Source organism: Peromyscus leucopus, chromosome X (assembly GCF_004664715.2).
Source record: "Peromyscus leucopus breed LL Stock chromosome X, UCI_PerLeu_2.1, whole genome shotgun sequence".
Classification (NCBI taxonomy): domain Eukaryota; kingdom Metazoa; phylum Chordata; class Mammalia; order Rodentia; family Cricetidae; genus Peromyscus; species Peromyscus leucopus.
This window is the reverse complement of record NC_051083.1, coordinates 6,081,071-6,153,159: the sequence shown is the minus strand read 5'-3', so window position 1 is coordinate 6,153,159 and position 72,089 is coordinate 6,081,071. Positions and strand designations below refer to the sequence as shown.

The following is a 72,089-nucleotide window of genomic DNA, read 5'->3' as shown; positions in this document are numbered from 1 at the left end:
TGTATACATATGTACTTTTGTATATTTATATAATTGCCTTCATGCTGGCATATCCACCTTTTACCACCTGATCATATCCATGGGGTTGTTCCTTGACAAACTAGAAAATATATTTTTGTTTTCTTAAGAGATCAGGCTTTCCTCTTACTCACTATGTATCCCAAGTTAGCCTCAAATTCAAACTCCTCCTGTCTTAGGCTCCCAAATGCTGGGGTTACAGGTATGAACTACCATGCCCAGCTTCAGTTCCAGTATTTTATTATGGATATATCACTTAGTTATTTGTCTCTTGATGGATATTTAAGTTTTAAAGTTTCTTGTAACATAAAACCTGTCACATGAACAACTTTTTATGTATCTGTTTGCATAATAACAGGATATATATTTATGGAAGATATACTTGGAACTTGAATGTTTGAGTCAGTTATTCACATTTTTACTTTGCCCCCAAAATCTATATTTTTTTAATTAAAATTTTATTTTTTAAGATTTATTTATTTTATGTATATGAGTGTTTTATCTGCATGCATGCCTGCATGCCAGAATAGGGCAATGGATCCCACTAGAGATGATTGTGAACCATCATGTGGTTACCGGGAATTGAACTCAGGACCCCTAGAAGAGCAGCCAGTGTGCTCTTAACTTCTGAGCCATTGTTACAGCCCCAAAATTTTATTATTTTTATCAAAATCCATATACATATATTTTTGCTACTTTCACAAGATTTTAAAAATCCAGATGATTTGGGGGGGGGTGTTGTTTTGTTTTGTTTTGTTTTGTTTTGTTTTGTTTTGTTTTGTTTTGTTTTTGACACAGGATTTCACAAATCCCAGACTGGTCTTAGACTTGCTATACAGACAAGGATGACTTTGAACTTCTGTTCCTGTGCCTCACTCTACCTCCTAAGTGCTGACATTACAGGCATGTGCTTCCACATCTTGATTATGTGTTGCTGGAGATTGACCTCAGGGTTTACATGTCAAGCAAGTACTTTACCAACTGGGCTATATCTCCAGCCTAATGAAAGATGAAAAAGGAATCCAGTTCATCTTATGAGTTCACTTAACCCTAAATGTAATGAAGACACCACAAAAATTATAATTAAGTTTCACTTAAAAATATAGATGCCCAAATTCTAAAACCATATCTTGAATAGAGCATTAATAAATTGAATTGAGCATGGAAGGACCAACAAGATAGTGTTTGTAAAGGGGCTTGCTATCAATCCTGATGACCTGAGTTCAATCCCCAGATACTGCATGGTATAGGGGAAAAACCAATTCTCTCAAACTGTCCACTGACCTCAACACCTGTGCTATGGCACATGCATGACCAACCCACAACCACCACACAAACAAAAATATACAAATAAATGTAATGCATTGAGCATCTTGTAACTTTTACACTAGTAAAATTTAAAGGCAAAAACTATTCAACAAAAAAAAGTAAATCATACCCCATACCCCATTCTCCTCTCTCTCTCTCTCTCTCTCTCTCTCTCTCTCTCTCCCTCCACCTTCTACAGATTATTTTGCATGTCTATCTATGTACTTATTCTCTTTCTGTCTCCTTATGTATGAACTTAATAAGTGTTATTTTTATTGTTGTTTTGTGATACTGGAGATCAAACGCAGGGCCTTGGGTATATTAGGCATGCATTCAGCCACTGAACTACAATTCCCAGCCTATAGGTGTAAATTTTTCCTCAGACTAGATGAAAGCATGTTTTGTTTTGTTTTTGTTGTTTCATTTTGTTTTTGTCTGTTTGTAACAGGGTCTCAATATGTAGCCCTGGCTGCCCTGGAACTCTCTCTATATATATATGGCTGGCCTCAAATTCACAGAAATCTGCCTGTCTCTGCCTCCTGAGTGCTAGGACTAAAAGCATGCATCACCATGCTCAGCTAAAACTTTTTTAGTTTAATGAATATCATGTGTGTGTGTGTGTGTGTGTGTGTGTGTGTGTACATGTATATGGAGGCCAGAAGTTGATAATAATTGTCTTCCTCCATCACTTCATGTAGTGGGGCAAACCTAGAGCTCAACAATTCAGTTAATCTAGCAAGCAAGCTTGCTCTGGGAATACCTCTGGAGTCCAGCTAGCCAGCTTGCTTCTCTCCTCTGGAATACCTGATTTGTTTTTACATACTGGAGATCAGAATGTTGGTCCTCAGTTTGCATAGCAAGCACTCTATCCACTCAGCCATCTCCCCAACCCCTGGGAAGTGTTTGTGTTTGTTTATTTGTTTGTTTGTTTGTTTGTTTGTTTTTAAGCTTTACATCAGCAAGACTCACCCAGCTTGATCTCCATTCAGTAAACATGTGTTGAATGATTACAAGGTATTATACTTCTATTTATCTTATAAAGTTTAGTATACTTTTAGTTATAATAGTCCCTCTTTAATCATGGCTTTGTTTTATGTGGCTTCAATTACCCACAGTTAACTTTAGTCTGAAAATATTAAATGGAAAGTTTCAGAAATGAACAATTTTGACTTATATGTCATTGTAAATATTGTGATGAATTCCTGTGCTTCATCCTTTCCAGTATGTCAACCATCCCTTTAGCCAGTACATCCACATTGTATTTGCTACTCACTTGTTAGTAGCTGTTTCGTATCTCAGACACTCACAGTATTGCAATACTTATGTCCCTGTAATCCTTCTGTGGTTAGCTAATATACATCACAATACCTACCTCATTTCATCTCACAGGTATTACATCATCTGACATCATCACAAGAACAGAAAGTTCAATATGATAAGATATTCTGAGAGAACATATTCACATAACTTTTCTTAACAGCATATTATAATAATGGCTGATTTCTTGTTTTCCTCTCATTGTTACTAATACACAAAATAAATTGTATCACAGTTATGTATATATATATATATGTATGTATGTATATATGAAAAAGTATATAAAAGTGATGAAGCCAAGTGCTTCTTGTAGTCTCAAGTCTCCACTAGGAGTTGTAAAACCTGATGGATAAGGGATTCTATTATCATATACAATGTCAAATTGTAACTTATGGTGATATTTTATTTGTACTAAAATGTGATTTATATGTCAATAAATAAAGTTGCCCAGGGGTCAGAGCTCTTAGCAAGCCATAGGAAAGCTGGGCGGTGGTGGTGTATGCCTTTAATCCCAGCACTTGGTAGGCAGAGCTAGGTAGATCTCTGTGTGTTCAAGGATACAGTCAGCATTGGAGACACACGCCTTTAATCTCAATACCAACCATAGAAGACCTGAAGGTCTGTACAGACAGGCAGTGTGGAGGAGGTCATGTGGTTGGGTTTACAACCAATGAGAAGGCAGAACAGAAAGTCTTTATAAAGACAAACACACAGGAAGTAGCTCTCTTGGCTGAAGAGGATAGCTTCAGAGTGAAGGGTAAGGCTCTTAGCTCTGACCTCTTGAGCTTTCATCTTTGCATTGGTTCTGTGTTTCTTATTGAATAAGACGGTTACTTCTACAGTAACTGGTGATCAAACACCATAAAAACAACTATATAGAAAGAGACATACTATCATGTTTTTAAAAAGTGGATATTGAAGCCAGACACTGATTCCTAGCTCTGTGTCTGGGATGAATACACTCTGTGACACTCACATTACTCATCTGTCAGCTTTCTTCTAGGGTGCTGGTAAAGACTTTAGCACACTGACAGGCCTTAAAACAGGCACAAAATAAACTCGCTGTGTGCCCAAAGGGTCATTTGGTCCTCCTTTGTGCTGAAGAGAATTGTACTATTACAGGTATCACTGACTTTCAGGGATGTGTTTGTGAACTTCACCCTGAAGGAATGGCAGCAACTGGACTCTTCTCAGGGATGTCATGCTTGAGAACTACAGCTGCATGTTGTCTGTGGGTGAGGGACTCATGCAAAGTGGGTTATAGAATGATGCCACCAGTTGTGGTGATATTTTATTTGTATGTTAATAAATAAATTTTGCCTGGAGATCAGAGGAAATAGCAAGACATTAACAAAAGTCAGGCACACGCCCATAATCTGATCACTTGGCAGGCAGGGTCCCTGTGTATTCAAGGCCACACTAAGGAACAGAGCCAAGTGTGGTGACACAGGCCTTTAATCCCAGTACCAACCATAGAGACTTGGAGGTCTGTACAGACAGGCAGTAACAAGGAAGTGAGGTAGCTGGGCTAACAGCCAATGAGAGGGCAGAACAGCAAGGCAATAAAGGCATGGATAGACAAGAAGTGACTCACTTTTGGGAGCTGCAGAGATGGTAAGGTAAGGTGGTTGGTGGCTCTCACTATTTCCCTGATCTCTAAGGCTTTCACCCCTATATTTGGCTCCATGTTCTTTATTTAATAAGACCACTTAGAAATTTGGCTACAACCAGTAGTGTCTCCCTCTCCCTGATGCTGCAGGAAAGAAGGACATGAAACCTTCAGTGAGTTTGGTGAGGAGGCACACTGTCCAGTTTGCCTAGTCCCAGCTGGACTCTCGATGGGGTACTCGTCTCGGAGAGGCAATGGCCTCATGCAGAGGGCAGTCACAGGCTATGCACCTTCAAAGAGCAAAAAGTTATAGGCCTTAGTCTGGAATGCCCCCAGCATTAGTAAGAAAGTCCTATGTTGTTTCTCCTGGACAGGGTATCTGATTGCCCAGCCAGATGTGGTTTTCAGGCTAGAACAAGAGGCCTCGGTGGCAGACAAAGGAACCCAGATGAGGAACTGTCTGGGTGAGCACACTCCAGGTAGCTCAGACCACGCTGTGAGCCTGGTTATCAGCAAGCCCTTGGCCCCTGGGATGTTCGTGGGAGCTCTTTTCAGTACCCTGACTTGTGGACATGGCTGTGGTCTGATGACTGTCCACCAGGGCTCCTACCAGTCTCCATATTCTCTGCATGGTTTTCAGACAGAAAACCTTTCATGTGCTCAGATCCCATTTATATCACCCCCTCCCCAGTTTCTAGTGAGAAGTTCCCCACCCATCCTCATCTCACTCCTCTCCTTTCTGGACAACTTTTAGGAACTTTTAGGATCCCTACCTTTGGGCTTTTGTGTTCTCAGCAGAAAAGGTATAAGTAAAGCAGTGGTGCCCTCTTGATTGGGCATGCTGTGGGTCCTTTCTGTATCAAATTGGGAGCCTTCTTTGAAAATTATCTTACCTTGTTCATTGGGTGTGAACAGCATCTCTTGGCTAGTGTTCGTCAGGCCAGGACCTCACCTTTTCTCATCTACCCTACTTTAAAGTCAAACACTGTCATCCTTAACACTGCTTCTGCTTTTTTTCTGGTTCTTATCAATCTCACTTAATATTTCCTGTTACCTTCTCTTATCCAATACCTCCCTCCCACTGAACTCTTGGGGTCTTTATTACTGTTATATTTCATTATTCAAAAAAATAACAAAATTTGAGACAGGGTGTCACTCTGGGGTGGCATCCTTCTATGAACCAAGTCTCAGTTCTGAGCTCCTTTCTTCTTCTATTGTATTATTATTGTTGTTGTTTTATCTTATTTGCAGTGGGCTGCTTACAGGGCTTTGGCAACTATAGATCTCTTGGTCTCTTTCTCTCCATTAGAAATTCCCTCTCCAAGAGCCCAGCCCAAAGGAGTCTGTTCAAAAATGCTCTTGTTCTTCAGAAAGTGACCCATGGACCAGCAGCCTAGGTTAGAGTTCAAGGCAGAGAAGTGCAGAAACTCAGACCCAATCCCAGTTATCTAATCAGATTACCATTTTAACAAGCCATTGGGAAATCTGCAGGCACAGGAAAAGCAAGAAGCACTGCTTTTTAGAGATTTGCCTCAGAGTACAAGCTGTCATCAGTTACTGGACCTAAGTATCTACCTCTGACTTCCTAGATAACTTCAGAGTCCAGTGCTACTCAGCAAGTGTTCCCTATCCTAGCACCTCCTTGTGTCAGCCTATGTAGCTTTTAGTACTCTGTAGCTTCTCCTGGGTATGTCTTCTTGCAACTATAATGTCCTCCTCATGGCTCAAGGCAATCCCAAATCTGCTGCCCAGTAAGCAGTAAGGATGCTTGGTGTGTTGCTAGCATACTTCGTTTCCAGTGACACCTGGAATTGTAGTAATTGTGCATGATATTCTCTTTCAGCAGTTGTCTTAATTAGGGTTTCTATTGCTGTGAAGGGACACCAAGACCACAACAAGTCTTATAAAGGAAAACATTTAATTGAGGTGGCTCACTTAAAGTTTCAGAGGTTTAGTCCATTATCATTATGGTGGGACATGGCAGCATGCAGGCAGACATGATGCTGGAGAAGGACCTGAGAATTCTACATCTTGATCTGCAGGCAAAAGGAAGTGAACTGAATCTACACTGATTGTAGTTCAAGCATAGAAGAGCTCAAAGCTCACCCCTACAATGACACATTCCTCCAACAAGGCCACACCTACTCCAACAAAGCCTCACCTCCTAATCATGCCACTTCCTATGTGCTTATGGAGGGGACCAATTACATTCAAATTACCACAGTAGTATCCTGAAAAAGACAACAAGTACACTTAGGCATAGTCTATCCTCCATGAGGGTAGTATGAGGACCTACCTTTGATTCCCTAGAAACCACATTTTAAAAAAGCTAAGTATGGGGGATAGAAAGATGGCTCAGTGTAACTTGAATCCTAAATGGTCTTAAATGGTCTTATAATAAAAATACAGAGCCAGATATTGGTGTAAATGCTGAAAGATCAAAGACAAAGGAATAAGCCACTAGAGAAACTTCTCACCACTACCAAATCCTCAGGCCAAATGGAAGGTGAGATCCTATCTCCATGAATCCTCTGACTAAAAGCCTCTGAGTCCTCAGCCAAAAAGCTCTCTTTCCTGTCTCCTCATGCCTTATATGCTTTTCTCCACCCAGCCACTTCACTTCCTTCCTAGTGTTGGGATTAATGGGCTGTGTGCTTTCCAAATACTGGTAGCAAATGCGTGAGATCTCAAGTGCTGGGATTACAGACATATGACTCCCAAGGACTGGGATTAAAGGTGTGTGCCACCACTGCCTGGCTTCTATATTTAATCTAGTGGATGGTTCTATCCTCTGATCCTCAGGTAAGCTTTATTTGATACACAATATATCACCGCAGCTCAGTGGTTAAGAGCACTGAGTAATCTTCTAGAGGACCTGGGTTCAATTCCAAGCAACCACATGGAGTTTTACAACTGCCTGTAACTCCATTCACAGGAAATCTCATGCAGTCTTCTGGCCTCCAGGGGCACCAGGCACACTTTGTGCACATACATACATGCAGGCAAAAAACCCACACATAAATATATATATATATATATATATATATATATATATATATATATATATATATATTGCCAGAGTCTTCCTGCCTTGCCCACAGTCAGGACAAATCTTTGTCACCCGCCAGTCCCACAGCCACTCAGACCCAACCAAGCAAACACAGAGACTTATATTGTATACAAACTGTATGGTCGTGGCAGGCTTCTTGCTAACTTTTCTTATATCTTAAAGTAACCCATTTCTAGAAATCTATACCTTGCCACGTGGCTCGTGGCTTACCAGCATCTTCACATGCTTCTTGTGCTGGTGGCATCTGGCAGTCAGTCCTTCTGCCTTCCTGTCCTTTTATTTCTCCTCTCTGTTAGTCCCGCCTATCCTTCCTGCCTAGCCACAGCCGATCAGGTTTTACTTATTGATCAATCAGAACAACTTGACATACAGACCATCCCCCAGCACAGCCAAGTGCAGACCATCTCAGACACCTGCACTCAGGCCCATGGTCCTAATCATCCTCTATGCGGACCTGCTGGGTAACGCCACAAAGAACCCAAGAAGGGCTCCCACAGGACATACAGAACATCCCACAGCACTTCCCCTTTTCTTTTTTTTAAAAAAGGAAGGTTTTAACTTTTATACATCTTTAAAGCCAGCTTGGTATATTTGGGAATTTGGGCGTAGCTTCTCTTACTACTTCCTGCTGGAGGGGGGCGCAGCATCTCATGGGGACACAAAGAAAATTTCAGGTTCATGGAGTAGTCCGTGACTTGAAACGATTCTGGATGTTGGATCATCTGGGCCATGGTGTCATCGGAGACCTTTCAGGGGGTCTTGGCTGGTCAAACCTGATGTATCTTAATCTGGAACAAATCCATAGCCTCTGACTTTCTGTGAAAACAAAATTAGAGTCTCCTTTCCAAAGCAACACATCCTTAGACATAAATTTCAAAATTGAAATACCTTTGAAATATACACATTGATTTAACTGAGCAGTCTTTACAATCACATGTCTTTCTGCAGTTAAAAATCCCAAAGACAATATAATCCAGACTCTCTGTGTGATATCCATCTTTACATGGCTTATTTTTTATATTACTTTTACTTTCTCTTTAAAGACTTTATTTTTTTAAACTTTCTATTTCTTTATATAACTGTCTATGTTCCTTTTCCTCTCTCTTCCAAGCCTATGTACATTTTTACACACATTGTAAAGCATTTAAAGTCTTGTTCCATCTGAATCTGTCTTATTGTGAATCTATTGCTTTTAAACTGCAGCATTTGTAAGCTGAAACGGTGCTATGGCTGCTGACTCCGCCCATCTCAGCTTCCCAACATGGCGGTGGTCCGTTTACCACCAGCTCTGGGAGCCATCGTGGGTCTGTGCTTTTATCCAAGCACCGTGTAGCCCAGAAACCCTTTTTGCCTTGTACTAGCAAAGGCCAAATCCACCATGCAACTTAATGTGCCATTTGCAGAGGCCTCATTCCCGCCATACAGCACGCTAGGAACACACCAGTAGTTCAAACCGGCAAGCTGCCGCCCATTTGAGAGAGATAATCAGGAAGCTGTTTTTAGCTCCGTTTCAGAATCTTTTTTTCAGGTTTTAGGTGGAAACTCTTGCCAACACGTTGGGCACCATTTGTTGCCAGAGTCTTCCTGCCTTGCCCACAGTCAGGACAAATCTTTGTCACCCGCCAGTCCCACAGCCGCTCAGACCCAACCAAGCAAACACAGAGACTTATATTGTATACAAACTGTATGGTCGTGGCAGGCTTCTTGCTAACTTTTCTTATATCTTAAAGTAACCCATTTCTAGAAATCTATACCTTGCCACGTGGCTCGTGGCTTACCAGCATCTTCACATGCTTCTTGTGCTGGTGGCATCTGGCAGTCAGTCCTTCTGCCTTCCTGTCCTTTTATTTCTCCTCTCTGTTAGTCCCGCCTATCCTTCCTGCCTAGCCACAGCCGATCAGGTTTTACTTATTGATCAATCAGAACAACTTGACATACAGACCATCCCCCAGCACAGCCAAGTGCAGACCATCTCAGACACCTGCACTCAGGTCCATGGTCCTAATCATCCTCTATGCGGACCTGCTGGGTAACGCCACAAAGAACCCAAGAAGGGCTCCCACAGGACATACAGAACATCCCACAGCATATATATTTTAAGGTGAGAATGGGACTGAGGAAATAGCTAAGTCGGTATTAAGCCATAGTACCCATTTCTAAAAGCTAGGACTGGGGTTGATGAGATGGCTCAGCAGGTAAAGTGCTTGCTGCACAAGTGTGAGGATTAGAATTCAGATCCCCAGTGCCCACATAAATGCTTGTGGGTACAGCACCCTGTCTGAAATCCTCAGAAGGTAGAGCCAAGAGTCTTTCTTGGGCTCACTGGCCAACTAACCTAATTAGTGAGGTCCACTCCAGGCAGACCCTGTCATCCCTTCCCCAAAATGATGGATGAGTGCCTGAGAACAACACCCAAAGTTGTGTTCTGGCTTCCACATTTGTGCACACACTCATGCACCCACATGAATGTGCACTCATACATATGCACATAGAATCATAGCACAAGCTGAGCATGTGTTGTGCCTATAATCCCAGCGCTGGTCTCTATGGCTCATTGGCCAGCCAGCCTAGCCCAATCAGTGAGTTCCAGGCCAATGAAAAACCCTGTCTCAAAATAATAAGATGCACAGCACCTAAGTTTGACTTCTGGCCTCTATACACATGCAGCCACAGAAGAACACACACACATACATACATACACACACTTTCTTTAAAAAGAAAATCTAGTATGTAGCTAGGCATATGTATTTGAGTAACATCCTAGAGAGTTCAGATATCCATGTCTTAAGATCCATTGTTTGAAATTCTGCTATGAGCTGTGGATACCTATACAAGACTTTGCCCTTCACCTATCCACCAGAGAGGGGAGGTGCTCATGAGGCCCTGCCCTTTCCTGGGTATCTAATGGCTGTTAATGGTCGCTGGAGAAGGAAGTGTCATTTTCTCTAATGATTTAGTTACTGGGAGAATAGGTGGAAAGAAAAAAAAATTCAGAGGGGAAAAAGGGAATACTAGAGAGTATGGGTTGTTGTAAATATAATCACAGTATATTGTATGTATGAAACTGTCAAGAAGAAAAAAGAAATTCTACTAGGAGAGAATCTAAGGAAGTGGGAGCCATAACAACTATCATCCCAAAGCATGGAATTGAGTTTAGTGTAGAGCCCGTGTACATGTGCACGCACTCCTAGACAACCCGCCCCCAAAGTGCACAGCACCCACTGGCATTTGTCCTGCATTCCTTTAGACCTGACATCACTTTCAGGGACTATGTCTTCCATCTACAGATAAAATCTGGGGCAATTATCTGGTTATTCTGTGTAGATGAAATTCTAAACAGTCTTATTAAATAAGAAACACAGAGCCAATACAGAGTTAATAGCCAAAGAGATCAGAGAGCCACAACTACCTAATCTTACCTAATCTTACCACCTTGCTGCAGAGAGAGTTTCTTCCTGCCTGATTTGTATTTTTATTGCCTTTCTGTTCTGCCTTCTCATTGGCTCTAAACCCAACCACATGACTTTCTCATCACTGCCTGTCTATACAGACCTCCAGGTCTCTATGGTTGGTACTGGGATTAAAGGCTCATTTTACCACATTTGGCTGTGTCCTTGTCCACACAGATACTCTGCCTGCCATGTGATTGGATTAAGGGCGTGGGCTACCACCGCCTGACTGCTGTACCTGGCTCACTGTGACCTCTGATCTCCAGGCAAACTTTATTTATTAACATACAAATAAAATCACATTTCAGCACAAATAAAATATCATCATAATTCTGAAATAATAAGCACATAGGAAATGTGAGCTTCAAAAGTCGCCTCTCCAATGCAATAACTGTCCAGTGCGGTAGTACAAACTCAAAAAGTTTCTTTTACCTTTAAAAGAATTTCTTGCCTTGCTAATTTTCTCTATTGTGTCTGGGAGAGGAAGACACCACTGGTGGTATCATTCTATAGCCCACTGTACAGCAGTCCCTCACCCACAGACAACATGCGGCTATAGCAGTTCTCAAGCATGACATCCCTGGAGAGGTTCTTCTGGGTAACTGTCCCAGGTCACTCCTAGCAATTAGGAATAAAAATCTAAGTGGTCTACTTTAGTAACCAGTGTTAAATGCTATGAAATAAAAACATAGTTATAGAATTAAAATAATTTTTAATTTCACAGAGAAAACATATCAGGTATTAGAAATATTTTGCCCTGGAAATTCATTCACTCAACACATACTTATTGAACAGAGATCAAACTGCAAAGTAATACAGATGTAACTATTAATATAAAAAAACACCCCAGGCTCTGAGGACTTAGATTTGATCCCTAGCAATGCCCCCTTCTCTTGAACTCAAACTTTATTTTAGTTAGAGGAGAAAAGAATACTTACAAACATATCTATGACAGGCAGAGAGAGGGAGGAGACTGCCTTCCAGGTAGCCCAGGGAGCAGGAAATCATCAGCTTGAGGCTAATAGTATAGGCACTTAAGGAAAACAGAGATAAAAAATGCTAAACATAGATACTAAATAACCTTAGCTTATCAGTCACGAGACAAAGAGCAGAAAGCCATAGGGTATATGGTCTGGGCATCCAACTCAGACAAGAGGGGGAAAAGGTCTGTATATGGCTTTGTCCCCATGAAACAGAAACTCCTTTCTACGAATGCCCCAATTCCTATCAAAGGTCGAATCCACTTGTTCATGCTCTGGATCCAATTCTGTCATGCCCACACTTCACCTGGTAGTGTTAACTGCAATGTGACCATTTGTATACCCAAGATCCAAATTGGCCAGAGTGGGCACCAGAATAGCAGAGACACCAAAGCCAGTGTGCCAAAGGGTAGTGACAGGCAGCTTACTCCGGCAGGAGGTTACCTCAGGGCATCCCATTAGCTACAAGGACAGACTGAAGAGCTTGCTGCTGTCATACAGCATCCCCCAAAGGATAAGACCACAGATAACTAGCCCAGGACATAATCCAAATTCATAACTCAAAGTATACTCTCTATTGAATGTGTATTTCTCATGACACTATAAAGTCAAGCCATCATAAACCTCTGTAGAACAGACGATATTTAAAATGGAGGGGGAAAACACAAAAAACTGGATTATCTTTCCCACTCTAGATATTTATTTTATTTATTTTTATGCATATAGGAGCTTTGCCTTCATATACGGCTGTTCACCACCTGTGTGCCTGGTGCCTGTGGAAGCTAAAAGAGGGTGTCAGATCCCCTGGGACTATAATCAGTTATGAGCTGCCATGTGGGTGCTGGGAATTGAATTCAGGTCCTCTGGAAGAGCAGCCAGTGCTCTTAACTACTGAGCCATCTCTCTAGCCGTGCATTCTACTTTTTTTTTTGTTTTAAAGACACCATAGATGGATTGATTATACATTTAAATGTATATAAGCCGGGCGGTGGTGGCGCACGCCTTTAATCCCAGCACTCGGGAGGCAAAGCCAGGCGGATCTCTGTGAGTTTGAGGCCAGCCTGGGCTACCAAGTGAGTTCCAGGAAAGGCGAAAAGCTACACAGAGAAACCCTGTCTCGAAAAACCAAAAAAAAAATGTATATAAGGTAACCATAAAATTAATAAGTATTCATGTTATTTGACTTTTTGTTGCTGTGACAAATACCCAAGAGAAATAATTCAATGGGTTCACAATTTGTGATATTTTAGTCCTTGGTTGGTAGCTCTATTACTTTGGGTCTATGGCAAAGCAGTACATCATTACTGAAGAGTATGTACAGCAGAGCTGCTCACCTCATAGCAACCAGCAAGCAGAGAGATCAAAGAGTAAAGGGCAGGGAATAAGAGCCATCCTTTAAAGTCATTCCCTCAAAGGCTTACTTCTTCCAACCAGTGTCCATATCCTAAAGTCTCTAACAGCCCCCAATTAGACAGCAAGTTGTGAATTCCAGTGGCCTTTTGATCCAATAATCTCTCAATGACTGGATCTGCCAGGTAGGGTCAAGTCTTCAGCACAGGGGCATTTGAGGACACATCAAATCTAAACCCTAACAAGTTTAAAGTTTCATACTTTAAAAAACAAAAAACAAAGATTTATTTACATATTTGGGTGTTTTTGTCTGCATGTATATCTGCACACCAGAAGGGTGCTGTGGGATGTTCTGTATGCTGTGAATGTGTTGCTCTGATTGGTTGATAAATAAAAAGCTGATTGGCCAGTAGCCAGGCAGGAAGTATAGGTGGGATAAGCAGACAAGGAGAATTCTGGGAAGTGGAAGGCTGATTCAGGAGACACCAACCTGCCATCCAGGAAGCAGCATGTAATAACACACAGGTAAAGCCATGAAACACATGGCAACATATAGATGAACAGAAAATTGGCTGAGTTTAAGTGTAAGAGCTAGTCAGTAGTAAGCCTGAGCTAATGGCCGAACAGTTTTAATTAATATAAGTCTCTGTGTGTTTACTTGAGGGACGCAAGTGGGAGAGATTTGTTCTGCTGCCAGCAGGCCAGAACACAGGAAAACTTCCAGCTACAGAAGGGGGTACTGAAATCATGAAACTACAGTTATGAACGATTGTAAGTGGCCATGTGGGTGTTGGGAATTGAACTGAAGACCTCTGGAAGAGCTGCCAGTGCTCTTAACCACTGAGCTATCTCTTCAGATCCCCAAAGTTTTGTACTTTTGAAGTGGCAAAGGCCTGTCTAACAAATCCTTAGATTCAGAAGACCTATAGCTAAAGACTGGTAGACTTGATTATGTGGATACTAAAAATTAATAAACAGCAGGATGAAAAGAAATTTAAAAGATGATCAAACACCAAAATCAAAGAAAAAAGTGCAATATACATAATGGGTTAATTTCCTTCTTACACTAAAAGTCTAACAAATCATTAACAAAAAGATCACAATCTAATATAAAAGTGAAAGATAGTAATAAATGTATAATATCAAACTATGTGCCACCCTTTCGACTCTTCAACCTTTAAAATGGTGATACTTAGTGCAATCAAGAAGATAGGAAATAGACACCAAAGATATTATAAACTGTTCATAGCACTTCGTGGTGGAATGATTGGATCAAAATCTACAACGCAAATGCCCCTTTTAACTCAGCAATGGTCTTTCTGGGATTTTATCCTAGTCCTTTAAGAAGCTAGTAAGAAAGGGCAACCCAGCAGAGTAGACAGAAGATTCCTGGCAACTGAAATAGTAGTAGCCTACACAAAAAGATCACAAATCTTTCTAAAATTTAAACACATGTGTCTTAATTAGGGTTACAATTGCTGTGATGAAACACCATGACCAAAACAAATTGGGAAGGAAAGGATTTATTTGGCTTACATTTGCAAATTACAGTCCATCATTGAAGTAAGTCAGGACAGGAATTCAAACAGGGCAGGAACCCAGAAGCAGGATCTGATGCAGAAGCCATGGAGGGGTGCTGCTTACTGGCTTGCTTCCCATGGCTTGGTCAGCCTGCTTTCTTATAGAACCCAGGAACAGCCCAGGGGTGGCCCCACACACCATGTAGTGGGATCTCCCTCACCAATCACTAATTAAGAAAATGACCTACAAGCTTGCCTATAGCCAGAACTTATGAAGGCATTTTTTTCTCAACTTAAACTTCCTCCTCTCCAATGACTCTAACTTATATCAAGTTGACATAAGACTAGCCAGTACAATATGCTAATTAAGCAGTGATACTGTCTCTTATACACAAGATTTGTAAATATCCAAAAGATAGGTAAGAGACACTATTGATGATAAGAATATTGGAGTAGGAGTACTCTCAAAAAAAAGGTGCTTAAGGCAATACCTAACCTACTATTATATTTTTTCTTTTAAATTTGATTTTTATTTGTGTGTATGTGTGTGGGTATCCATGGAGGCCAGAAGAGAATGTCAGATCCCCTGCAGGTAGAATTACAGGTAAGCTACCTAACATGGGGGCTAGGAACCGAGCTCTGGTCCTCTGCAAGATCAGCAAGTGCTCTTAGCTACTGAGTTATTTCAGGCCTCAAAATGTTTTTCTTGAGTTGGGCATGGTGATGCCCAACCTATGCCTTTAATCCCAGCATTCAGGAGGCAGAGACTGGTGGATCTCTGTGAGTTCAAGGCTAGCATGTTCTACACACAAATTTTCAGACTAGATGGGGTGATACAGTGAGACTCAGTCTCAAAAAAATTTTTTATTTTGTTGTTTAACCAGCAACTGCATTTAAAGAACTCACCTATTGAAATATTTGCATGCACATAAGGATGTACAAGGAAGTATTATCTGAAATGAATGATAAATGGCACTGGTTACTGGCGCTGGTTACCACGAGGAATGGTCACAGTCATGACAGAACCCAGTATCAGTTTCAGAGCTTTATTAGGAGGAAAAGGGGTTTGGGGCAGGGTACAAGAGAACCAGGCCTGGGAAGGAGCATGTGCCAAGAGCATAGAGAAAGATGGTGGGGTGGGGGGAGAGAGAGAGACGGTGGGGTCTGTGTCACAGCTCTTTAAAGGTGCAAGTGGACATACAGAGCTACACCACACATGAGCTGACTGCATGACCATACCTCGTGCACATAGTCACCAGCACACACTGAAGACATAAGACAAAAGACCCTTTGCTCAACTCCTGAACTGCACATGTACGGTCATGCAGCTAGCAGAATCCTCTGCATTAACAAAAGGCAAGGGGAGAAAGCCCCAAATGGCCCATGTTCCCTGGAACCTAGTAATGGCAGAAAAATATGTATTATCTATGACAAAAATGACTCCAGTTGGCACATGTGACATGAAAATGGAAAAGAGACTGGGGTGAAGGATGTGAGTTGGGACACAGGAAGATGGGACACAAATTTTGCTTAAAGAATAATGAGGGACAGGGTAGATGGCTTAGTGATTAGGAACAAGGCTTTGCAATCATGAGGAACTGAGTTCAAATCCTCAACATCTACATAAAAAGCCAAGCACAGCTGCAGGTGCCTGTAACTCACAGTGTTTTAGATTTGTTTCTGTTGTTGTGATAAAATACCCTGACAAAGGCAATTTAGGGGCCACCAAGATAGTTCAATGGGCAAAGGTACTTGATATTGTTATGCCCAGATCACAAGGACCCCCAAAAGACCACTATGGAGATCGAATCCCATATGTAAAAGCAAAGAGCCTTTATTTTCAAGCTTGGAGCTTGGACTCTCTGTCCGATGCAGTGGTGAGAGCAGAGAGCCCCAAGCCCATACAGGGTGGGGTTTTTATCATAGCAGAGGTTGGGGTGAGGGATTTCCAGGGTTCAGGACCCTGATTGGCTGACTTTTGTCTAGGATAGGAAATGTTTGGAATGTCAGGTATTTCCCCTTAGATGCAGGCCCTCCCTGGGTGGGGTCAGTTTATGGCTTTTCCTGGGTCCAGGTGTTGCCTGCTGGTAGCTGTGTCTGGGCATCTAAGCCATCATAGCAGTTGTGTGGTCAAGCTGTTTTGCCCCCCCCCCTCACTCCACCCCCACAATGTCAAGCCTGAAGACCTGAGTTCAATACCCAATACCCACATGGTGGAAGAAAGAACAGTACCAAATCTACAAGTTGTCTTCTGAAGTCCACTTGGACACTATGGTAGCATGTGTGTCTCTGCATGCACACATACACAGGCAGGGGAGGGTGGGAAGGGAAGGAGGGGAAGAATAATTTCTTAGAAAGCAACTTAGAGGAGAAAAGATTTATTTTAATTCAACTCCAGGTTACAGTCCATCACAGCAGGTAAGTCAAGGTAGGAACTTAAAACAGCTAGTCACTTTACATCCACAGTCAGCAAATAGCATAAATTAATGCATGTATTCACTTTCTCCACTCTTTTTTAAAGATATGGATATGTATTTTGTCTGCATGTATGTGTGTGCACCATGTGACAACAGAGGCCTGAAGAGGACATTGGATCCTCTGGTACTGGAGCTATAGACAGTTCGTGAGTTGCCATGTGGGTGCTAAGAAATCAACTTGGGTCCTCTGGAAGGGCTGACATTGAGCAATCTCTCCAGTCCCACCTTTCCCAGTTTTATGCGATCCAAGGCCTAAGGCATAATGCTGCCCACTATGGGCAGGTCCACACATATTAATTAACATAATTAAGATAATCCTTCATAGACATTTTCAGAGGACATTATCTCAGGTGATTCTATACTGTGCCAAGTTGACAATTAAAACTAATAATCACATTCAGTACTAATGGGGGAAGACTGGCAGATCCCAACTTTGAGATATGATGATGGTTTACTAATAATGTCATCATGTTTAACATTGCTGAACAATATATTAAAAAGGGCTAAAGTGATGCTAGAGTAATTGCTCAGAGGTTAAGAGCACTGATTGCTCTTGCTGTAGTCCTGAGTTTAATTCCCAGCACCCACATGGTGGCTCACAACCATCTATAATGAGACCTGGTGTCCTTTTCTGGCATGCAGGCAGAACACTGTATACATAATAAATAAATAAATCTTTTTTAAAAAGGCTAAAGTAAATTTCATGTTATGCATATTTTAACTCCTCCATACCCAAGATTCAAGATACTGTACATGTTGAGAAAGACTCCAACCAGGAAATTCTGTCAGGAAATGGTAATTCTCCAGATGTGACACTAAAATCTAGACCAGGACCACCTGAGTGCAGAAGAATCTTTCTGAGCATAATGGATCAAGTTTAGAAGTTCTGTGTTGCCTAGATGTAAGTGGGAGGGGCTTGGACCTGCCTCAACTGAATGTACCAGGCTTTGCTGACACCCCATGGGAGACTTTACCCTTTCAGAGGAGTGGAAGGGGGGTGGGTTCTGGGTGAGAAGGCTGGGTGAGAGCAAGAGGAGGGATGAGAGGGGAATCTGCAGTTGGTATGTAAACTGAATAAAAAGTTTCTTAATAAAGAATAAAATAGCTTTAACAAAAAAAAATTGGAAAAAAAAGAAGTTCTGTATTGACAACTGGCTTCTTTCTTTCCTCTCTTGGTCAATTTTCAGAGTCCTGAAGTGGTTGGCTTTTTTGTTTGTTTTACTTTCTTTTTGGTTTTACTATATAAGTATATGTGCATGTTTATGCGTATATTCATGCATGTGCATGCATATGTAAGCCAGAGGATACCCTAGGTGTCATTTCTCAGACACTGTTCATCTATTTTTTTTTTTTGAGATAAAGGCTGTTACTGGCCTGGAACACACCAAGTAGGCTAGGCCAGATGACCAGTGAGCCTCAGCAATTAGCTTATTTCTATCTCTCCAGTCCTGGGGTTACAAGTTCATGCCATCATGCCCAGCTTTTTCTTTTCTTTTTCTTTTTTTTCTTTTTGTTCTGAGACAGTTTCTCTGTGTAACAGTCCTAACTGTCCCAGAACTCACTTTATAGACCAGGCTGGCCTCAAACTCACAGAGATCTGCCTGCCTCTGCCCCCCAGGTGCTGGGATTAAAGGCATATACCACCACTGCCCAGCTTCATGCCCAGCTTTTTAAAAATAAGGATTCTGGAGTTCAAACTCAGATCCTTGTGTTTACAATGCAAGTCCTTTACAGGTGGCACTACATCCCTGGTCTTATCATGGATTTTTGAGGAGGTAATTTGATAAGCTTATCACTAAGCCATTCTAGAAATCCCACTTGGGTAGTGGCTGATTTTATTTCCTAGTTCTTCCAAATTAATTGCTAGTTGAAAAGAGACAATGAATAGCCCCAAGAAAGCTTATTCCTAAAATGTTCTTAAGGGCACTCTATGTAAATTTCCCATTAAAGAAAGCATGCCTCAAACAAATCAGAATACAGAGTACTATATTAGTTTAGGTGATCTTTTAACTCATCAGCTCCTGAGTTGTTGTGACTATCTTGCTAAAACCCAAAAGGTCTGCCCTCTAGAGTCTAGATCATCATGTGGACTTAAAATAGCTCTTCACACAATCAAGCTGAATTGCACATCTTTGCTTTATCCAGCAGATGGGGACATTTAATAAGATATGGGAGAAATTGTTCAAGTGTATCTAAGTATCTAAAATAGAAATTGTCTTTATTTTCTTTCTCCTTTATCAACATCTTGAAATTATTTACAAAATGGCATATATATATATATATATATATATATATATATGAATTATAAAAAGCAGGAGAAAAATTGCAACGCTTTCCATCCTTGGTTTCCATAGGGCTTTTTTGTCAGATATTGTCTCATTTAGCATCAGATCACACACATCTGCCTACTTGCTAACAAAAACAGAAGAATAAGGACATGTGAAAATGGGCAAATATGGCTTTCAATAATTGATCCCTCTGTTTCTTCTCACTACTTTCTTCAGCAGTTTCCTCACTCTTCTTTGTCCCCTGCATTAGTGCTTTGGAATTATACTACATCACCACCAGTATAAGTTTTCACTACCTGCAATTTCAGTTACACTCAGTCAACCACTGTCCAAAAATGTTGACTAGAAAATTTCATAAATAACTCATGACGCCTAGATTACATTACATTCTGAGTACTACTAGGATTAAATCCCAGGTCTTCCTCCTCTGTCATGTCCTAGACATAAATCATCATTAGTTTAGTCTAGTTGTATTCATAATGGCTGTCCTACCTGCCAGCAGATCAACTACTACAATATCACAGTGTTTGTGTTCAAGCAACACGGGTACAGAGGGCAAAAATAATGCTGGCAGTTCAGCCATACCAAAGAGAAATAGAAGAAATACCAAAAGACAAACAAACAAAACAACCCCCCCCAAAAAAACTGGAAAGTATTTCGCTTATATGAAAAGGAGAAAATTCTTGACTTAAGGCAAGAAAAATTGTACACTGAGGTATTCATTTGAGATAGTGTCTCTCACTGAACCTGGAGCTAGGCTGGTAGTCAGGAAGCTTCATCAAGCCTCCCATCTCTGCCTCCCCACAGCTCTGGTGTTACAGGTACATTCAGGACCATGCTCAGCACTTTAAAACATTTTTCAATTATATTTTGTGTGTATGAGTGTTTTATCTGCATGTATGTCTGTGTACCATATAAATGCCTGGTGCCTGCAGAGGTCAGAAGAGGGTGAAGAATTCCCTAGAACTGGAGTCACAGGTGGGTGTGACTGTGGTTGTAGGGAATTGAACCTGAATCCTTTGGAAGAGTAGCCAGTGCTCTTATCCTCTGAGCCATTTCTCCAGCCTTTTGCTTGTTTTTTAACACGAATGCTGGAATATGAACTCAAATCCTCATGCTTCTGCAGCAAGCATTCTTACCCACTGAGCCATATCTTCAGCCCACACACATAATTTTTATTAAAAAAATTGTTGTGGCACAGAGGTTAAGAGTACTTGTTGCTCTTATCGAAGACTGGGGTTTGATTTCACAGCACTCAAGTGGCATCTCATAACTGTAACTCCAGTCCCAGAGAATCCGATGCTGTTCTCTGACCTCCACAGGCACCAGGCATGCATGTAATGCACATATGTACATTCATGCAAAACACTTATACATAAAATGAATCATTAGTTATATTAAAGTGATTTCATATGTGGACTTTTAAATCTGTGTGGAATAGCACAGACTGAGACATGAGCAGAAAGTATTTCAGGAGGAATGAATTACTTGAACTCAGATTTAAAATTATCAAATCATCTTTCACTTTTTTATGGAAGCCACAATGCTCTGGCTACAATGTGTTACAAGAGAACCAAAATGTGGGGTAGAGAAATGATGGGAAGTGAGACAGTATGGGTACACCATTATTATAACCCTTACAAGAAGCACTAAGAAATAATGACAGTACTGTAAAGCTATGCCATCATCTTGTTGATGTAAAAGCCATTGCATGCAAGTATGGAAGCTGTAGAAGACAGAAGCATAGAGATTAATTAAAAGAAGATAGATGGGGTCTGGAGAGATGACTCAGTAGTTTAGAGCACTCATTGCTCTTACAGAGGACCTGTGTTCAATTCCTAGCATGTACATGGTGGCTCACAGCCATCTGTAACTTAGAATTTCAGATGATCTGATTGATGCCTTCTTCTGATCTCTATGAGCACCAAGCATATACATATGGTACACACACAGACAGACAAAACATTTATACACATAAAATAGAATAGATAAATCTAAAATATTTTTTAAAAGAAGAGATGATGGATGCTCTGCTGGTGGCCCATATCTGTAATCTTGGAAAATTGAGGCAGGACGGTTATTACAAGTTGAAGACCAGCCTAAGCTACCTAGTAAGACATTGTCTCAAACAAAAAAGTGAGACAAACGCAAAGTAGAGACAAGACACAGTGTGAGTTGATGAACAGTAGTATCTTAGGATGGGAAGCATTAATGATGGAGACCTTTAAAAAACATTAGGGGAGCTAGCAATGTGGAAAATTGAACAATATGAGCAATATAGCTGGAGGCCTAGTGATCTTTTGGCAGAACACCTGGCATTCACAGGATAGCAGGACTTGGGCATGCCCAAACAAAAAGCCCGGAGAACAGCTGCTAGCCTTCAAGGAAGATGGACTCAGGCAAGTTCTAGAGGAGATGAAAATTGCATATGAACAAAACAAGTTTGATGTGAATGAAGCAAAGGTGGATGGATGAGATGATTTGATACCAACCACAAAATTTTGGCATTGGTCTTTATTAATAAATGGGCTCTGCACTATAACATTCTGCACTCTGCACAAAGACCAGTTGCTTTGAATTAGAACACTCAGGTGGGAAGATGGCAGCATCTTGCCAAGTATTTTATAGTTCCATACACATGCTGAAGAAATAAAGTGATTCAACCATTATAAAAAAGTCTTTTGCTACTTACATGAGGCCACTGGGAGAAGACAAAGGTTTAGATATCACACAAGATGTGAAGCCTCCAAAAAGCCTAGTTATACCCAAAAGATTCAGCATTCTACTCTACAGATATTTGCTCAGTCATGTTCACTGCTGCTCTATTCACAATAGCTGGGAAATGGAAACAACCTAAATGTCCTTAAACCAATGAATGGATAATGAAGATGTGATACATATACACTATGAAATACTATTGCACTGTAAAGAAGAGTGAATCAAGAACTATGCAGACAAATGGATGGAACTAAAAAAGATAATATTGAGTGAGGTAACCCAGAGCTAGAAAGACAAATGTCACATGTTCTCTCTAATTGGAAGCTCCTAGCTCTAAATCTTCAGATGTAAGTACACATCCATGAGTATCTACAGAAGCATGGAAAATAAAATGGACCACTGCTAGGAAATGGAAGGGGGCTCTTTAGGAAGGGTAAGGAAGGTAAATACAGAAAAATGAGAGGAAAAGTAAAATAACAATAAGGATGTCTCAAAAAGTCATATGAAATCTTACTATTATCTATTTACCTAAGAATCCCTATAATACATACAATATTGTGTACAAACATACATATATCATTTTAATGACATTTCCTAATCTGAGTTTATTATGCTCCCTCCAAGAGCCAAAGACACCCTAACAAAACCCCAACACCATAAGAGGTCCTCTTTTGAGCTGTTAGCCTAGGCTGTCCAAGAGATGCCCCAAAACATACAGCTTATTGCCATTATTGTTCTTGGTCGCCCCTCAGAGGAAAATGTAAGTCCTATTGCTGAAGACACCATGCCCTTCAGAAACAGGGCCCAGAAGCCCCTGAGCTGGAACTGACCTTGAATGCCCCTCACTGAAGACTAGCTTTCATGTTACTAGAAAGCACCATGCAAGCTTACAAAGAGGGAGGAAATCAATATTCTTACCCAGTCTGACACTTAAAAACCATATCAATGACCAACATGTCACAATAACACCAAGGGTGCAACAGTGGCATTCATACATTGACAGTAACCAACAGCTCTCTAATTGGACATAAGTCTCTCTCTCTCTCTCTCTCTCTCTCTCTCTCTCTCTCTCTCTCTCTCTCTCTCTCTCTCTCGTTTTTTTGAGACAGAGTTTCTCTGTGTAGTTTTGGTGCCTGTCCTAGATCTTGCTCTGTAGACCAGGCTGGCCTTGAACTCACAGAGATTCTCCTGGCTCTGCATCCCGAGTGCTGGGATAAAAGTTGTGCGCCACCACTGCTTGGTGTAAGACTCTTTTAACAAGAGAGAAACCATGCCTTGTACTGGAAACTTAACTGACTACTAAGTGAAGTCATGGATATTGGAGGAGAACCTAACTGTAACAGGCCCCCAGACCTTAGCACAACTGATACCATAGAAGTACCATTCAGGCCATAAAACTAAGCACAGAGACAGCACCACCTACCAAAACTAAAACCATCTATCTGTTTTAGTTAGGGTTTCTATTGCTGTGAAGAGACACCATGACCATGGCAATTCTTAGAAAGGAATTGGGGCTGGCTTACAGTTCAGAGGTTTAGTCCTTTATCATTATGGCAAGAAATATGGCAGCATGCAGGCAGATATGGTGCTGGAGAAGGAACTGAGAGTTCTACATCTTGATCCACAGGCAGCAAGACACTGTGCCACACTGGGCATAGCTTGAGCATATGAGACTGCAAAGCCCATCCCCATAGTAACATACTTCCTCCAACAACACCACACTTCTTCCAACAAGGCCACTTCTATTAATAGTGCCATTCCATATGGACCAAGCATTCAAGCACATGAGTCTATGGGGGCCATACCCATCCAAACCACCACATTCTACTCCCTGGCCCCCATAGGCTTGTAGTCATGACATAATGCAAAATGCATTTAATCCAACTTCAAAAATCCCCATAGTCTATCACAGTATTAGCACTGCTTAAAAGTTCAAAGTTCAACGTCTCTCTTGCGACTCATGCAATCTCTTAATGATAACCCCAGTAAAATCAAAATTAAAAAGCAGATCACATACTTGCAATATATAATGGCACAGGATATACATTACCATTCCAAAATGGAGGAAAGGGAACATAGTAAGGAAATACTAGACCAAAGCAAGACTGAAAACGAGCTGAGCAAACTCCAAACTCTGCATCCCCATACCTGATGTCAAAGTTCTCTTCAGATTGCCAACTCCTTTCAGCTTTGTTGAATGAAACACACCTCTTTCTCTTGGGAGGGTTCCATTCCCTATTAGCAGCTTTCCTTGGCATGTATCCCATGGCTCTGACATCTCCAAAATCTTGGGGTCTCCAGGGCAATCCAGGCTTCACCTTCACAGCTTCACACAATGGCCTCTCTGGGCCTCTGTGCAGGGACACCCCTGACACATGCCTGGCCTCAGCAACTTTCCTTAGTCTCAGAGGATGATTCCAGAATCCATTTCTTCTACCCTTGACTCTAAAGCCAGAACCATGTGGCTGAAGCTGCTAAATCCTACTGCTTCCTGAGCCTGGAACATGGCCCTTCATTCAATTACATCTTTACCAGCTTTCTGTTTTCCATGGTTTCCTTCACTGCCTAAGCTTGACTGTCCTGGAACTTGCTCAGTAGACTAGGCTGGTCTTGAACTCAGAGATATGTATACCTCTGTTTTATGAATGCTGGGATTAAAAGCACATACCACAATGCCTACACCTAAACTATTCTTTAATTCTTTTTCACAAGTTGGGAGCTTATTTGGGTGGGGTCTTACCCTGAGGTCTCCACTTCCTTTTTTCTATTTAATGTCAGGTTTTCCTTTAAGCTATCTTTTTCAACACAGGATTTAGCTCCATTCTACTCCCTGGTGCTGTTTTCTCTACAAATTGTACATTTTGTGTCTTTCCTTGTCAAGCTTGCTCCTTTTCATTATAAATCTTCATAAGTGTGAGCACTAATAACCATATGACAGAGTCAATACTAAGCTGTTTTGAAATTTCCTCTGCCAATGGGAAACTCTTCACTTTAGCCTCAGGCAGACTTTTTAACAAGGGAAAAAGAAGCCACATTCTTCATCAAAATATCACAAGACCAGTCTTTAGGCCACATACCAATATTCTTCTCCTCTGAAACCTCTTGAGCCAGGCCCAAGCAGTTCAAATCAACCCTAGTACCACTGTTTTCCATGTTCCTACTAGGATGGCCCATTAAGCCCTATTTAAAACATTCAACTGCTTTTCTAATCCACAGTCCCCAAACCCCTATTCCTCCAAAGAAAAAACATAGTCCAGCCTATCACACCAATATGCCAGTCCCTGGTACCAACTTCTGCTTTATTTAGGGTTTCTATTGATATGAAGAGATACCATGACCACAGCAACTCTCATAAAGGAAAACATTTAATTGGTCTGGATTACAGTTTCAGAGATTTAGTTCATTATCATAATGGCGGGACATGGCAGCATGCAGGTAGACATAATGCTGGGACATGGCAGCATGCAGGTAGACATAATGCTGGAGGAGGAGCTGAGAGTTCTACATATGGATCTGTAGGCAATAGAAGGAGAATGTTTGCCACACTGGGTATAGCTTGAGCTTATGAGACCTCAAAACCTACTCCCACAGTGACATATTTCTTCCAACAAGGTCATACCTCATCCCACAAGGCCACATCTCTTAATAGTTCCACTTCCTATGGGCCAAGCATTCAAATATATGAGTCTATGGGAGCCATTCCTATTAAAACCACCACATTTGGGCCAGTGCTGAAGAACCTGTCTATTACTCCCCACATAAAAAAGCCAACATCTTCTGCATGTAAAAGACTGAATGCATTACAGAAATGTCCTGGCCTATACCATGTAATCATTATTTTTCTTTTCTGCTAAGAAAGGGGTTGAAAGGAATACACTGAACAAAGTGTTTCATTAAACTTTAGGTTTTCCTTTTAACCAGATAAATTACATGTATTACAATAAGGAAGAAAACAGTGTAGAACTATAAAAAATAATTAAAAATCCCAGGTGAGGACATTTTTGGCCAGAATTTGTTCATTGGAATTTCTATTTGAAAACCCAAAGCTCCCTGGCAAGTGTGCCACCATTGAATTTCAGTATGATGTCAACATTTCTGCCATCTTTAGAAGAGATCATGGAGTGTAGTAAATGTGGTCCAGATTCTCCTTTAAAAACAAAAAAAAAAAAATATTTCCCATATGCTAGCAATGGTGCCAGCTCCTTCTAGGACTGTCTTGTCCAACAAGAGCTGCTTTGCCTGAAGTTACATCTTTCTACAAGTCACCTTGTATCTCATATCTAAGTGACATGGACCCAGGTCTCTCTCCTTGATTTGGGATAACTTTGAAAAAACTATTTTATTTTCTAAGACTACTTTTCAGTGGAGCAAGAGAGTTTTTGGACTTGAATTTCAACCCAACTGTGGCAGTTTGAATAAGAATGGTTCCCATAGGCTCATATATTTGAATGCTTAGTCACCAGTGAGTGAAACTGTTTGAGAATGATTAGGAGGTGTGGCTTTGTTGGAGAAGGTGTGTCACTGATGGTGGCTTTGGGGTTTCAAAAGCCCACACCAGGTCTCTCTCCCTGCGTACATATCATGATATAAAGCTCTCAGCTACTACTTGTCTTCTTTGTATCCTCTACCCATTATGTATTTTAAATTCTTTCTGCCTCCTCTTTCACAGAATTCCCTGATCCTTGAAGGTAAGGATTTGATGCAGACATACCCTTTAGGGCTGAGTGTTCCAAGGTCTCTCTGCATATTGACTGGCTATAGGTCTCTGTATATGTTCCCATATGCTGCAGGAGGAAACTTCTCTTATGATGACTGAGCAAGGCACTGATCTATGAGTATGGCAGAATGTTGTTAGGAGTCATGTCATGCTACAGTTTTTAGAACAAGTTGTATTTTATTTTGCCCTAGGTCCCAAGGCTATTTAGTCTCATCCAAGCAATGTTGGATATGGGTTCCATCTTATGGAGTGAGCCTTAGATGAAATCAGATATTGATTGGTTACTCCCAACATCTTTGTGCCATCATTGCTCTAGCATATCTTGCAGGAAGGACACCATTGTAAAATAAAGGGTGTGTGGCTGGCTTGGTATTTACGTTTCTTTTTTTGTAGCATGTAGAATACCTCCCTTTTTTGATAGCATGTAGACGCTAGAACATAGAGGTGAAGGCTCTATGCAGGCACAAGCTGTACTTCTTCATTTTCAATGAGTTGCACTGGTGTTGTCTTCAGCAATTGAGCCATGTCATCAGTTTGTGAAGAGCAAGCCACATTCTTGGCAATACCCTGGGTTGATTGGGGATTCCCCCATGGGACCCATTTGGCCAACAACTCAATCAGATGTAACCTAATCCCAGGACTGGAAGCTTCATTTGGTGACAAGAGATGGCTAGTTGGGGTTCTGTTGTCCCCATTATTTGGCAATTTCCATTAAATTGCCTTTATATATGTATATAATTTAGGAAAATTCTACTGTATTGTTTTAATACTATTCTTTGAAGTGCCTTCAATGTTACCTGTGTTTCCCTGCATTCCCTCTCTTATTTTCCCTTTCCTCCCCCTACCTACTTGATCCTACAGTTCCAGCCCCACTCCCAACCACAACTATCTATTCTATTTCCCTTTCCTAGGGAGATCTTTCTCCCCAGTCCCTTACTCTATACCTAATATGTTTGGTTCTATGGATTATAGCTTGTATATAATTGATTTAACAGCTAATATCCACATATAAGGAAATACACACCATATTTCTCTTTCTAGGTCTGAAATAGCTCATTCGAGATGTTTTTTTCTAGTTCCATCCACTTTCCTAAGAATTTCATTTTCTTAATGGCTGAGTAATGTAAATGTACCACATCTTCTTTATCCATTCTTCTGTTGTGGGACACCTAGATTGTTTTAAATGTCTGGCTATTATGAACAGAGCAGCAATGAATATGGTTGTGCAAGTGTCTCTGTGGTAAGCTTGAAGCATCCTTAGGGTATGCATGCAAGTGACTTAACTGGATCTTGTCATAGATTTATTCCCATCTTTCTGAGGAAATGCCACACTGCTTTCCATAGTGGCTGTACAAGTTTGGACTCCCAAAAGTAGTGTATGAGTTTTCCTTTTAGTCTACATCCTTGCTAACATGAGTTGTCACTTGTTTTATTGTTCTTAGCCATTCAACTCTAAGTAGTTTTGATTTACATTTCTGTAATTGCTACAGTGTTGAAATTTTCTCCAAGTTTTTCTCAGACATTTGAGACATTTGAGTTTCTTTTTCTTTTCTTTTTTTGGGAGAGGAGGGTTCTTTGTTTAGCTCTCACCCCATTTTTAATTTGGTTATTTGTTTTCATGGTAGCTACAGGGGTTTTTGTGTTGTTCTTTATGTAGTTTGGGTATTATTCCTCTATCAGATGTGTAGTTGGTAAAAAAAAAAAATCTTTTTACTTTCTGTGTGCTGCTGCTATGTCTGAATGATGGTGTCCTTTGCCTTACAGAAGCTTCTCAGTTTCATGAGGCCCCATTTATTAATTGTTGATTTTAGTGCCTGCGCTAATGATGTTCTGTTCAGAAACTTGTCTCCTGTGCCAATGTGTTGAAGGCTATTCTCCACTTTCTGTTATATCAAGTTCGGTGTATTTGTCTTTGATCCATTTGGAATTGTGTTTTGTTCAGGGTGAGAAGTATGGATCTATTTGCATTCTTCTACATTCAGCCATCAAGTTTGACCAGCACCATTGGTTGAAGATATGCTGTCTTTTTTTCCAGTGTATTTCTGGCTTCTTTATCAAAATTCAGGTGTTCACAGTGGATTGATGTCTGAGTCTTCTATTCAATTCCATTAATTAATATGTCTGTTTTTATGCCAGTAGTACTATTCTGTGTTTATTACTGTAGCTCTGTAATATAACTTGAAATTTGGGATGGTGATACCTCCTACAGTTCTTTTATTCAGGATTGTTTTAGCTATTCTGGTTTTCTTGTGTTTCCACATGAAGCTGAAAATTGTCCTTTCAAAATCTGTGAATTCAAATTCTAGAGGGAATTGCATTGAATCTGTAGATGGCTTTTGGTAGGATGTCCATTTTTACTATATTAATCCTATCAACCCATGAGCATGGGAGATCTTTCCAACTTCTGATATCTTCCTTAATTTCTTTCTTCAATGTCTTAAAGTTTTTGTCACACAAGTCTTTCACTTGCTTGGTTAGAGTTATCCCAAGATATTTTCTTTTATTTGAGGCAATTATGAAAGGTGTTGTTTCCCTGATTTCTTTCCCAGTCCTTTTGTGAGTTATAGAAGGGCTACCGATTTTTTTTTGAGTTACTCTTGTATCCAGCTACTTTGCTGAAAGTGTTTATCAGGACTTTCCCTGTGGAATTTTTAGGGTCACTTGTGTATGCTATCATATCACCTCAAATAGAGATTCTTTAACTTCTTCCTTTCCAGTTTGTATTCCCTTGATCTCCTTCAGTTATCTTATTGCTCAACCTAAGACTTCAAGTACTATATTGGATAGGTATTGCTGAGAGAGTTAAGAGCCTTGTCTTGTTCCTGATTTTAATGGAAATGCTTTGAGTTTCTCCCCATTTAAGTCAATGTTGGCTGTCAGCTTGCAGTAAACTGCCTTTATTATGTTTTGTCCCTTGTATCCCTAATCTCTCCAGGACTTTTATCATGAAGAGGTACTGGATTTTGTCAGAGGCCTTTTCTGCATCTAATGAGATGTTCATGTAGTTTTTATCCCTCAGTTTGTTTATATGGCAGGGTACATTTATTGATTTACTTATGTCGAACCATCCCTGAATCTCTGGGACAAATCTCACTAGATCATGGTGATGCTGTTTTTTGATGTATTCTTGGATTCAGTTATTTTATTGAGAAAATTTGCATCTATGTTAATAAGGGAAATTGGTCTATAATTCTCTTCTATTTTAGGCTTTTATGTGGTTTTGGTGAAGTCAGGATAACTGTGGCCTTATAAAACGTGGTGGTGTTCCTTCTGCTTCTACTTTGTGAGATAATTCGAAGTCAATTTTAGAAAAAGTTCCAGGAGGCGCTGAGAAGAAGATATATTCTGTTGTGTTTGAGTGAAATGTTCTGTAAATATCAGTTAGGTCCATTTGATGGATAACTTCAGTTAGCTCCAGTACTTTTCTGTTTGTTTTGTCTGGATGGCCTGTCTATTCATGAGAGTGGAGTATTGAAGTCTCCCACTATCAGTGTGTGAGGGTCAACATGAGATTTATGCTGTATTAGTGTTTTAAACTTTTTATGAACTTGAGTGCCCTAGTGTTTGTGCCAAGATGTTAAGAATTGTAATGTCCTCTTGGTGGATTTTTCCTTTAACCAGTATGATTGTCCTTCCCTATCTCTTCTGATTAGTTTTGGTTTGAAATCTATTTTGTCAGATATTAAAATGGCTACATCAGTTTGCTTACAAGGTTCATCTGCTTGGAATGTCTTTTTCCATCTTTTTGTCCTGAGGTGATATCTTGCTGTTAAAGTATGTTTCTTGGATGTAACAAAAGGATGGATCCTGTTTTTGCATTCATTCTGTTAGCCTATGTCTTTTTTGGGAGGAATTGGGATCATTGATGTTGAGAAATATCAATGACCAATGATTGTTGATTCCTATTATTTTGTTGTTACTGTTGGTAGGGGGGTGGGGGTGTCCTCTTGATTTGCTGGTCAGGGATAATTTATTCCTTCTATTTTCTTGGGTGTGGTTAACTTCCTCAGGTTGGTGTTTTCCACCTAATGCCTTCTGTGGGGCTATATTTTAGATAGATATTGCTTAAATTTGATTTTATCATGCAATACCTTATTTTCTCCATGTATTGTGATTGAAAGTTTTGCTGGGTATAGTAGTCTGGGCTGCCATCCATGGCCTCTTAGAGTCTGCAGGACATCTGTCCAGGCCCTTCTGACTTTTAGAGTCTCTATTGAGAAGCAAGCTGTAATTCTAACAGGTCTGTCTTTTATGTTACTTGGCCTTTTTCCTTTGCAGCTCTTAATATTCTTTCTTTATTCTGTATGTTTAGTGTTTTGATTATTATGTAGTGAGGGGACTTTCTTTTCTGGTCCAATCTATTTAGTGTTCCGTATGCTTCTTGTATCATGTTAGGCATTTCTTTCTTTAGGCTAGGGAAGTTTTCTTCTGTGATTTTGTTGAAAATATTTCCTGTGACTTTGACCTGTGTTTCTTCTCCTTCCTCTATCCTTATTATTCTTAGATTTGGTCTTTTTTCATGGAGTCCCAGATTTCCTGGATGTTTTGTGCTAGAATTTTTTGAGGCTTAACATTTTCTTTGATCAAGGTATACATTTTTTCTATCCTATCTTCAGTGCCTGAGAATCACTCATCCATCTCTTGTACCCTGTTGGTGAGGCTTGCCTCTCAGGTTCCTGTTCAAGCTCCTAAATTTTTCATTTCCAGATTCTGCTCAGTTTTCTTTACTGATTTGGGTTGTCTTTATTGATTCTATTTCCACTTTCAAGTCTTGGACCTTTTTAGTAATATCCTTCCACTGTTTGTGTGTGGTTTCATATATTTCTTTAAAGGATTAATTTGTTTTTCTCTTTATGGACCTCTATCATATTCATCAAGTCTATATTACGGTCTTTTTTCTAGGGCTTCTGCTATGTTGCAATACTCAAGGCCTGTTTTAGCAGGGTTGCTGGGCTTTAGTAGAGACATATTATCCTGGCTGTTATTGGCTGTGTTTTTACCCTGGGGTCTAGGCATCTGGGTTTAGAAAGACTGTAATTCTAGGTATTGATACCTGTCTTGTCTTTGTTGGGTGGGTTCTTTGGTTTCTGTTGCCGTCTCTTGTTCTTAGAAGATTCTGGTGGCTGTGTGTTGCCTGGTAGGAAATTCTGGGATCCTGTGGTAGTTTGAATAAGAACAGCCACCATAGGCTCATATATTTGAATGTTTAGTCACCAGGGAGTGGCACTTTTTGAAAGAATTAGAAAGATTAGGATATGTGGACTTGTTGGAGAAAGTGTATCACTGGGGGGTGGGTTTCAAGGTTTTTAAAAGCCCATGGGGCCCGGTGTTGCTTTCTGCCTACAGATCAAGATGTAGCTGTCAGCTATTACCCCAGAGCTTGCCTGCTTGCTGTCATGATAATAATGGACTAAACCTTTGAAACTGCAATCAAGCAGTTAAGTTTAACTGGGGTTAAACGCTTTCTTTCATAAGTGTTGCCTTGGTTATGATGTCTCTTCACAGCAATAGAACAGTGATTAAGACAGATCCTGATAAGTGTGACCACTGGGGTTTCTAGGTTTTTCTAGTTATTAGGAGCTGATACATAAGAATGGCGATGGGCTAGTAGTGGGGAGTGCTGAGGGGTTCTGCAGGAAGGAATAAAGCAGTCTGTTCCACAAGGATCATGTTAGTACCATAAGAATGGGGATAGAGAGGGAGGAGAAGCAGCAGTACATAGTCAGCTACAGAGCTGGGGATGAGACTGGTGGATTGAACTTAGAGAAATAGAGGGAAAGGAGAATATATGCAGTTAGCTTACCTACTTCATTGCTGGAATCGCTTATATTTTAACCATACAATATTTTATTAATTCTTTGAGAATTTTATACAATATATCTTGATCATGTTCACCACCGACTCCTCCCCCCTCAATCCCTTCCAGATTCACTTCCATCTCCTTATCCCTGCCCCCCACTTCATACGCTGTTTGTTCATATTTGCTTTTTACAGGTGACTATCTTGAAGCAGATGTCCCAGGATGTAAGTGCACCTATTTGCTCCTTTTAAATGTCTTGCCTTGTTTCTGTGGCTCTTGGGTATTGTAGCTGGGTAGGACTACTGATTGCTTTTCTCTGTTGGTAGCTTGCATGACTGCTTTCTGTAATGAGAACTATTCCTCAATGAGGAGGCTTCCAGGTCATCTCTAAATCAATTCCTCCAATCCCACTTCTCATTGATATAATCTTTATTATCTATACTGACTAGGCCAGACTGTGATAAAGCCACAATGTACTTAAGGAATCCCTTTCATTCCAAAACTCCTGCCAAAGCTCTTGTGGGGTTTTCAGCCAAGGTTCTGGCTGTAGCAAGGTCTTTGGAAGCAGGCCTTGGACAGGTCAAGAGGATGCCTCCCTTCATCTTTGTCTTTACTAGCAGTTTTGTTGGTAGGCATTGCACTCAAGAGGGGTAGCTTGAGCATGATCCTTGCCACTCCTACCTAGCACCTATCATCTGTGCCCCCTGTAAATCCTTTTGTCCAACAATACTTCCTTCTCCCTCCCATCCCTCTGTCCCCAGTGCTGTGGGTGGAAGAACCCAGGGTGTCATGCATAGGAAGCAAGCCGTCTATCAACTGAGCTAGGACTCCAGGCCCTCTCCCATCTCAGAGTTGGTGTGGGATAATTGTATTTTGAATGTCTTCACTGCTGGGCTTGAGGTTTTTGGAAAGAAATAACAAAAGTTATTTACATTCTGCCCAGCCATATCCTTCGCCCAAGTGAGCCCAGAACCACATTATTTGCTTGAAAATGAAAAGGGAAAAATAAAACCATACCAGAAGCTATGAATTTTATGTTGCAAAATAATATCCTTGCTACAAAGGAGATTAATACACAAGTGGATACACGTGTTACTGGTGGAAAATGAAGAGGTTCAACATGGTTTCTTCGGACAAAAGAGTAGGAAATAAGGAAAGGGGTACAAGGGTACCCCTGGTTGGAGAAGAGCAGAGAATTTGATAGTACTGTTGGCTTGAATTTTGGAATTGACATGATGAATATGGGATTCCAGAGACTATCTGAGGTTGATGGTGTTAAATTTCTCTGGATGCCAACATACCTTTATGGAAACTTTTTGCAATGATGCCTGTGGGTCCAGAGAAAGCCAAAAGCAGGTTTTTGGTGAGAGTGGCTTTGCTAGGTAAGTAATGAAATGACAGAGGGTAAGGAAGTTTAATTTATTAGCACCAGTGTCATTAAAATAAGGGCCCAGAACTAGTGAGATGACTCAGTGAGAGCACCGGCCCGAGCTGATCCTAACAACCTGATTTCAATCCACATGTCCCCAGGATACACATAGCAGAAGAAGAGAACCAACTCCCTCGGGTTGTCCAATGACTCCCAAATGCATGTGCACACACACAAACAGAAATTTAAAATTAAGAAAAAGAAAAAGAATGGCCCCAGAGTCTTTTAGCTGAACATGAAGATTTGAGAACAAAGTAAGGGGTGTGGGCAAGGCGGTTCAGAAATAATATATATATATATATATACATGTCCAGTCACTGGATACTTTCTCTACACATGTGACCCTCCCTCACCTGAAGTCAGTTTGTTAACGAAGACTTAACTTCGTTTTGAAGTAGTTGAGGAGAGGTGGAGAATGGCTAAGTGCACCCCAGAGGGGGTCCCTGGCCTGTGGCAGCCCATGCGGGATCTGTCTAGGCAGTGAGCAAACCGGGGAGGGTAAGAGGGCGGGGAGAAACTGCGGGTACTGTGGGCAGGGCCGGCAGCTGCTGAACCGGCCAATGAACGCTCTCAAGAGGCTGAGCCAGTAGAGCGAGCCGGCACCACCGCCTCCCAAGTTTCCTCTAGTGAATGTACCGCCGGGCGCTCCGCTCCACCCAGCTCAGAGCGACCCGAAGAGGCGGGAGCCGCCGACTCTGGGTGGGATTTCGAAGGCAGGGGAGAGAACCGCTAGGCGCCTGCTCTACCCTGGGCGAGGTGGAGGGGCGGGGGGCTCAGTGAACTATGAAGGGCCGGCGGCGGCGGCGCCGAGAGTACTGCAAGTTCACGCTGCTCTTGGTGCTGTACACGCTTCTGCTACTGCTTGTCCCCTCTGTACTGGACAGTGGCAGCGAGCAGGACAAGGGCGTCAGGAACTGCCCCGGACTGCAGCGCAGCTTGGGCGTGTGGAGCTTGGAGGCGGCGGCGGCTGGAGAGCGTGAGCAGGGCGCGGAGGTGCGGTCCCGGTCCGAAGGAGACGCGGGTAGATCCCCTGGGTCCCCAAGCAACCTCAGCGTAGTCGGTGAGGCGGTGGCCCAGGAGAAGCAACACATCTATGTGCATGCCACCTGGCGTACCGGCTCGTCCTTTCTAGGCGAACTCTTCAACCAGCACCCGGACGTTTTCTACTTGTACGAGCCTATGTGGCATCTGTGGCAGGCGCTGTATCCGGGCGACGCTGAGAGCCTGCAAGGCGCGCTGAGAGACATGCTGCGCTCCCTCTTCCGCTGTGACTTCTCCGTGCTGCGGCTGTACGCGCAGTCAGGAGACCCCACAGCGGGGGCACCGGACTCGGCCAACCTCACTACAGCCATGCTCTTCCGCTGGCGGACCAACAAGGTCATCTGCTCGCCGCCGCTGTGCCCTGCCGCGCCCCGCGCTCGCTCTGAGGTGGGCCTCGTCGAGGACAAAGCCTGCGAAAGTAGCTGCCCGCCCGTGCCGCTCCGCGCCCTGGAGGCCGAGTGCCGCAAGTACCCGGTGGTGGTCATCAAGGACGTCCGGCTGCTCGACCTGGGCGTACTAGTGCCCCTGCTCCGTGACCCCGGCCTCAACCTGAAGGTGGTGCAGCTCTTCCGTGACCCGCGGGCGGTGCACAACTCTCGTCTCAAGTCGAGGCACGGGCTGCTGCGCGAGAGCATCCAGGTGCTACGCACGCGCCAGAGGGGGGACCGTTTCCACCGGGTGCTTCTGGCGCACGGCGTGGGTGCCCGTCCGGGAGGCCAGACCCGAGCGCTGCCCTCCGCGCCGCGAGCCGATTTCTTCCTAACCAGCGCGCTTGAGGTGATCTGTGAGGCCTGGCTGCGCGATCTGCTATTCGCGCGCGGCGCGCCCACTTGGCTGAGGCGTCGCTACCTGAGGCTGCGCTATGAGGACCTGGTGTGGCAGCCGCAAGCCCAGCTGCGCCGCCTGCTGCGCTTCTCTGGGCTGCGGGCGCTTGCCTCGCTTGATGCCTTCGCGTTCAACATGACACGCGGCTCAGCCTACGGCGCCGATCGGCCCTTCCACTTGTCTGCTCGGGACGCCCGAGAGGCTGTGTACGCCTGGCGAGAGCGTCTGAGCCAAGAGCAGGTGCGCCAGGTGGAGGCCGCCTGCGCCCCCGCCATGCGACTGCTGGCCTACCCTCGCAGCAGAGACAAGGGCGATGTGGAGACCTCCAGGGAAGGGGAGACACCCCTGGAGACCAAGGCCAACTGGGCCACGTAACACCCTGATCTTGAACCCTGCCCCGGGGCTGATCCAGGTAAGGTGACTCGAGACAGGGCAGATTATAAGGAATGGTGTTTGAGGGATCCTGAAATGACCAGCAGTGGGGAAGAGGGAGTTGGAGGGTGGCTAGAGGAGACAGTGCTGTCCTGAATCGCATGCTGTCAGAACACGTCCAAGAAAGTCCTGCTTGGTAGAATTGAGGTGTTTCAATGGTTTACTTGTTTAGCCACCTCCCTTCTCAGAGGAGGACTTAGAAGTGAGAGAAGATGTGTAAGTGTAGCTGAAGCAGCATCCAGAGCACTGCTCTCCCATATCCCCTTTTTAAGACATCAGAGGTCCAAAGACAGTAGAGAAAGCTTAAAGCATCCTAATGCAACTTGAGACTGGGAACTGACATGAAGAGTGGAGCATAGGATTTAGAGAACCCTTCGAGACTGATGGTTCTGAAGTTGATGGCTTTGTCCTGTGGAGCAGCCTTTTGCCATGGTGTCTGCCTCCAGAGGAGGAAAACAAAACCAAAAACAAGGTGTCACAAAAAAGTGTGAATTCTGCCCCGACTTATCCATAATTTTTCTGCCTGATATTTTGCCTTTCTTCTCCTCAGGCTCCAGAGCATTCTTCCTGAGTACTCAGCATGTGAGCACTGTCAGGCAGCTCTTGTGACAGTTTATGCACAGTTGTGTGTCTCCAACCCTATTTTAAACAAGTACAACTGACATTTCTTTTCCCTGGCTTGTGTATGCCCTTCTCCCTTCCTGTCTCTCCTTTCCCCCCTCTCTAGAGGCTGACTGCTGTTTGCAGGATATCTGACCATATCCCGTTTGTATCAGGTCACAAAAGCTGTTTGGTCAGCTTCCTGTAGTGCTCTAAGAAGGCTGAGCTGGACTTTCCCCACCTCCATTCTGTCGATTTTGATAGATGGGATCTTAGATTGGCAGTTAACAATTTATCAAGTAAATCTCTTTTTTGTTCATTCTCTATAAAGTGGTTGCTTAAATGGCCTGGAACAGTCTCTGTATGTGTCCAGTGTTGATTTAATAGATGCTGTGTAACATTGGGCCGAGGGAAAGCTTGTTCTGCATGATGCTCACCATAGGAATCTAGTCAGCGGCATTTCCCCAAACACTGTAAATTGGAAGAGTGCCTGCTGCCATCTGTACAGTGCAGGCCAGAGGAGGAAAAAAGAGCCGGAAATGACTTAAGTTTCTATTCATTATTTTATGGTGTAATTCAATATTCCCCTGGGATGGGATGGAGGGACAAAGGTTGAAGATGTTAATGAAGATGGATTTTTTTTTTTTTTTTTTTTTTTTGGTTAATAGACCTAGGGTTTCAGAGTGGTTTCAGGAAGCTGGCTAACTGAATTTGTTTCTCCCAGTAATCAAGTCAGTTTGTATAATTGCTAGGAAGTCTCTGTTCTTTCCTGATTTCTAGAATGAAGGATGGTAAGGCACAGGGTGACTCCTCCCATCTTTTTTTTAAAATTAAATTTATTTATTTTACAGACCAACTACTGTTTCCCTTCCCTTCTCTCCTCCCATTTTCCTCCCCCACCTCCCTCCCCCACCCCAATCTACTCCTCCTCTGTTTCTTTTCCATATCTTCCCATGGATATCAACAAAGCATGGCATTTTAAGTTGCAGTAAGACTACGCATCTCCCCTTGTATTAAAGCTGGGCAAGGCAACTGAGGAATAGGTTCCCAAAAGCCAGCTAGAGCGTTAGACTCCTCACATCTTTTTTTTTTTGACTCCCCACATCTTAACAAAAACATCCTATCATCAGTTACACCATATTTACAGATGGAATATAATGGTCCCTAACTCACTTTCACAGACCACAGGAAATGCCTCCTGTGGGCAAAAGCTGAAGCGTTTTATGGTTTTAAGACATGACAATCTCCTAGAAACATTTTTCCACCTCTTCCCCTAATTTGTTTTGACACACTGAATGATGTCTGGGGCAGGGAAATAGAGATGAGGGTGTAGGACTTTATACTCTAGGGAATGTAAGTCTGTGTGGGTGATAGTGACTGTGAATGGAGATGCTGGTGCTTGTATTTGGAAGTCTAATGGGGCTGCTCTGTAGAACTACAGGGACATCTGGGTAGAAGTTTTAGGCTCTTGTAGCTTTTGATCCTGAGTCTCTACTCCTGTAGCCTTGTGACTGAGCTCTTCCTCCTGCATTGGACACTTAATATCAATGTGTGGAGTTATTAAAATGTTTGTATTCCTGGCTCCTAGGAAGATAATCTGGTTATAAACATCTTCCTCAGAACTCACCAGCTACTAGACCTACTAGCTGACTTCTCACTGGCTAGAACTAGCTCGTATGGCCTGCCCTAGGCCAATAATTGGCATAAGGGATTGGAAGCATATTGAGTGGCTCTTAGCAGCAGTTCTCAATTCTGTGAAAATTACAGTTGTCTTATTTGGTGAGTATGTTTCTGAAACCCTTGGATACTACTGCACCTTATATGTACCATGATCTTCCCTATTCATACATACCTATGAGAAAATTTAATTTTTATATTAGATACATTAAAATATTAACAGTAATAATAAGATAGAATGATTATAATAATGGATTATAATAAAAGTTGTCCCAGTGTATTGTTTCTGGGCTGCCATGAGGCAGGTAGTGTATACGGTGTGGATCAATGTGAATATTCTGGACAAAGGATGGTTTCCATCTCAATAGAATAGAGCAGGACTGTGTGACAGTTCATTGTGCTACTCAGAGCAGCATAGCAAAGCTTATAAATAATTTCTGCAATTTTGTATTACTAAGGCTGTGGTTGATAGTAGGTAATTGGAGCCTGAGAAAGGAAAATCATATGGGTAGGAGAGAATCATTACTATACATCCACCTGAGGAGCTTTTAGAAAAATGCCCATGCCTAGTCCCCCCATTCCCCACCAGAGATGTTTGTGAGACAGAGCTTGGTGTTAGAGATAAAACCCACAGACCAACACATGTTATATGTAACCAGAGGCTTTTCTCTGCCCCACCCTGTCCCACAGCCATTTCCAAATAATCACTCAGAGGCTTATATTAGTTATAAATATTTGGCCGGTGGCTCAGGCTCATTATTAGCTAGCTCTTACATTTAAATTAACCCATATTTATTATCTATGCTCTGCCACATGGTTTGTGGCTTGTTCCCTCATTTTCTATACATCTTGCTTCCTTGGCAGCTGGTGGAGTCTGCCCAACTCCACCCTTCTTCATCTCCATCTTCAGTTTGATAGTACCACCTAACCTTATTCTGCTTTGCCATTGGCCAAACAACTTTATCAACCAATGAAAGCAACACATATTCACAGCATACAGAAAGACCATCCCACAGTAGGCACTCCACTATTGAGCTTCACCCCAAGCCCAGGAGATCGGATCCATTCAGTCTATGATGAGGTCTTCAGACCCAAGCATTAGGGTTTTCAAAACTCCCAAGGTGATTCTACTGTACTGTCCAAACTGCAAACCACTTGAGTTAGACCAAAGATTCATTCTCTGGCATAGAGCAAGGTCAAAATGGGGACTAATGGGCTGTTAATAAGCAGCAAACTCTGGCACAGTGTTTTATGTGAAAGAACTTGAAACTATGAAGTTCTTTGCAGATAAAGGGTGTTATTATGGGAAGGGAAATTATACATAGGGCTGTTTATCATCTGTATATGTCTTCAGATGTTTTGTTTAAAAACTAGTGTGAGCTTGTTTTATCACCTCGATATAGGGAGCTGAGATGAGAAAGGAGATAACATATTCAGCAAGGAAGGCAATGCACAAAATAGGCACTTAATGAGTATCAAGTCACTTTGGAATCCTTTGGGAATCCATTCTACACCCCTCCCCATGTGCTAGGGATGGAACCCAGAGCCTTTCCCAAGCTAGGCAAGCCCTCTATTACTGTACCACACTCCCAGCTCCTTGCAGTTTTAAAAGTAGCATTCAGAGCATTGTCTAAAAGTTTGTTTTTAGTTTTGGCTGGGTTTTTTTTTCCTTGTGAATACAAATGCAATATAAATAATTGGAAGTGATTCTTTTTTAAAACTCACAAGCAGCTTGTTTAGAATTCTTTAAATATGCCTCTTCTTAGTCTGTTTCCACCATGAGTAGTCCAGAAGGAATGTAACTAAAGATATTCTCTGGTCTTGCTATGTGTGTCTGACATTCTGGTCTACGAGGTGGCTCCCAAGCAAAGCTCAATTTGTCATGTCTTCTGGCTCCCCATCCTCATGCTTCCGAGTGGAACTGAAGGAACTAACTCTGCTGAAAGCAGTGTGCCTGCTTGAGTGCAGTATAGAATAAGAACAGTAGAGACTAAGAAACAGTTCTGGCCCAAGTTCAAGAACACTGGGAAGTGGAAAATTGTTTGGAAGCTGAACAGGAAGCCGTTTCAGTTGGAGAAAAGTTGCAGAGCTCAGTGATGTCTCCATGAGAATTAGAACCCTTCAGCTCTGCTCCCTTCCCCTTCAATGGACAGGCATAAAGCCAACAAGCTAGCCTGATATTTCTGCAGCTGGCCTTGTTCATATTAAAGACCATTCTGCTAGAGACTGAGAATAAATTAGAATGTCAGCCAGTAGTAACTATTTTTAAGTAGAGAGGGAAGAGGCTAGGGAAGAGGACTACTACAATTCAACTGAACTGACTGTATTCTGAGCCAAAAGATCTCCTGAACAGGATAGTAAAGACTGCTTTGTAGAATCACATCCCAAAATAGTCACGGAGGTGATATATTTTTACTTATAGATTTGAAGCCTTTTCTGTGAAGTATTTACCTTGCAGCTGGAGTGTCAAGGTGCTGGGAAGGCAATGTGATGGAGGCACTTTCTCAATTGAAGTTCTTCTTCCCACATAACTCTAGTTTGTGCCAAGTTAACAGAAAAAAACTAACCAGGACATTAGGAGATAATGGATGTTTTCCAAAAACAGTAGGTTTTAGATTTAGAAAAACTAATGGGAGTGTGTTTTGCTAAGAAATCCAAAAGCTTTATTCAGTTTTGACCACTAGGGCCAATCTAAATGATGATAGGCACAATGGAAATTGTATTACAGGCCAAATTTTATATATAAATTTACATATTATCCATTAAAATTGGTTCTACAATTGCTATGCAGTATAGCAGAAATGTCACAGGGAGGAGCAATTCTTTTTTGTTGCTTTTGTTTTTCAAGACAGGGTTTCTCTATGTAGCCCTGGCTGTCCTGGAACTAGCTCTGTAGACCAGGCTGGTCTCAAACTCACAGAAATCTGCCTGCCTCTGCCTCCCAAGTGCTAGGATTAAAGGCAAGCACCACCACCACCCAGCATGAATAATTCTTTTTAAAGGAATTTTTCTACTGTTAAGGCAGTGACTATTTGTGAGGGAAAACTTCAACCTAATGGGAAACAGACAAACTTAGCATTTGGATAAAATCTAATCACATTGGATGCCAAAATCCGTCAATGCCAACACATAGCACTTGCCTCAAAGGAGATGAGAGATAGTTTATTTTGGAGCTAAATATGTGTGATCATGGCACCAGATTCAGGCTTACCTCAAGTACCAGTGTGATAGCAGTTTTATGCAGTTTTTACGGTAACAAAACAACAGCAACAAAATACAAATTGAAGCAATTTCAAGATACATTGGTGGAAATATTGAGTAGGTAGGTTATAGCAAAGTGGAAAAATCTGCTATAGGCCTCTAATGCTCTCTCATAACATTCTTAGCAATTGAGTTGGTGGAAACTAATGGTCTGTTTGCACACTCTAAAACTCTATTACCTAATGATCACAGTATGGATGTTAGTTCAAACACCAAACAGAAAGGTATGCAGTGAATGGCTATTAAGGGAAGTAAAGATAACAAGGTAATTTGCCTCTGGCTGTGTAAAATTCTGGCTCTCCACAACTACTGAAATTCTGATCAGTTAATCAGCCTTTAACACACAGGTGCTGCTTTTTTCCCTGGGTTCACAACTATGTGGGAACCAAATGGCTCCCTGAATAGGTCTAAACTCTGGTCACTTCCCAGACCTATTATGCCCTCTTAAGCCTTTTCATCCTTAGTGGTGGCTGGGCAACATCTGCAGATAGCGTATCTGAATAGATACTATAAAATACTGGCTCAATTCCTTTACTTCAGTTGAGAGCAATTTTACTCAAAAAAAAAAAAGCAACCACATATGCCAATGGAAATGGGCACAACAGAAATGATATCTCAGAATTGTTCAACAAAAGGGAAAAAAATCTCAAACAGACAAGCTCAGCTATTTCCCACTTTTATTGTTTTTTTTTTTGTTGTTGTTTTTATTTTTTTTAGTTTTAGTTTTAGTTTTAAAACTGATGCATAGTGGTTGGAGATTTGTCACAGTTGTAGAGTATTTGCTTAGCGTGTGTGAGGCTCTGGGTTCAGTCCCCAGCTAACAAAAATACATAAAAAAAAAAATGATTGGTGACTGGAGATGGCTCCAAATTTCAGAGCTCTTGCAGAGGATCCAGATTCAGTTCCCAACACCCCATACCAGGCAGCTTGAATCCACTGGAACTCCAGTTCCACGGGATCCGATTACCTTCTTGGGCATCTATGCTGTGCACATGTGTGGTGCACATAAACTCATGCAGGCATGTACACATACATTAAAAATTTTTAAGCTATAATTGTATGTAACAATGTCAGTTTTATTAATACTAGTTTAGTGTGCATTCATTTATTCTCAAGTAAGGTCAGAAATTTGGGGGAGTTTTAGTTGTGGAGATTATAATAAGATTGAGAATGTTATTATTTTATTCTACTCTATTAGAGGAGATCTAAGGGGCATTTAATTTTTGGCCTTGGTCAATCCCAGGACTTGAATTATCAAGTACATTGAAGTTTCAATCTGAATTCCCCCCAGGATGGCTAGATGGTAGGAATAGCCAGACCAAGGTCTTCTCAGCCATTCTCTGGGGCTATCTGGGTCCCTAGCTTTTCTCCCAACCTCCACATACACTTCCTAGGCAAGAGTTTTCTGCTTTGATTTTTCAACTCGACCCATTTTTTGACTTGAGAGTTGTTTCAAGTTAAATAAGGCTGAGGCTGTAGTGAACTAATGAAAATATTAACCAGTCATTCCTTGACACTGCCACTTAATGTCTTAGATTACAAGTCTGGAAATCATGTTTGATATTTATGTTTCTTAAAGTCCATTTCAGGGAGGTGTGTGTGTGTGTGTGTGTGTGTGTGTGTGTGTGTGTGTGTGCGCTTCAATCAGTGAACTAACCATTTCTAATTATACTTTGTTTCGGAGCCACAATGAAGAGATGCTGGCACTCCCACATTTTGAGAATTATCTTACCATTGCCTCTAAGCAAGTCCCTTACAACAAAACAACTTAATAGCTCCATTGTCAACACTATCAGTCATTTCCTTTTTCCTTGGCTCAGTATTTCACTGATTTGAAGTGCAAGCAGGAAGGTTAAGAAAGCTTAACCTGGGCTATCAGATAAGCCTCAGATGTTAGTGTCATTTACAGTGTGGTTCCCAGTTGAGTAGCTAAGAGAAGCCTCCACCAGAAGTCCTGTCAATTGAAAAGGAGACTACCACATGTGCCAGCCCATTTGCTCTGGAAGTGGTCCTGGAGGAAGGCTGTGACAATAAGCTGGGAAACAGTAACCAAGCCCTGAGGATGGAACTTGCTGAATACCCGGAAATCTCAGCTCTCAGCCCAAGTGTTAAGTGCCAACTCTTATTTTGAGCATCTGTTAGGTAGCTTTGGGTAGTCACTCTCCATGGTTCCTCACCTGGCATGAGTAGGTGAAGAGGAACAGGATAAAGAAGTATCTTCAGCATATAACCTCCACTCTCCAGGCAAGACCAGAAAATTTGAAAGGAAGAGAGGCAGGTCAAAAGTTCTGAGCATCTGTGGGGGCGTGGAGATCTAAATCAACTTGGCAGGACTGTGGCTCCTTGTCTGACCTGAAAGGGACAGAAAGGCCAGAGAGAAAGATGGAGCGGCAAGTTCAGCTGGTTGAGCCTCTGTTCTCAAACTTTAAAACCAGCAGGAAGTTGATTCTTGCCCCTCCCTGTCCTGGCTTCAAAGGTTGGAAATGGTACCACTAAAACACTAAGCCTGCCTTCCTGAGTTATTCTACTATAACCAGGAGAACCTCAGCAGGGCCAAAAATCTGCAGTTCAGGATACACAAATTGCAGCACACCCAGAAGGAAGTCTCTCTTTGGTGGCACTAAGGCTATTAGTAGGTCAGCTCATTGGAATATGACCGATTTTTAAACAATCCATTTTAGAAAGTGAAAGCCAATTTGCAATTTCATTGAATATTAAGGAGTGACCTCACACATCAATGCCATGTATTAAAACCAATCCTCTTAACATGTACTTCTCAAAACAATGAAATGTAGAAACCTCTTTGATTTTTTTTCTTACACTAGTTGCTCTGTCTTTTATTAATAGTTCATATTCTGTTATCATACAAGCTAGATTTCTAATAGTTTAAACCTATGCACAGCCAGAGTGTCTATATTCATTTCAGACAATGTGCCAAATGTTTTCATGCTGCCAAGTCTCTAGGTCAAGAAATTTAGGAGTTTAGCATTGAACTTTTCATTGTTTCCCATCTGCTGGCTGGAAAACAGGACAAAGTGAGCTACTGAGGGTCAGTGTAGCTTGTTGATAAGTGAAGTGTTTCATTTAGAAAATATACAGCAAATTTCTTATTTCATTGCTCTGTATGAACCTAGCCCCATAATATTCTTAAATTGGAGTCTAGGAGCTGGAGAGATGACCCAGTGGTTAAGAGCACTGGCTCGTCTTTAGAGGACTCAGGTTTGATTCCCAGAACCCATATGGCAGCTCACAACTATCCATAATTCCAGCCCCAGAGGATCTGACATGTCTTCTGGCTTACATGTGTAATACATGTTATGAATATGGTATACAGTGTACATGCAGGCAAAATATCCATACATATAAAATGAAATTTGAAAGAAAAGAATTGGAGTCTAGAGCTAATTAAATGCTTAATATCTATACCTAAGGTACATTGGGCTTAGTAGATTTTGGGGAACATCAGACCAAGAATTCCTGGGCATATTTATGTTTTAAACACACCACTAGAAGGAAATTACCTGATGGTTGATTAGCATCTATTTGGGGAACTGTCGAATTCATGCAGGTATAAGTCTATCGAAGCATGATTATTGTAGCTCAGTGACATTCCGAACCTAACACAAAAGGATAGGAGTCCATTTCTAGTGTGCAGAAAGAAAGAACCTTTGGTAGATTGCCACCTACACAATACCCTGAAGGCTGCAACAGTTTTTCCAGCACTCCTTCCTCTCACCTCCTCTCACTTTGTCCCACTCATGATTTGATCAAAAGTCTATGCAGCTCAAGAGTGGAATCCACGTTTAGCATGCATAAGGCCCTGGACTCAACCTAAAGCACTGCCAAAAATAACAATTGAAGTTGAATGAAAAGCAACTTTTCAGGTAGACTTTCAAAATGTTATCAATGTACTTTGTGTGCTAACTAAAAACATTCTCTTTTTTTGTTTGTTTGTTTTTTGTTTTTCGAGACAGGGTTTCTCTGTGTAGCTTTGTGCCTTTCCTGGAACTCGATTGGAGACCAGGCTGGCCTCGAACTCACAGAGATCCGCCTGCCTCTGCCTCCCAAGTGCTGGGATTAAAGGCATGCACCACCACCGCCCGGCCTAAAAACATTATTTTCAAAAACAGTAAATTGCATGTGGTAGAACATGCCTGTAATCCCTGCATTTGGGAGGAAGGAGAATCAAGAGTTGCAGGTCATCCTTGGCTCCATAGCTAGTTTGAGGCCAGCTTGATATATATGAGAATCTGTCTCACAAATAACTAAGCAAAAAGTAATAAAAGATTTGAACATAAAAATGTTTAATAAAAGGATGCAAAGAGTTTATGGTCCAGGGGTTGGACTGAGAGTACTTTCCACAAATGGGTGTTAGGAAATGAGATCTGACTTGGCAACATTTAGTACTTGGTTAGTCACTGACAAGACTTCACTGTGTTCCTGCCAAGCTTATTTCTGGGTCCTTAAAGCAGCCCAGGTGACATGCTGAACATACCACACAAAGAAACAGTGATAAGAAAATTTTCTTGACTTTTCTCTTTGGATGATTATAGACTCACAGGAAGTTGCAAAAACAACATACTCAGGTCCAGTGTATGCTTCACCTATTTTCCTCCAAAGGGATGTCTTATTAATAGATTAACATCAATACCAGGAAATTAATGTTGGTGTAGCCTAAAGGCTTAATATTCTACTTTCAAGTTTTTACGTGCAGTTATGTGTATGCATATGCAGAGATCTGTGTAAGTGTATCACTCACAAATTTCTATAAACACCATTGAAGCCAAGACAGAATCATTGTATCAACACAAAGAAATTGTGCTGGCAACTGGTTGTCTAATCATACCATTTTCCATGGCAAACACTAATTTGTTCTCCATTTCTATAATGGTTTTATTTTCAAGAATGTCTGTGTGAGGGTGTCAGATCCCCTGGAACTGGAGTTATAGACAGCTGTGAGCTGCCATGTAGTTTCTGGGAATTGAACACAGGTCCTCTGAAAGAGCAGCCCATGCTCGTAACTTCTGAGCCATCTCTCCAGCCCAATTTCATTCTTCTTTATGGCTGGATCAAATCATTTTGTATGTACACCACATTTTCTTTATCCATTGATCTACTTATGGACACTGAGGTTGATTCTATATGTTGGCTATTGTGAATAGTGCTGCAGTTAAGTATAGATGTGCAAGCATCTCTGTGGTATGGTCACAGGTATAAACCCAGGAGTAATATAGCTGGGCCAAAAGGAAGAGACCGGCTCATATGAAGCCCAGGACAGCCTCAAACTTCCAGCCAAGTGCGAATTTTAAACTCCTGATCCTCCTGCCTCCATCTTGAGTGCTAGAATTATAGGTGTGCACTACCACTCCCAATTTTGTGCTGTGCTGGGGATGGAACCCAGGGTTTCCTGCTTGGTAGGCAAGCACTTGACCAACTGAGTTTATTAAATTTCCAGCCCCTCTTTTTACTTCTTATGAGGAACCTCCATACTGACTGATAGATCTCAAAGCTGGAACAAATGGCTAACTGAGGTACATATCAAAGCAGAAGGTGGCTACCAGATTCTCCCAGTACCCCACAGTCTACCCATTCGAGGACCCTTCTGGCTGGTATACCCCACCCCCTAACCTGAACTCCCCAACACAGGTATTGGGCTGGGCTTTCCTCCTCCCGGTTCCTCTGGCCCCAACATAGCTCAGCCATCTTGGCTATGCCTGTTTCTTGGCCAGGCTGCCCCTCTTGGTTGGAGACTCCTCTCCCATCTCTCCTCACATAGCCCAGCTCAGTCTGGTCATGTTCACTCTGGAGTCTCCCAGAGGTTCCTGCCTCTGCCTATGCTCCCCCTTTTATTTACAATAAACTGTCTCCTCCACCATACCTAGGAGCAGTCATGTCCTTTTTTTTAATTTCTCTTTTTCATTCTGACTTCCATAGTGGCTTCACAAGTTTACATTGCTACCAGTAGCCTTAAACCTCTTCACACTTGCCAGTGTTTGCTACTTGACTCCTTAATGACTGAGTGGAGATGCAATCTCAGTGCAACTTGAGTTTGTAGCTCTCTGATGGCTAAGCAGACTAAGTACCTTCTTATATACTTAGTCATTTGTACATCTTCTTTTGAGTACTGTCTCTTCACTTCATTAGATTGCTTGGTTTCTTCCTAATAGTTTTCTGTGTGTTTAATATGTTATAGATATTAATTCTCTGTCCACGGTATAGCTAGAGGTTTTTTTTTCCCATTCTGTGCATGTGTCAGAGGATAGCTATGAATGCAGCATAACACAACATCATAAACTTACATAAACTATTCTGAGATTTCATTTTGCAGTTTTTATTGTAACTCAATTACACAGTTTTTGAGCATAGTGTTTTTAGATGAGAACATGATGTTGCAATGCAGAAAGGTTGGACACGTCTACTGGACTCTCTTTTGACTGGATTCTTTCCTTGTTGTGCAGGAGCTTTCTAATTTCATGCAACCCCATTTGTCAGTTCTTGATTTTATTTCCTAAGTGATTAGAGTCATTTTTCAGAAAGTTCTTGCATATATCTATATCTTGAAGTATTTCCTCCAGAAGTTCCAGAATTTCAGGTCTGTAAGTCGAGCCTTTGATGCATCTTAAATTGATTTTTGTGCAGGGCAAGAGGTATGGATCAACTTTCATTCTTCTACATGCCGATATTCAGTTTTCCAGCACCATTTAGTTAAGAGGCTTTCTTTTCTCTGATGTGTTTTTTTACCCCTTTTGTCAAAAATCAGGCAACTATGGTAGTGTGTAGCTCGAGAGTTTTCTCTCCGGGTCCCACCAAGCCCTGGCAGTCCGACAGCCTATTTATAAAATAAACACACAGATGCTTATATTATTTAAACTGTTTGGCCTAATGGCTCAGGCTTCTTGTTAACTGTTCTTATATCTTAAATTAATCCATTTCCATAAATCTATACCTTGTCACATGGCTTGTGGCTTACCAGCATCTTCACATGCTGCTTGTCATGGTGGCAGCTTGCAGTGTCTCTCTGCCTCAGGCTACTACTTACCAGAATTCTCCTCTCTCTTTGTCCCACCTATACTTCCTGCCTGGCTACTGGCCAATCAGCATTTTATTTATACAGTGATATCCACAGCAGTAGTGTGGGCTTATTCTGGATCCAGTATTATATTCTATTGTTCTACATAGTTTTTTTTGTTGGTGTGTGTGTGTGTGTGTGTGTGTGTGTGTGTGTGTGTGCGCGCACGCGCGCCAGCATAATGTAGTGTAACTTGAAATTAAGTCTGGTGGTATTTCCAGTATTGTTCTTTTTGCTTGAGATTGCTTTGACTATTGATGTACAAGTTTTTATAGATAGAAGCACTCAATTCTTAGAAGTGAATACCCAGGAAACCAATTATTGGATTATGGGCAAGTGCACTTTCAATTTTCTGAAAATACATCAAACTGTTTTGTAGGATGACCGTTCACATTTACATCCCTTCCAGTTATATATGGGCTCAAGTTACTTGTTTCCTCATCAGCACTTGGTATTGTGACCATGCTGCAGCTGTTTTAAAGAATACATACTGGGCCAGGTGGTGGTGGCACACGCCTTTAATCCCAGCACTCGGGAGGCAGAGCCAGGCAGATCTCTGTGAGTTCGAGGCCAGCCTGGTATATAGAGTGAGATCCAGGACAGGCACCAAAACTACACACAGAAACCCTGTCTCAAAAAAAAAAAAAAAAAAAAAAAAAAAAACAAGAAATAAAAAGTACATACTGACACCTCATTATAGTTTCCATTTGCATTTTCCTGATGGCTGGTGATGTGGAACATGTTTTCAAGTGCTCATTTGCTATCTCTACCTCTCCTTTTTGGTGAAATGCTTGTCCAGATGTTTTGCCCATTTTCTAATTAGACTTTTAAACTGTTTAATGTTGAGGGTTATTTATATATTTTAGATACAAGTTCTTCATCAGATATGTGGTTATAAGTATTTACTCCCAGTGTCAATTTTGTCTTTTCATTCTAAAATGTTTTGAAAAGTAAATGTTATTTATTTATTGCAGTGCTGAGGACTAAACTCGGCATCTTACATACAAACTAAGAAAGTCATCTACCACTGAATAGCAACCCAGCCCCAGAATGTCTTTCGTGTCCCTCAAATGTGTGATTCCTTTCTCCTACCTCCAGACCTCTCCTAATACATCCTCAACCTAGTTTGTTCTTACTCATTCTTTATTTCCCTGTTTGAAAAGGCTTTGTTTGTTACAGCAGAGTTTCACTTTGTAACCCTGCTGTCCTGAACCTATGCACCCTGGGCTATCCTTGCCCTGGCAGCCATCTTCCTGCCTCAGTCTCTTGAATGCTGGTATTATAGGTATGAGCCACCATGCCAGGCTTGCAAAGCCTTTTAAAAATCATGTAATTTCGCCTGATCCTGCAAGAGAGGCTGAGAACCCAATAATGATTTTTTTTTTTATTACCCATTCTGCAGATAAAAGTTGAGGTGTCTCCCTCTATGTCAAAAACTGCTAGTTTTACAGTGGAGAACAAGGACTTAAGTGAAGGACATAAAAACTGTGAATATAGATGGGTCTTCGAAGATCTCTCTAAGGAACTGAAATTTAAGTTGATGCTTAAAGTGTAATAATCCAGTCATGACAGAGAGGAAAGGTAGATCATTTCAAACAGACTGCATAGGATCTATAAAGGTCCCAAGGTAGGAAAGAGCTTGGCATTGTAAATATGAGCAAAGACCAGTCCAGCTGATTTGCTGGAGAGATGGCTCAGTGGTTAAAAGCACTAGCTGCTCTTGCAGAGGACCTCAGTTCTGTTTCCGGCTCCCACACGGCAGTTCAAAATTGTCTATAATGCTAGTTTCAGGAGTTCCAACAACCTCTGCAGGTACCAGGCATGAAAGAAGTACACAGACATATATGAAATCAAAACACCCATACACATAAAAAATAATAAAACAGACCCGTGTGGCTGAAGCACTTTAAGAAAGGCTAGTTGTATTGTTGCTGGAATCTGTCTGCACTAATGTGTACACTCCTAGCCCTGCTACCAAAAACCACAAGAGACAGACAGTGATTAAAAGAAACAGGTTTATTCATTGATGTCCTTAAGGGAAAAGACTCCATCTCCCAAAAATTATTTAATTTTGCTGTTTAATTTATCATTTTTTCCCTTTTGTGGACAATCCATCTGATACCATGCCTAAGAACTCTGCCTAATCCTAGGGGTCTATAGATTTTTCTCCTATGCTTTTTTTAAAAAAGTTTTATATTTTTATTTTGATTTTAATTCTATAGTTCATTTTGAGTTGATTTTTACATGGCACATAAATTTTAAATGAAGGATTAGTTTTTTCATATGGGTGTGTAACTGCTACAGCATCATTTATTGAGAAGATATCTTCATTCTTCATTTGCATCTTTGTAAAAAAGCAGCCATACACCCCAGATCTATTTCTGAGTTCTCCTTCTGCTCCATTGACTGGGAATGTGACCTTCTGCTCCACACGGTGTTTAATGCAGCTACGTAGTATCTAACATTAATTAGAATGATTTTTTCATACTTTATTATTTCTCCAAAAAATGTACTGACTGTCTCAGTTTTCTCATTTTCCCCCTCATCTTTTGAAAAAGGGTTTATTTTATTTTTTGTGTGTATGAGTGTTTTGCCTGCAGGGAAAAATGTGCTTTATGTTGGTACCTGGTGTCTGCTGAGGCCAGAGAGGGTGTCAGATCCCCTGGAACTGGCGTTACAGGCATTTGTGAGCTGCCATGTGGGTGCTGGGAATTGAACCGTAAGAACCACAAGTGTTCATAACTGATGTGCCATCTCTTCAGTCCCTCTTATTATTGTTGTTTTGTATAAAACATTCAATTTATTGCTCCTTGGGAAAATTTGATACATCATCACTACAGTACAGCTGAGCCATTAATCAACTTAAGCTGTTTCGTTTTCATGCTGCTGCTGAGGGATAGATCAGCTCTTTCTGTGCAGGTTTGAGAGAAGCTTTTTGAAAACTTTGCAAGTTCCTTCTATATAGTTACAAAAACTCTGTTCATTCTGATAGCCTTTTCATCATACATGTTTATTTTCTTAAGTAGTAACCAGTTTTGTTTTGTCTTCAGCCTTGACAGGTTTTTGGCTGGCTATGTGAAATACATTCCTGGACTTTTTTAATTTGTTCAGACTTAGGAAATTGATTTTGTTGTTGTTTTAAGTACATGTGCAAGTGTGTGTAAAGGCCAGGAGAAGATAGCAGGTGCCATCTTAAAAAATGCTGTTTATCTCCTTTGAAAGGTGATTTCTCATTGGCCTGGAGCTCACCAATTATGTTAGACTGGCTGGCCACTGAACTCCAGTCATCTCTGCCTCCTCAGCACTGGGATTATAAATCTTGTCTCACCATACCCAACATTATGACTTGAGTTTTAGGGAGCAAACTCAGGTCTTCATGTTTACAAGGCAAGGACTTTAGCAATTGAACTAGCTCCGAACCTCTAGTTTCCTTCCCTTTCCATGTATTTTAGAAGAAAATTCTCTGTATCTGTAATATAATTGATAGAATTTGACAGGAATTTTGTGATCTTAGACATCAGTTTTTATGAATAAATATCTTTTTGTTATTATTTTGAGATAGTTTTTATCTGTGCACCACAGGCTGGCCTTGAACTCCCAGTCCCCCTGTCTATATTTCCATAGTGCTGGGATTACAGGTGAGCACCACCACACCCAGCTGAAACTGAGTCTTTGAATCCACCAACACAGTACACCTCTGTTGTTTTAACTCTTGTTTGGCTTCTTTCCATGATATTTCCAGGTTTCAAGACAATTTATTAGAATTATAGTTATTTAATTTACTTTGTTACTATAATTAATATTAATTTTAAAATTTGACTTTGACATGATCATTTCTAATGTTGAGAAATAAGAATTTTTTGCCGGGCGGTGGTGGCGCACGCCTTTAATCCCAGCACTAGGGAGGCAGAGCCAGGTGGATCTCTGTGAGTTCGAGGCCAGCCTGGACTACCAAGTGAGTTCCAGGAGAGGCGCAAAGCTACACAGAGAAACCCTGTCTCGAAAAACCAAAAAAAAAAAAAAGAATTTTTTAAAAAAATAATTGAACTTGTGTCTGGGGAGATAGTTCAATGGATAAAGTGCTTGCTACTAAAACATTGATGCCCAGCACTCATGCAAAAGTTGGGCACATGGCACATGTCTGTAAACCCAGCACTATGACAGCAGAAACTGGAAGACCCTAGAGGCTTATTGGCCAGCCAGCACAGTTGAAATGGTGAGCTTCTGGTTCAGTAAGATGCCCTTTCTTAAAACATAAGGCAGAGGGACTGGAGAGATGGTTCTGAATTTACAAGCACTAGCTGTTCTTCCAGAGCATTGAGGGTTCAATTTCCAGCACCTACATGGCAGCTCACAACCATCTACATAACTTCAGTCCCAAGGGATCTGACACTCTCTTCTGACTTCTGCAAGTACTAGGCATGTATATGGTACACTGACATACAGGCAAAACACACACACACACACACACACACACAGAGAGAGAGAGAGAGAGAGAGAGAGAGAGAGAGAGAGAGAGAGAGAGAGTTCTTTTATTTTGAAGATTTGCTAAATTCACTTATTTTGCTGTTTAATACATTCACAGTATTTCTACATATATAATCATGTCACCTGCAAACAGGAATCTATTTTCCTTTCAAGAAAGTATGACTTTCCTCTTTCTGTTCTTGTGGCCTTGACTAGGACTATGTACTGTGCTGAATAAGAATCTGGCTGCTTCAGTGGTAGTGGGTTATCATCCAAGAGTGAAAAGTTGAAATGCACAAATATCTTTTCTTTTTCTAGATCTTAAGAGGAAAATGTTTGGTCTTTAATCAAAAAAAAAAAAAAAAAAAGAATCTACATGTAGGTTTATGCAAATGTTCCTTATCAAGTTAAAGTACTCTTTATGCCTAGCCTAGTTTGCTAGGTTTTTAATCAGGAAAGGGTGCTAAATATTGTCAAAATCATTTTGTATCAACCAATGAGAAATAATCATGTATTTTTTCTTCTTTAGCCTATGAGTATTATTACATGGACTGATGATTAACCCAGTTTTGTCATGATATATAAATCCATTTATATTTTGTTGAACTTGATTTGGTGATCTTTTGATAAAAAAAAAAAAAAACTAAGCAGGAAGCCAGGCATGGTGGCATATACCTTTAATCCAAGCACTCAGGAGGCAGAGGCAGGTGGATCTCTGTGAGTTCGAGGCCAGCCTGGTCTACAAAGTGAGTTCTAGGACAGCCAGGGCTATACAGAGAAACCCTGTCTGGGGGGGGGGGGGGAGAGATACTAAAGAAAAATCTAAGCTGGATGTGGTTGTGTACAATTGTTTTCTGAGCATATGCTAATTTCAGCATATAGAAGGCCATGTATTCTAGGCCAGTCTGGGCTACATAGTAATTTCCAGGACAACCTGGGCTACATAATGGGTTACTTTGTCCAGCCTCAATATGACTTTTGCCTTGTCTTATTGTAGCTTGTTTTGTCATGTTTGGTTGTTGTCTTTTGGAGGCCTGCTCTTTTCTTAAGGGAAATGGAGGGGGAGTGGATCTGGAGGAGAAGGGAGGCATGGGGGGAGCTGGGGGGAGTGGAGGAAGGGGAAACTGTGGTCTGGATTGACCACATATGAGAGAAGAATCTATTTTCAATAAAAAAGACAACCCTGTTTCAAAGAACAACAAAAAATATAAAAACAATTATATGTAAGTTTATGAGAGCTACTGATAGGCAGTTTTTACCATGTCTGTCTGGCTTTAGTATCTGGGTAAAACTGACCTAAAATTTTATGGAAAACATTGTATCATATTGATGTCAATTCTACTTTAAATAATATGGTAGAATTATCCATTGAAACTATATGGGCCAGGAGATTTCCTTTGGGGGAGTTATTAACTCCAGTTTTCAGTATTATGGAATTTTTCAAATTGTCCATTTCATACTGTCAGAGTTATGGTATTTTTGTGCTTTTGAGGAATTAGTGCATTTATGATTATTGATATTTTTAAGGCTTACATCTGTGTTTTTCAAACTGAATTTGTCTATCCGTCATTTTTCTGGTTTCCCCTTTCTGCCTTTTCTTATTTGAATATTTTTTTTTCAAAACTTCACTTTAATTTCCCTGCAGTATTTCTGAGCAGACCTCTATGTCTGTTTATTTCAGTGGTTCCTTTGGCTTGTACATATGCAACTTATCATAGCCTACTTGAGTCAATTATTTTCTGCATCTAGAGAAGTATACAAAACCAATCTGTATTGGGGTGTCTTTAACATGTTCCCTTTTTATGATTCTCTTAAACATTTTCTCTGTATATATTGCAAGCAAAATCATACATTGTAAATTTGCCTTAAAATCAAATATAATTTGTGCTCTGAGGAAGATGGCTCATCAGATGAGAGCACTTACTGCACAGAGTGGATTGGGGGGTAGATGGGAAATGGGGGAAGGAACAGGGAGAGAGGAGGGAGGGAAAACTGTGGTTGGTATGTAAAATAAATGAAGAATTTAAAAAAGAACCTGCAGCCAGGTGGTGGTGGCACATGCCTTTAATCCCAGCACTCGGGAGGCAGAGGCAGGTGGATCGCTGTGAGTTTGAGGCCAGCCTGGTCTACAAAGTGAGATCCAGGACAGCCAGGGCTACACAGAGAGACCCTGTCTTGACAAAATAAATAAAAAACCAACCAACCAAACAAGCAAATGGAATGAACCTGAGTATAGATACAAAAGCCCATATAAAACATGGGGCATGGGCTTGTATATCTGCAACCCTAGTGCTGTAGAGACAGGAGGATGGCTGACTACCAGCCTAGCTCCAGGTTCAGGACCTCATCTCAAAGGAATAAGGTGGAGAGTGATAGAGCAGTACACCCAGCATTTTCTTTTGTCCTTTTGTATTCATGAGCATGCATAGCTGTCCCACCTGAGTGCAGACACACACACATAGCAAATATAAATTTTTTAAAATATGAGAAAATGGTCCCTTTGTATTTTCTTACACTGTTCTCTCTTTATTTGTGATATGTGGTACTTTTCCTTTATCATTTGCTTTCAGTTAGAGTAACTTCCTTTAGCAGTTATTGTACAGCAACAAACTTTACTTTCCATTGAGAAAGTAATTATTTCAAAATGATTCCTGAAGAATATTATTATGGGTTATAGAAATCTGGGTTGACAGTTACTTTCTTTCCATCACTTCAAACACCCATGCTTTCAGGCATGAAATCCATTACATTGTCCCATAAATAATGTCATTTTTCCCTAGTTACTTTCAAGAATTTTTCTTGGACTTTTCTTAATTTGATTAATCAATTAATCTAATTAAATTATTGAAACAGAGTCTATTTAGCCCAGGATAGCTTCAAATTCATGATCTTCCTGCTTACACCACTCAAGTGCTGGTATTATAGGTGTGCACCACCATGCCTGGCTAGAATTTACTTTTCTGAAACTTGATTGTGATGTGTTTGGGGGAAGATTTCTTTGGGTCTTTCTTTCTTTCCTTCCTTCTTTCTTTCTTTCTTTCTTTCTTTCTTTCTTTCTTTCTTTCTTTCTTTCCTTCCTTCCTTCCTCCCTCCCTCCCTTCCTTCCTTCTTTCTTTCTTTTTCTTTTTTTTTTGAGACAGGGTTTCTCTGTGTAGCTTTGTGCCTTTCCTGGAGCTCACTCTGTAGACCAGGCTGGCCTCGAACTCACAGAGATCTGCCTGCCTCTGCCTCCCAAGGGCTGGGATTAATGGCATGCGCCACCACTGCCCGGCTGGACCTTTTTTGATTAACGTCCTCAGACCTTACTGAATCTGTAGATTAATGTCTTTTGTCAAATTTATGGAAATTTCAACCATATTTCTTCAAGTACTCTTTTAGCCTCTTACTGGAACTCTGATGGCATGAAAGTAGATCAGTTATTGCAGAACACCATTCTTTGCAGCTCTATTCATCTTTTTGTTGTTTCGTTTTGTTTTGAGACAGGGTCTCTCTATGTAGCTTTGTGTGGCCTGGTGCTCACTATGTAGACCAGGTTGACTGCAAACTCAGAGATCTGCCTGCCTCTGCCTCCAAGTATTAGGATCACCATACCTGGCCCTCTCTTCATCTTTTTTCACTCTGTTGTCTTTAATTTGCATTAAGTAATCTTGTTTTGTTTTCAGATTAGGTAATTCTTTTATTTATTTATTTATTTATTTATTTATTTATTTATTTATTTATTTATTTATTTAATATGTATACAGTGTTCTGCCTGCAGGCCAGAAGAGGGCACCAGATCTCATTATAGATGGTTGTGACCTGCCATGTGGTTGCTGGGAACTGAACTCAGGACCTCTGAAAAACAGCCAGTGCTCTTAACCTCTGAGCCATCTCTCCAGCCCCAGTAATTCTTTTTCTTAAAGTATTTTTATTTTATGTGTATGTATGAGTGCCTGCATGTATGTATGGGAGCCACCTGGTGCCCACTGAGGCTGGAAGAGGGCATCAGTTAACTCTGGAACTTGAATTACAGGTGGTTTTCAACCACCACATAGATTGGGAACCAAACTTTGGTCCTCTGCAAGAGCAGCAAGTGCTTTTACCACCAAGCTATATCTCCAGTCCTTAGATTTGGTAATTCTTGTTTTGTAGTTCAGCCCATCCAGAGAGGTTTTTATGGTTATTGTAGTTTACAGGTCTAAAATTTCCAGCTGGTTGTCAGGTATTGTTGCACATACCTGTAATCCCAGTACTCAGAAGTCTAAGACAGGAGGATTACAAAGTCAAGGCCAACCTGAGTCATATAGTAAGACCTTGTTTCAAAAAATTTGTTTTCCATTTGATTCCCTAAAAATATATTTCTTTGGTGAACATTTGTCATTTTTTATTTCAATTGTGTCTGTAAGAGCTAGTTGAAGCACTTTAATGGTAACTGCTTATATTCATCAGGGTTCTCTAGAGGAACAAAACCTATAGAATGAATATATATTAAAAAATAAAAGATTTATTAGATTGTCTTATTCTATATGGTCTGAGTCATCTAACATAGACTGTCTTCATACTGGAGAAGTTAAAAACACAGTAGGTTCTTTGTCTATGGGGCAGAATGCCTCAGCAGTCCCAATCTGGTGCAAAAGGTAGGGGAAATTTTCCGGAAGAGCGGCTGGTCTTCACTCCATGTTGGAAACCTGAAGAGGCTGGGTTCTGGTATTAGCAATGCACTTAGAAGCAGCAACAGCAGTGTAGTGTAGATGAAGTAGCTCACAAGAGTGGAATGAAGGCAAAAACTTTTTTTAAATCATTCTTTCTTTTTATCTGGGCTAACACCAGAAGGTACCACCCACATTTAGGGTAGACATACCACTTCAAGTAACCTAATTAGAAAAATACTTCACTGGTGTGCCCAGCAGCTTGCCTTTTAGTTGACTCCAAATCCAGGTCAAGCTGACAACCACAATTAGCCATAACCCTGCTTTAAGCTTGTTTCTGGTTATTTTAATAATAGTTTGTGTCAGTATTGCAATCTGTCAGGTGTTTTTCTCATTCAGGGTGAAATTTTATTGGTTCTTTGTTTGAGAAGTGAGTACTCTTTATATTTTGCACATTTAGGGTATTATGTTCTTTATCTCTGAATCTTATTTCAATCATTTTAGCAAGCCTCCACTAGCAGTACACTGGCACCCTACTTGGTTACAGCCAGGATGGGGTTGCTGACTGTGCTGGCTAGTTTTATGTCAGCTTGACACAAGCTAAAGTTATCGAAAAGAGAACTTAGTTGCTTAGTCTTATTTGCTGTGATGAAACACCATGTCTAAAGCAACTTGAGGAGGAAAGGGTTTATTTGTCTTACACTTCCATATCACTGTTCATCATTGAAGAAAGTCAGAACAGGAACTCAAACAGATCTGGAGCCTGGAAACAGGAGCTGATGCAGAGGCAATGGAAGAGTGCTGTTTACTGGCTTTGTTGCCATGGCTTTCTCAGCCTGCTCTCTTATAGAACCCAGTACCACCAGCCCACAATGGGCTGGGACCTCCCGAGTCAATCACTAATTAAGAAAATGCCTTACAGCCAGATCTTATGTAGGCATTTTCTTAATTGAGGTTCCCTCCTGTACCAGCTAGTTTTATGACAACTTGACATAAGCTAAAGTTATCTGAGAGGAGGGAGATCTTTCCAACTTCTGATACCTTATTCAATTTCTTTCTTCAATGACCTGAAGTTTTATCATACAAGTCTTCCACTTACTTCATTAGATACTATATATTATTTGAGACTATTGTGAAAGGTCTTGTTTCCCTGATTTCTTTCTCCTTCTGTTTACCATTTGTATATAGGAGGGCTATATCATTTATCATTGTATACAGGAGGACTACTGATTTTTGTGAGTTAATTTTATATCGAGCTACTTTAAAAGTTGCTGTGGTCATAGTGTCTCTTCACAGCAATAGAAACCCTAAATAAGATAAATAGGTATATAGAGAGTGAACAACATTGTCTTATTCCTGATTTTAGTGCAATTGCTTTGAATTTCTCTCCATTTAATTTGATGTTGGTGATGGGCTTGCTGTAAATTGCCTTTATTATGTTTAGATAGGCCCCCTGTATCCCTAATCTCTCCAGGAGTTTTATCATAAAGGGATACTGGATTTTGTCAAAGGCTTTTTCAGCATCTGAGATGATCATGTGATTTTTTTTTCTCTCAGTTTATTTATATGGTGGATTACATTGACTGATTTTCATATAATGAACCATCTCTGCATCTCTGGGAAGAAGTCTACTTGATCATGGTGGATGATCTTTTTTGACGTGCTCTTGGATTCAGTTTGCAAGTATTTTTCCATCTATGTTCATAGGGGAAATTGGTCTGTAATTCTATTTGTTGGGTGCTTATGTGGTTTGGGTATCAGGGTAACTATGGTCTCATAAAATGAATTGGGCAATGTTCCTTCTGTTTCTATTTTGTGGAATAATTTGAGTAGTATTGGTATTAACTCTTCTTTGAAAGTCTGGTAGAATTCTACACTAAAATCGTCTGACCCTGGGCTTTTCTTGGTTGGGAAACTTCTAATAACTACTTCTATTTCACTGGGTATATATATTTAAGTTGCTTATCTGATCTTGATTTAAGGTAAGTGGTACCTATCAAGCTAATTATCCATTTCTTTTATATTTTCAAATTTGGTGGAGTACAGGTTTTTATGGCCTTATGATTCTCTGAATATTCTTGGTGTCTGTTGTTCTGTTCCCCCTTTTGTTTCTGATTTTGTTAATTTGGATATTTTCTCTTTACCTTTTAGTTAATTTGGATAAGGGTTTGTCAGTCTTGTTGATTTTTCTCAAAGAATCAGCTATTTGTTTCTGATTATTTGTATTGTCTTTCTGTTTCTATATAATTGATTTTAGCCCTGAGTTTGATTATTTCTTGCCATCTCTACTCCTTCTGGGTGATTTTTTTCCCATTTTGTTCTAGAGCTTTCAGGTGTGCTGTTAAGCTGTTAGTATGAGATCTCTCCAGTGTTTTTCATGTAGGCACTTAGTGATATGAACTTGCTTCTTAGAACCACTTTCATTGTGTCCCATAAGTTTGGGTATGTTGTATATTTATTTTCATTCAATTTTAGAAAGTCTTTAATTTCTAGAATTGAATGAAAATGAAGAAAAAGAAAGTCTTTAATTTATTTCTCTCTTGCATTTTTCAATCAGTATAGAGTTGTTCATTTTCCTTGAGTTTGTAAGCTTTCTGCTGTTGATATCCAGCTTTAATCCATGTGGTCAGATAGGATGCAGGGGGCTTGTTTTGATTTTCTTGTATCTGTTGGTACTTGTTTGTTTCTGAGTATGCGGTCAATTTTGGAAAAAATTCCATGAAGTTCTTGGAAGAAGGTATATTCTTTTGTGTTTGGTGAAATGTTCTGTAAATATGTTAAGCTTATTTGGTTTATAATGTCTATTAGCTCTAGCATTTCTGTTCAGATTTTTGGGGAGGGATCTGGACGACTCGTCTATTGGTGAGAGTGGGGTATTGAAGTCTTTCACAATCAGTGTGTGACAGTCAGTATGTGATATAAGCTGTATGTAGTGTTTATGATTTTGGGTGTCATGTTTGGTACACAGATGCTAAGAACTGAAATGTCATTTTGGTGCATGTTCCCTTTAACGAGTATGCATTGTCCTTCTCTATCTCTTCTGATTAGTTTTGGTTTGTTCTATTTTGTCAGATATTAAAATGGCTAAACTCACTTGCATTTACTTGGAATAACTTTTTTCAACACTACTCTGAGGTAATATCTATCCTTGGTGTTAAGGTGTGTATCTTGGATGCAGCAGAAGGATGGATACTGTTTTCACATCCTTCTGTCTTTGTCTCTACTGTGCAATTGAGACCACTGATGAGAGATATCAATGACAAGTGATTGTTGTTTCCTGTTATTTTGATGTTGGTGGTGGTGGTGGCTGTTCGGTGTGTATACATCTTTTCATTTAGCTGATCTGGAATTTAGCTGATCTGCCTGTGTTTTCTTGGGTGTAATCTCTTTAGGTTGGAGTTTTCCTTCTAGCCCCTTCTGTAGGGCTCAATTTGTAGATCGTTCAAATTTGGATTTTTCATGGAATATCTTACTTTGTCCATCTATGGTGATTGAAAGTTTTGATGGATGTAGCAGTCTGGGCTGGCATCCATGGTCTCATAAAGAGTCTGCAGCACATCTCTCCAGGCCCTTCTGGCATTTAGTCTCCATTGAGAAGTCAGGTGTAATTCTAAGAGGTCTGCCTTTATATGCTACTTGGTCTTTCTCATTGTAGCTTTTAATATTCTTTTTTTTTACTCTGTACATTTACTATTTTGATTATTATGTTCTGAGGGGGCTTTATTTTCTGGTCCAATATTCTCTGTATGATTCTTATACCCTGATAGGCACCTCCTTTGGGTCAGGGAAATTTTCTAAGATTCTGTTGAAAATATTTCCTGTGCCTTTGGCCCATCTTGCTTCTCCTTCCTCTGTTCCTATTATTCTTGGATTTGGTCTTTTCACAATGTCTCTGATTTCCTGGATTTTTTGAGCCAGGAGTTTTTAGATTTAGCACTTGCAGAATGATTTATCTATTTTTTTCTATGGTGTCTTCAGCACCCAAGATTCTCTCTTCCATCTCCTGGTATTCCAAGGGTGAAGATGCCTGTGGTTCCTGTTGAAGTTCCTAAATTTTTCACTTCCAGATTCCCCTTCATTTGGGTTTCTCTTACTGATGCTATTTCCACTTTCATATCTCAAGATGTTTTATTAATCGCCTTCCACAAGGACAGTCCACAGCAGGTGTGCTATGAGCTAGAGAAGAGACTGGGGCATTGGACTTGGAGGAAGTGAGAGAGAAGTGAACATCTGCAGTTAGCTTACCTGCTTCCTCAGCAGGAGTGGCCTGTGTGTTTCAAGGGAGTACCTGCTGGAGTTAGGGGAAGATCTATGAAATCCACTGGAGGTGGGAACAGGTAGGAAAGGGAGGCTGCAGCAGGTGATCTGCTGTAAAGCTGGGGATTAAACTGGAGAGTGGATTTGGAGGAGCAGAGAGAGAGAGGAAAAAATCTGCAGTTAGCCTACCTGCTTCCCTAGCCAGAGTGCCAGAAAGCTCTTTTCAACAGGCATCCCACCTTGGTAGCTGTATAAATCACAGCAATATTTGCAGAGGGGCCTGTATTATCTTCTTTTCACCTTCACTGAACACCTCAAGTCGTATTTTCTCTTTGTCTCTTTTACAAACCAGAAATAATAGGCACTGACTTGGTATGCATTTTCAATATTTGATAATATAACTTGGATAAAGAAAACTGTAGTTTAAATCACTGGGGTTCAACACACTATGGATTTCTATGAAGGTCAAACATCTTTTGTTCTTTCCCTTCCAGGTCAGTGGCCACAAACTCGTGAGCTCAGCATGCTGCACCAACAGTGAAGAGGCTGCAAGATGGAGGCAATCTACCACACTGTCAGAGACTGGGACCAATTTGGTACCAACTGCTGTGCAAATCTGCTGGTCAGGAATATTACAAGCTGTTAAGTAATGACAGACACATTGGCTGAGATGAAGTTTCCAGAGAGGAAGTAACAGTGCAATGTGGATATTTATGGCCATAAAATAGGAAAAGCTTTAGTTCTGAGACGGAACTTGGCTCTGTTGGAGACATTTCAACAAGGCATCCTCACAACAAAGAAGATGCGAGATGGTTCCATTTCACATCAGCAGATGTCTGGACAAAATCATCAATGTGAACAAGAGCCAAGTGCAGTTGTGTCTATCTTGATTAAATTACTTCATATTAAAAAGAAGTTCTGGCTGGTATTGTTTCCAAAAGGACTCATCTAGGTTTCCTTCAATTAGCCCTCCTCCTGTAGAACCATTTTTTTTTTAAAAAAAGTCAGTTTTTACTGAGGGTGGGAGAGCTGCAATAAATTGAAACTTTCTTTTGCTTTCAAATTGTTCTATTTAGTGATTTTTTTAACTATGCAGTTATATGACTCTAGCATCATGCTAATGACATGATTTTTTCTTGTGCTAAGCAGATTTTGGGAAATGGCTTAATTGCATGAATTCAATAAAGGTAGCCTTATAAAAGAAATATAAGAACCATGAAGGAAACTGTATATAGAGTTTGCTGTGGAATGTCATTCTGTATGTGGTAAACGTGTTGTTCTGATTGGTTGATGAATAAAATGCTGATTGGCCAGTAGCCAGGCAGGAAGTATAGGCGGGATAAGCAGACAAAGAAAATTCTGGGAAGAGGAAGGCTGAGTCAGGAGATGCCAGCCTGCTATCCAGGGAGCAGCATGTAATGGCACAGAGGTAAAGCCACAGAACATGTGGCAACATATAGATTAACAGAAATGGGCTGAGTTTAAGTGTAAAAGCTAGTCAGTCATAAGCCTGAGCTAATGGCCCAGCAGTTTTAATTAATATAAGCTTCTGTGTGTTTACTTGGGTCTGAGTGGCTGTGGACTGGGCGGGACACAGGAAAACTCCAGCTACAAGGGTTCAAGAATTTTCTTTTTAAGTTGTATTTTACCTGCATGGGTGTTTTGTCTGCATGTATGTCTGTGTTCCATGTACATGCCTGGTTCCCATGAAGGCCAGAAGAGGGAATTAGATCCCCTAGAACAGGAGTTACAGATAGTTGTAAGCTGACATATGAATGCTGAGAATCAAATCCCAGTCCTCTGGAAGAGAAGCCAATTCCCTCAACTACTGAGTCATCTATATGCCACTTGGATTCAAGAATTTTAGCAGTCATTCTGTAAGAAACCATAAAATTACAATGTCAAGTTTACATCCTTCAGTCTCACAGATTCATGTTGCCAGCTCCTGGTGATGCATTCTTTAAGGTTCCGCACCCAAAGCCTGTGAGACTCTTAGGGGCAGGAGGAATCCCAGGATGAGGCCAAGTTTAAACTGTTTCTTTTAACTCTAAAAGTCTCAAAAAGATGTTACCATGGGTTTCACAGACCCTAGTGTCAACCTGTCTGTGCAGCTGAAGCTGGTCTCAACCTTGCACCTGCCTACTATGTGTTGGGTTTCAGGTGTGTACTAGTATATCCAAATGACACCCTATTCTCTTTTCTCCTAAAGCTTTATGTGTATGTATGTTTGCCTATATTTGATTATGTGTACCACATCCATGAAGTACTAACAAAAGCCAGAAGAGGGCACTGAATCCCCTGGATCTGGAGTTAGAGGTGGTTATAAGCTGGCTTATGTAGGTTCTGGGAACTGATTCCTGATCTTTGCAAGAGTAGTAAGTACTCTTAACCACTGAGCCATCTCTCTAGCCCCCATGATACCCTATTCCAAAGCTTAAAATTTAAAAGTACCTAAATTAGGGATTGGCAAGCGTTTTCTAAGTAAAAGGTCAGATAGTAAATAGTTCAGGCTATTTACTGTACTATATTCTGTGCCACAGAATCTCTATCACAACTCCTCAATTCTGTCACTGTAACATAAAGAAACTCCAGATAGCATGCCAAGCAATTAGTGTAATGGATGCCAATAAAACTTCATTGACAAACATAGGCTGTGGGCTGGATTTGCTCAGGGTCCAAGTATTTCTTGCCAACTATAGTTTGAATGAATTCCCCTGAAGAGAAATAGTTCTAAAAAAAGAAGTAACTTCTCAGTGAGAAAAAGAAACATACTGGAAATAAGACCACACTGTATACATATAGAAGGGACTCTGAAAACACAAAACACCATTAGCTCAGCCAGTTAATCTTTTTATTTTGAGTTTTGTAAAAAAAAAAAAAAAAAAAAAAAAAAAAAAAAAAAAAAAAAAAGCTTAGAGAAAAACATGTTAGATATTAGTAAAGGCCAGAAAACCACAAGGCTAGCTTTACAATAGCAATCTAAACAGCTAGCTATCTGAGGCAAACAGTAAATAAAAAGGGAGCGAGGGAAAGCACTTTTGGGTTCCTACTGCAGTTTTCCTTATTGCACATAAAGGTTGCAGATAATTCCAAGTCTTTAATATTCACAGTTAAAACACACTTTGATGTCATTTTCTAGAAAATTCTCCCCAAATACACTCTGTCAGCTCTCTAGAAAAAGTTCACCAGAAAGTCCCATCATTGCATGTTAAATCCCCCCTATTCTGCTTTAAAAGTTTCTTTCCAGCTAGTCAATGAATCTTTATGGTCTTCTCATTTAATTATCTTAGTGGGAATATGCCAGAAAGAAGGATCAGGTGGATTTAGGTTAAAAAAGAAAACCTAGGAGGAAACAGCCCTACTGTGAAGTTACACTTTAAATGTAAAGCACTATATATATCCACAGCACTTCCAGCACTATATATATCCACAGATTGAATACCCATAAAACTGAAAAGCATCCCCTGTTCCTCCAAGGCCTGCAAGTAGAATCATCATAATCAGCCCCCAAGCACCCTTGCAGGTACCTATCCATAAATACCGGGATGATCACTTTCTGAAACTGCTTTCAACAGCAAACCATCAGTGCTTCATGCTAATCACTTCTTTTTTGCTCTCAGTTTCTTCAGCATATACAGCATAGATAGCCAGGCAAATTTGCCACTGGCCAAGACTTGAAGGTAGACTGGGACATTTAGAGATTATTTTGTGCCCTTTTAATGGTGCTCTGAGAAGATGATAGCCTGTGCTATGTATTCTCATATCCACTTTAGGCCTTCTCAGAAAGCAGCACAACAGACAGATCCTCCTTTTACTGATCCCCAAGGCTTGAGTGTCCAAAACATGGCTGCCTATATGTTCCAAATGGGCCACAAGTTAGCATCCCCTGCTTTGGAATATAAAATGAACACAAAAACTTTAGTTTTGCTCTTTACAATTTGCCAGAACGTCTATGAAAACTGAAAGCAGGAAAAAGTTTGTTTTTAGGTCCTGTTTTGAAAGAGTTGTCAAGGAATGCTTTTCTGGTTTGACATCTAATTGACATTCATTCCTATGATGCTGATACTTCTCTATAGATTGTTCAAACTAGGTTTTTAAAAGTGGTGGAGTCATTTTAGGTACCAAAGATGTAAAAGCAGCATCCAGATGTGTTCTTTCTAAACTAAACTCTTGGCTAGTAGAGTTTAAGAGTTAAGTCAAACTTACTGCCTCAGAACACAACAGCTAATGCTAGCAAACCAGAGTCTCACTTACAAAAACAACAGAAGAGCTCTAACTCAGGAGAGGGTCTGCCCCAACTTAAGAGTCAATATCAAAAGGCAGGTGTGAGACTCAAGTGCCCTCCCTGCAGATGACATTTTAGATTGATAGTGATGTCAGCTCTGGGCTACTTTTAGTTCTCTTAGAACTCATACTGGGAACCAGGTAGCTTACAAGAGGATGGTCTGTACCTCTGGTGAGTTGCTCAACTGTTCTCTGATCTCAGTGGTGTTTCTGCACCAGGGAACCAATGGTTCACATTAAATATCTGACACAATTACATTCACTTCCACTGGAGACAAGTCAAAGGAAAGGCTGTGGAGGAGAATTGTGAAGCAGACATTTGTTTTGGAAGGAACTGGTCTCTGCTCTGGATGAACTTGCTCACATACAGATGAGAACTTTTACTTTTCTTTCAAAAGAGATCTTATTTTTCTATGGAACCACAAGTCATTTGGAGGTCTAGAGGATCCAACCCAGGGTATTCCTTGCTGCTTGCTTGATGAGACATTTGATATCATAGTGTGGTTTGTTTAGCTCCAAAGCACCATGGTCACTCTAGGAAGTACCCTGGATGATTGAAGTTGATATGCCCTTTCTATGGTGTTGCTAGAAAGAAACACACAACCTTCTTTAAGGGCCAGAATTCCTTCTCTAGGAAAGCTTGGGCTTTCTAGGTAGTTCCCACAGGAGCATTATGAAAAGGAATGAGTGGGTTTTTATCTTCTATCAGAGCTGTACCAGTGCTGACATGTGACAATAGAATGACTACAACCTTCCCCAGCAGTGAATAGATCTACCCTTATTCTGTTGAATAAGGTATGTGAACTAACAAGACTAAGTTTGACCACAAAAAGGGACTATTAATTTAATTCCATACCGAATTGAAAGGACAACTTCCTAGAATCCTTTGTGTTGGATTACTCAGCAGCTCAAAGACAAAAACTCCCTTCCCCACAAGTGGGAATAAAGATGACAAGTTTGAAATTCTTCTATGCATATACTCAAGTCACCCTCCTCTTTCCTTCAAGTCTATTTTCATATGGAAAACAACCTTGAATTCTGCAAAATGAGCACAAAAGTTTTACAGTGGCATAGTCTACATTAATAATCAGTTTCATTTTGTCACTAATGATTACTAAACAAACACTTAACTCAGTAGGTCATTCCTTTAACTAAGCTTCCAAAGGGTTCCTTGTGAGCTTTATCCAAAAGGCTCAACCCTTCTACACAGGAGGAATCCTAGAAGTTTCAAAACAAACCACACATGTCAGGCCCCACTCTGAAGCTGCAGAGCCCAAATCTTTAGGGTACTACACCTTTAACTGGCATTTTTATTTTAGTGCTTGGGAACAGAATCCAGGGCCTTGGCATGCTGGGGAGTGCTCTATAGCTAAGCCAAATCCTTAACCTTGAATTTTTTAAATCAAAGGTAATAAGGTAATAAGTAGTCTGAGTTCAGGATGCCTGATCTAGAATATTTCAGTCCTCAGAGCTGTCATCTCCCTCAACTCAAAATGAAAGGTTTGAAAGATGACTTGGACTACTTTCTCAGACAAACTTGACCATTACTCAGCAATCCCAGTCTGGTTTCCAGAGAGCTGGCTTTGAAGCAGGCAGTTTCTGGGCTTTGTGGCACCTCTACTTTTCTCCATGCAGCCTGGGCACAACACTTCAATGTAGAACCACTTCTACAGGTAGCTTCATCTTTGAGAACTCCTGAGAAGTCAGGGTGAGTCTATATTTTGCAACCAAAGATCAGGGCCAAGTTTCAAAATAATGAAGATTATAAGATCCTTTAAGAGGAACACAACAGGATTAGGCTAAGACTAGGCTATCAAAAAGATTAAATAGGTGATGCCACTATTGATGTTCTAGTGCTTATGAGCACTATTTTATGCAATGAGGAGAAAAAACACCACGTTATAAAAGCATCTTTTAGAAATCGGGTTACCAAAACATCCAGCATTGTAAGACATGGGAAAAAACTCTAAGATTTCTCTCAATACTTTACCTACTTTAAGAGTGAGTAAATTAGGATAGCTCATCAAGAAAGAATTTAAATTGAAATGCTATATTTCAAACCATGTACATTTTAACCTGGTTCAGTAGCCTCTCCACCAAGAAAACGACCTCTCTTTGCATGACACATGAATTCCTAAACTTATTCAAGAGACACATGAATTCTTAAACTTATAGAAGACAGGATTTTCTACTGGGTTATGTCCATTACTTTGCTTCTGAATCCTCATTTAGCCGCTAATATTGCATGCATGCATCAGTTCAATGTCTGAAGTTCTAAGTCTTAAGACTTCTGTGGAGCACAGCTGACCTCACTGATCAGAACAGGAGTCTCCAGTGCAAAAGGCGCAGGCAGCCCCTTCCTATTTCCTTTGCTGTCTGTGCTGCCTATAGGGCTGCTGGAGAAGGTGGTATTGACTCTGCAGCTCTGGGGCCTTGATGGAGATACTTATATGATGGCAGCTATTCTAAGACTTTCCTTGCTGTTATGGGCTCCTCTGGTACCCTGACTCTGGAAACTGGATGAATGGGATAGTTCCAGGTCTGATGGCAGAAAGCAAAAGTATCTCTCAATATACCTCGGAAATAAAGATGTCTCAATCAAACTTATTCTCAACAGCAAATGTCTTTCTCAGCAAGTATGCACAGAAGGGAATATTGACTAAAATGTTCTACATCTTGACCAAGAGTTGATTACTTTTAGTTTTCATTCATTATATGAAGAATCCAAGAGTAAAAAGACACAGAGATAATTAAGTTAGTTTCTGTTTTGAACTCTCTGGGTGAGCTACTTGTACTTCACAGGAGGAACCTTTCAGCTTAGAAAAACATAAAAACACAGAATCTGGAACTGGGAAGTGCTATGGGCCATCTGCAGGCCTGCTAAGCAACTCAGGGAGCAACTAAAATCCTCCAGGAGAGAAGTCTAGACTTCAGGAGACAGGGGCTTACAACGCAAGAATAAGAATCTATTGATTGTGAGCCTAGCCTTTAATGGCTGAGCCATCTCTCCAGCCCAAGAAAAATGAGGTACAGAACCTACAAACCAATGTTGCAGGATAAGCTACTCAGTACAACCATGACATGAAAAGAAAGAGCATGAAAGTATAAAGGCCTATTCCCCTCAACTTGTTATGAAGAGGAAGAATGAAAATCAACCACAGCCATTACAAATTCTGCAAACATAGGCTCCCAGAGAATGGGCAAAACAAAAGCCAGGAACAAAGAGGAAACTATTCACCTGAATGGTTACAAATTGATCATCAGGAACAAATTCTAGTGGAAAATGCTGAATTTCTTCCCCAAAAAAGGAAACAGAGAAATGGCAGATGATACAGGAACTATTACCTCAGACAGAGATTATCACACTGAGGAACTGACCAGGGTGAATATGTGGGGCTTTTCCTGTAAAACCTCGAGAGAGCAGCTTAAAACAACACAAGAAAGCAGTGCAGAATATTGAAGTCACATATAAAACGTCATAACCAAGTAACAAAAGATACATTGAGATTTGAATGATGAAGATGTAATCTCACAACAAGACTGAATTTTCAAGAAACTCAGGAAGCTGGAGTTACAGATTCAACAATGTAAAGAAATGACCAAAAAACAGCATTTCCAGCAGCTGCTCACGACTGCATGTGATGCTCGTACCACTTCACCACCATGAAAAGAATTTTTAGATGAAGAAGCTTTACAGGAGCCAGTTTTCATCAGGGACTGGAGGAAAAGGCATCCCATAAAGAAACAGCCAGTTGGTTAAAGCAACACTTTTTTAAACAGTACTGCCTTTGACCACTAGAACTCAGAAGATGTGCAGCTCTGTAGTGCCTTCTGGAGAAGTTCTGATTTGGACAATCTTGGGGCAGGTTCATTGGCCATAGCAAAGGAAGCCTCAGGGTGCATCCAGAAGTTCTCCAGTTTGCCTGGATCTGACTAAATTTCACCCTGCCTCACTTTCTACTTTACCCAGATATGATCCTATATATCTGAACATAGCTAAATATACCAAACATAATTCCTGAAAAAAAGTAAACCAAGTCAGGCTGGAAGAAAAGGTTCAAAAATCAGAAGTGGAGCATGGCAGCAAGACCTGGACCACAAGAAGATTGCTACAGGGGACATTCTTTGACCAACACCAACTCTCACACACAACAGATGAGTCATCTTTGATTACTGGAGTTATCAAATTTCACAAAGGAAGGTGTGGTCAGAGGTCAGAATGCCAGTCATCTAATAGTTTTAAAAAGTCTGATTTTTGTTTGTTTGTTTGTTTATTTTGGACTTCCCTGTCTTCTCTGGAAGAGCAAAAATGCTAAGTCATTTAAAGGGCTTTGGATATATTTTTAGTAACAAAAGTTCAGATAGAAATAAAAGCATCAGAATGATTTTCATCTTCTAGGTGCTGAAAATAGTACCAATGGGAAAGTAATTATAAATTATAAGTATTGAAGTTTTTGTCCTAAAAATAGTTGGCATTGGAAATTCAGTCTTTACCTAAACATATACATTTATATAATTTATAATAAAGCAAGTTCTATATTCTATTTAGTGTGATTTTGAAATTACTTCTTTTGGATGAAATTTATGTAAAATAAAAATAAAGAGTTCTATCTTTTTTTTGTAGGTTATTTTTTCACATTATTTCCTCTAACCACGGTCTACAGCCTCTTCCATTTCTTCCTGCCTTCTCTTCCCTACTGAATATCCATGTTATCTCAAACCCTGTGGTAGATAAACCTCAGTCTATCAGTTACCTTCCAGGCAGTGGGCTCACATAGTAGCTTCCAAAGTCAAGTGAGTGTTCTAGTGGTATCATCATCAGTTTCTCAATACCTCCTGTCCTCAGATTAATTAAAAAAGAACAGAACATGATTTGCCTTTGGTTTTAAACATTTCAGTAACTCTCTTATAAAGGCTTCCAGAGAAGGAACTAGACTTCTTTCCCCATATTGAAATGCTCTTGGAAACCCCTCACACACACTTTTTGCAGTGCTGGGAATGGAACCCAGGGTCTTGTACATTGTAGGCAAGTACTCTAGCACTCTGCCACTGAGCTAATGCCCCAGCCTATGGACAAGCTTCCTAATCTTCAGCCTAGGAGCAACACAGATAGAACAGCTAGGACTCTGACAGGAGAATGTAATTGTGTAAGTCTTCAGAGCCAGGGGCTCTACTGTCTGGGGTAACACCAGCATCTGGTACCATCAGGATTCTGATTTCAGTTTCCTTTCTTCACTGTCTTTTGTCTAACTTGTCATTCCAAGTTGATGCTCCTTAAGCCAGCTAGATGGGCACTACAGCACAGAGTTGAAGCCCGTTATCTGCCCCACCATGGTCAGATGCTGCAGGCAAATGAAGTGAGAAACCATTAAATCATGCTATTATTTTGTTTAACTCTGAAACAGCGGACTACTATATGAAAAAGTGGGAATAGGTCTGCCTTTGTCTTAATTTAGAGACACTTTAGCTTCACCATCTGAGTCTTGGGTCAAGTTTTG

At 40.8% G+C, this 72,089-nt stretch overlaps 2 protein-coding genes across 3 annotated transcripts in view; one reads left to right on the top strand and one right to left on the bottom strand.

Moving 5' to 3' along the window:
• The first annotated feature begins 34,647 nt into the window (after positions 1-34,647).
• Chst7 (carbohydrate sulfotransferase 7) lies at positions 34,648-63,361 on the top strand. The gene is made up of 2 exons (XM_028861818.2): positions 34,648-36,328; positions 62,802-63,361. The coding sequence occupies exon 1, from the start codon at positions 34,834-34,836 to the stop codon at positions 36,289-36,291; it is 1,458 nt and encodes a 485-aa protein (XP_028717651.1). The 5' UTR covers positions 34,648-34,833; the 3' UTR covers positions 36,292-36,328; positions 62,802-63,361.
• Positions 63,362-65,192: 1,831 nt separating this feature from the next.
• Positions 65,193-72,089, bottom strand: part of Slc9a7 (solute carrier family 9 member A7) — a 174,843-nt gene continuing 167,946 nt past the window's right edge. For both annotated transcript variants that reach the window (XM_037199035.1, XM_037199036.1), the window contains one exon: positions 65,193-72,089. This exon is cut by the window's right edge and continues 388 nt beyond it. The gene's annotated coding sequence lies outside the window, so the exon portion shown is untranslated.

Coding starts and splice junctions, on each gene's coding strand:
- Chst7 (XM_028861818.2), top strand. CDS start 34,834: ATGAAGGGCCGGCGGCGGCGGCGCCGAGAGTACTGCAAGTTCACGCTG.